The sequence below is a fragment of the Myripristis murdjan genome, chromosome 8 (assembly GCF_902150065.1).
Source record: "Myripristis murdjan chromosome 8, fMyrMur1.1, whole genome shotgun sequence".
In the NCBI taxonomy this organism is placed as follows: Eukaryota; Metazoa; Chordata; class Actinopteri; order Holocentriformes; family Holocentridae; genus Myripristis; species Myripristis murdjan.
Genome location: NC_043987.1, coordinates 30,158,730 through 30,230,818, shown reverse-complemented (window position 1 = coordinate 30,230,818; position 72,089 = coordinate 30,158,730). Strand labels below are relative to the sequence as shown.

General features: G+C 41.7%; 3 protein-coding genes across 3 annotated transcripts in view; 1 reads left to right on the top strand and 2 right to left on the bottom strand.

The window, feature by feature from the left end:
- Positions 1 to 511, bottom strand: part of LOC115364166 (proline-rich transmembrane protein 2) — a 16,732-nt gene extending 16,221 nt beyond the window's left edge. The window contains exon 1 of the mRNA XM_030058621.1: positions 380 to 511. The gene's annotated coding sequence lies outside the window, so the exon portion shown is untranslated. The remainder of the gene's footprint in view (positions 1 to 379) is intronic.
- LOC115364165 (zinc finger protein 358-like) lies at positions 286 to 6,633 on the top strand. Its single transcript, XM_030058620.1, has 2 exons — positions 286 to 542; positions 3,254 to 6,633. The coding sequence occupies exons 1-2, from the start codon at positions 350 to 352 to the stop codon at positions 4,378 to 4,380; spliced, it is 1,320 nt and encodes a 439-aa protein (XP_029914480.1). The 5' UTR covers positions 286 to 349; the 3' UTR covers positions 4,381 to 6,633.
- A 6,533-nt stretch (positions 6,634 to 13,166) lies between these two features.
- doc2a (double C2-like domains, alpha) lies at positions 13,167 to 62,829 on the bottom strand. The gene is made up of 10 exons (XM_030058232.1): positions 62,502 to 62,829; positions 58,471 to 58,550; positions 52,863 to 52,937; positions 52,631 to 52,740; positions 45,557 to 45,683; positions 43,265 to 43,324; positions 27,806 to 28,014; positions 20,144 to 20,225; positions 18,784 to 18,880; positions 13,167 to 13,986 (listed from the first exon to the last, which is right to left on the bottom strand). Exons 1-10 carry the CDS (start codon positions 62,827 to 62,829, stop codon positions 13,850 to 13,852), a joined length of 1,305 nt encoding a protein of 434 aa, XP_029914092.1. The 3' UTR covers positions 13,167 to 13,849.
- Positions 62,830 to 72,089: the final 9,260 nt, after the last annotated feature.

Here is a 72,089-nt window from a genome sequence, read left to right as displayed (position 1 = left end):
AAACACAGATGGGCCATGTTGCACTTTAATGCAAAATAATAATAATAATCACACAAAGAAACGCACACATGCACGCGCGCACATACACACATCTTGCAGCAATTACTCCTAGTCTGTGGTTGAAATGAAAACAGGTGAGCAAAATGCCCACGTTTTTGAGTTTTTATGTGTGAGTGCGTGCGTGTGCGTGCGTGCGTGTGTGCGTGCGTGCACGTGTTACCTAGCGCCACCCTGTGGCGGACAGCAGCAGTGCCTCCACCGGTAGAGCGACACAAACTGTTTCCGTTTTCGTTTGTTTGTCCTATTCTTCTTCCGGTGTGGATGCCGCAGCTGTGTTTATGGTTTCAAAATGACCAAACTGCAGCTGTTGAACGCTTACCTGACAGAGCGGCTGGCCGTGGTGGTGAGGGAGATCCTGGACGTGGTCGGGGACACCGTGACCGAGTACCGGGAGGAGACAGCCCGAGCGAAACGGGAGAACGAAAGCCTGCGGAGACAGCTGCGGGACATCCTGCTGCTGGAGGCCGAGACGGACTGGCTGAGTAAGAGCTACAGCCTGCTAGCAAAGCCCCGATACGTTTCTGTGTGTGTGTGTGTGTGTGTGTGTGTGTGTGTGTGTGTGTGTGTGTGTGTGTGTGTGTGTGTGTGTGTGTGTGTGTGTGTGTGTGTGTGTGTGTGTGTGTGTGTTTTGAATTGAGGAGAGCGTCACGCCAGACTTAACTCAAAAATCTGGTATTTTCAACCGGCCTTAGAGTAAAAGACAAATCATAAGGAGCCGATCATCAGTTCGGCATTCATCTAATATCCCAGTCGGCATAATTAGTATCAATATTTGAACTTTAGAATCGCCCTCTTGAAAATGTGTTTGGTGTTATTGCAGTGAAAAGCACCTTAATCGTGGACGGTGGAAGGCTAAGCCAGCAGTGTAAATCAGTCAGAAAGTTGAGATTTTATTAAAATAAGTGCTCCTTGGTGAATTATTCCTATGCCGAATTTGTTATTGGAAGCTGTTGGTTTTGTAATGGTATTGAGTTTTGGTCCAGAAGCTAAATCTGTTCGCTATAAAGTGGTGCAACAGTAAAGTGTCAGATTTTTAAATAGCGTTTGGTGCGCCGTTCTCGCCATACGGAAGAACTGGGTTAGTGAGCGTATTGTTACCTGCTAACTTTCAAAACTGAGCTATTTTTTGTACAATCTGTAGAACCAACGAGGCTCCAAGAAGACATGATGGTTTTGTAGTATTAGAGGCATAGCTGATGTAATAAGGCATCCAATTACTTTATTTATAAAAGGTGCTGAAGTAAGTTTCAGGTGGCTACCCATAACCACAACCTGGATGTGAACCCAGTGAACCTTGTAGAGAGTAAATCATACCAAAATCTGTTCAAAAATTAGACAATTAACCATGTACCTTTTATAAAACATGATTTCATAGGTTTTAGAGTCTCTGGGGATCTACAAATTCAACTTGTATAACTATGGTATATAAGATAGCAAGGGGACTCAGTGCAAATGTGTTTTAGTTGGGCTTTTCCCCACATGCACAAGTGTACGTCACCACTTTATCCAGCCTTCTCCATGGGGTACAAATGAGCAGACATGTCTGTCACAGAGGAGAAGTCACACTTTCCTCAAGCAGCCCTCAGATTGCAGTTCACGAGTATTTTACCAGGCCTCTTTACATAATTTGTTTCAATAGCTAAATTAATATTATTAAAGTTTCCCATAAATATAATACTCTTTATCTTGTTGTTGCAAATCTTTATTTTATTTGTATTGGATGTATTTTCAGTGTAAACATATTAAAATATTCAAGTTAAAGGTCACTTTGAATATCTTTCTTATTACTAGGCATCTATAAAACTTTGCAGCCATCTTTGTGTAGAATGTATTTCTCCCCCTGCAAAAGATTGTGGGCTGAAGTCTTTCTACAAGTATTATAACATTTAGGTATTTATTTGAATCATGTTAGTTTCTCCATTAGGCTGCTGATACCTGTTATTAAGAGTGCTGCACACAAGCAAACTGATTCATCGTTCAGTGGGTGGAGGCTGAATCATTGAATCTTGATACTTTTCTAACGATATTAGAGAAGTGCATCTTTCTCCTGTGTGAGCCGTGTGGATCAGATAGTCACTGCTGCACTTACAAAGAGGCTTGAAATCTCAGGATTAGTCCAGAGGTGTTGTGGGTAATGACACATTTCATGCACCTCTAAGTAGGGCTGGTCCGTATATCAACAGTAAATTCAGATTGTGGTAAAGATTAGATAACATCTGAGATTTTTGGATATTGTAATATCATGATTTGGCGTAACTGTTCTGTTTTCCTGGTTTTAAAGGCTGCATTACAGTAAAGAAAAATAGTTTCCTGAACTTACTAGACTGCCCTCGGTTGTCTGTTACTTACCTTTACCTGATAGGTCATCAAATCCACATTACTAATTACTGTTTATCAAAAATCTCATAGTGTAAATATTTTGTTAAAACCTCAATAGTCATCCCTTTAATATCACCATAATGTTGATATCAAGGTGTTCAGTCAAAAATATTGTGATATTTGATTTTGTCCATATTACCCAGCCCTACTTCTGAGTTTCAGGAAAGCCTTATGAAATTAGGGTGTGTCTCAAAGTTTTACTTAAGACTATACCTGATGCTACCTCGTGCTTCAGGAAAACTGCTCCAGTGCAGTTGGTAATTAATGCCACTGGTGTGCCTTTCAGTTTAAATGTTAACATTATTATTAGTACAGTACGTTATCAATCAGGGCTGAGACAGAACAGTTACTATGCAAATACAAACCAAATGTTCTCCAAAAGCTGGAAAACCAGAGAACGAAGATCTGGCACGTCATGTCTTAATTGTGTGTATGTTGCTGCTCTGCTGGAAGGTTCAAGACATGTTGGTCTGATTTAAACCTATAGTAAGGAACTTTTACCTATATGTTACCATAAGTTATGTTCAAACCAGCCAAACAAGTTTATACAGTGATAATTAAGCCTGTCACTCACCAGTATAACTCCCTGCATTTTTCATTGTTGCGACATTGCAAAACCGAGCGTCTGAAATGTTCTAGTCTTTATTCAGCACCAAGAGTCTCCTGTTTCCATTTTCATTCACATAACCTCATCAAAAATTTGACCTGTTTTGTCTGCTTGGATTCTAGAAAGTTACTAAATGGATGCAATCATTTTCTTCTTGCTGCTTTTGCTATTATTCACCATAATTATTTTTGTTCACTGTTGTTCCAGGGTCCACCAGGCCCAGTCTACCTTTTGCAGCCGCTGAGCAGCAGTCCAGTGAGCAGGAGCTGAGATCCTGTTCAGAGGAGCCAGACTCATCTCTGAGCCAGACTAAACAGGCTCCAGCCAGAGCGCTGAGCCGGCAGCATGAGCAGGTTGTGTCTGTGCAGTTACTGTCGGTCCAGAGCAGGACTCCGCCCGTGCAGCCGCCGCAGGACCAGCTGGAAGGACCGGAAGAAGTCGACAAGAAGCCCAGGCCTCAGGAGCCTGTACTGAAGCCTGAGCCTGACCCTGACCCTCAGCAGGAGGCTTTTGTAAACGCCCTGCCTCTCACCTCCCAGTCCAGCCTCAACACTCCCTCTGCCTCTGGCCCCAACATTCACACTGACACTTCAGCGCACAGAGAGGAGCCTCTCGCTCCCGTTCAAACGCTAATCAAAACTGAACCGGCAGAATACGAAGTGATGGCGGCTGACCCTGAAAGTCACACCACGTCGGTCTTCTCAGACTCTCTGGCACCACACGGCCACACTCGCATCGCACCGGACGAGGCAAGTTTTAGAAATGTGTCAGACGTGGATAGAATGGGGTCGGTGCGTGCGGACCGACGTGAAGGTCATCGAACCAAGAAGGGCCCCCAGGATAAGCTGCCTTTGAGCGATATGGCTGACGAAAGCATAGTCACAACAGCTGGTCACAGGCAGGAGGCCGTGCATCGCTGTCCCCGCTGTGGGGAGTCCTTCAGCCAGGCCAGCAGCCTCCGCCTCCACATGGAGCAGAAAAGAAAAACCTACGCCTGCGACTGGTGCTGCAAATCCTTCGCCCAGTCAGCTGACCTGCGGCGCCACCTACGCACTCACACAGGAGAGAGACCCCATCGCTGCACCTTTTGCTCCAAGAGTTTCAGCCAGAGAGGCAATCTGAGGAGACACCTGCGCATCCACACGGGGGAAAGGCCGTACAGCTGCCCGTACTGCTACCGAACGTTCAGCGACGGCGACACCATGAAGAAGCACAAACGCACTCATTCTGGAGAGAGGCCCTACCGCTGCCTACAGTGCTCAAAGACTTTCACCAGCGCCAACGGACTGCAGATCCATCTAAAGAAGGACATGTGCTTTGTGTCCAGCGCGTGATCAGTCGGTTCAGGACGTGGCAGCGGGCTCCAGTGGGTGTGGACTGGCGTCAGAGCAGAGAGAGAGAGAGAGAGAGAGAGAGAGGTGTCAGGGTGCAGCGTGGGCGGGGCGCTGACTGATGCATTCATGGTTTTGAGGCGGCTGCACTTTGGCACCTGCAGCATCCATGCCTTCTCATTTATTTGTCTATTTATTTGTACGTTTTTGCTGTGATGTTGGACTCTTACGTTTGTTATGTTTTTCACCAGGCACCTGTCACATCATGAGGAAATATGTACCATTTTGGTCCGTAAGTCAACCAGAAAATGGATTTAGCGTTGTTAGCATTCCTTCAAAACAAACGGCTGCCTCTAGCTCGAAACAGCCCAGTTTGTGGCCAGTAGTGCCCCTTGGTTTCAGTGATTAATGCTAAAATACTGGAGCCTATTTTAACACGCTAATGCACAACACGGGTCAAATGTGACCCGAGTTTTCATTTTATGTATCTTTGTATTTAATGCATTTTATTACATAGTATTCCATTGATTCCTTATGTTTATTTTTCTTTTTTACTTTTTGGATAAAAAAGATTTTTGTATTACTACCCCATGAATGTACAGCATGGGTCAAAATGTCAAAAATGACCCGGGCTCATTTCTTATTTAATGTGATGCATCACTGAGTGTTTCCTAGCTAATTTATTTCAGTATCATGTATCATGTACACTAATTGAATATCTTGTTTTTCAATAGCAAAATTACTTACTTTATGAATAGGTGCACAGTTGACAACAGTAAAATAGGTTCCCAACTGCAAATATGCACAAAAATCAGCAGTTCCAATCAAATGCCATTGTTTTTGATCCATGTCTGCAAACCTGAGGTAGTAATACAAAAATGGTTGACATTCACAAAGTAAGAACGGCAAAATGAATTAAGTTAGCTAAAGACAAATGTAGAAACTGCTTCCAGATGTTCTTACTAATGTCTCCTGCAGGAAAACTAACTCACACTGAAGTGACTCTAATCAAAATGCACAGGCCGGAAAGAGCTTTTACATCAAACCAACCTTACAAATTGACAGCAGTGGTGTATCTCGTGCAGGGAGTCTCTTAAGATGGCAGAAATCTTTTTGCTGCGGGCCATGTGCTGTGCTCCATAACACTTTAACACAGCGTGAGATGGAAAGCTGGCTCTCATGTTTGTACAACAGTCAACGCTGCATGACCCCTCCCACACGGACCTCACTGTTGTCTTTTCAAAATAATTTTTTAACATCAGGTACAAAGTCTCACTTGAGTCAAGAAATGCAACATGTTTAGAAGTCACCTGTGGGCAGTGTGGGGGTTATCTCCCAGTCAGTTGCAGCCAAAAAATTAAAAAAAAAAAAAAAAAAAGCTTAAACAAGTGGAGCAAATATTCCCATTCGGATGAATTCCTTTATTGTTTAGCTCAGCAGCACTGTGCTCTGGTTTGGTGAGCTGATTTCCCACGATGGTGCAAGGACTATGAGGGTTGAAGGAATAATTGTAGGTTGCAAGCCCAAGTAACCTCCTTATGTAAATGAAGAAGTGTTTGGCACCATCAGGAAGGGCAGTAATACACTGTTTTCTCAACGCAAGTAGTTCTCACGAGCTAAGATGAACTCCAGACAGACGTATCGGAGTTCATTTGTGTTGTAAGTGACGCTAATTAACGAGTTAGAAGAGGCTAATCTTCTCGGTCAGTATCCTGCTTCAAAGTAGACTGATTTGCACAATACTAACAGTAGAAAAAAAAATATCTTATTTTCGTGTTAGAACGCTTGGATCATCCATCATGTACCGGACTGTCAGATCCTTACCCCTGGGTAGTGATTCTGCGTAAGTAACAGTTACTATTTCACAGGAAAATGTTAGAGATGGTGACAGTGAGGCGAGACTGGACACTCCTTTGGACTGCAGAAATTACAGAGAACAGACTTGTGATATTTCACACTTTTCTCCGTCAAGATCCACAGAAAGCAAGAAGGGACATCACAGCTGAACAAGCCTAGGAGAGAACAGACTCATACTGTGGCATAGATGGGAGTGTGTCTAAGTGTGTGTGTGTGTGTGTGTGTGTGTGTGTGTGTGTGAGTGAGTGAGATTTCTGCAGAGCCTTCCTTTGTGTGATTGTCAGTATTTTGCACTGATGTGCAAGGCATCCCATTGGATTGGAAAAGAAAAAAAAAAATCACAGAGATGCACCACGGTCCAATAACTTGCTATTTTGAATCATTTAAGTCCAAATTTGTGATGTCAACACCGAAGATGATGACAAAAATGCATTTGTAGAAGTTTACAGAGATCTTGGAATGGTCTGTGGAGAGAGAGAGTGGCTGTCTTTTAAATTTTATATGATAATGCTGACATTTTCCCAGCTCCTATGGCTCAGCTTGTATCTAATAGGAGAATAAAGTGAACAGTAGCAGATAGGCCTGAGCTGAAGTTGTCCCTCACTTGGATATTAATAGGTTGAAGAAAAATTGCTGTAACTTATTGGTTTGTGTGTGTCCCATCTGTCTGTTCATCCACATGGAAAAATGATGATTTATTAAAAGTTTTTATCCAGATTCCTGTTTGATTTGAATGCTCTTCATTTTCAGCCATTCAGAAGAGATTACACACTAATACAGCGGCAAATATCAAATGTGTAAAAAGGAATACTCCAATGTTTTGGGTGAAATACCCCTTTCAATTCTATGTTCGATACCATTTTCACAGCTGTACGTCCAGTAGTTTGCTTCCTATGGGTAGCATTTCATGTTAGCTTAGCGTAAAGACTTGAAGTCTGTGGGAGTCATTAGCCTTGCTCTGACAATGTGGCAAAAAATTAAATGTAATTAATTAAATCTGTCTGACAAGAGCTTGGCATGGGTAAATATGTTCAGCTTGCATTGTGTTTGATGTTGTCTATGTCCATTGTTCAGGCCAGAACCTTTATGTAGACTTTATGTAGGTGTACTTTCAGTCAACATGTTGATCCAGTCAAGAAATCGAATTGTAGAAAAACGTCAGAGACACGAATCAGCAATTCTGTGGGAAACCTGTATTATCAGCTTTGCATCACACACACAAAAAAAAAAAAAAAAAGAAAGCCAACAACTGGATATGCATCGGTTGCCTTGGCGTACCAGGGGGTGGCAGTGTGTGATAAGCTGTGCCAGAAAGAGACTGCACATGATGTGTGTGTTGTACAGGTGAAGTCCTGGCTCACACACACCAGTTGTTGTTTGTCCTTTGGGATTTGGTACACGGCAATGGATGTTTTGTTGGAGCTATGTTGGGTTCAAGGTAACGTGTCAGGAACCAAATTTCTAGGAATGACACTGCACCGGTGGCTCGGTAGCCAGTGGTGCAAGAGGTAACCGAAAGCAAAACCCCAAAAGAATAAAACGTGACTGATACTCTGCAGTGTCTCGTTTCTGCTGAGGCAGATACCGAGGAACAGGTGCTGATAAGCTGATGAGTATTAAATCTTAAATTACAGCTTGCTTGTGCCAAAATACAGAAATGACTTGGCATGGCTCTATACAGGCATCAGTCATCTATCTATCATCCATCTTGGCATCTATCTGTTAACATTATCAGTCAGTCAGTAAGACCAGCATGTTGCCAGAAACAGGCTGCACCTCCAGCACTTCACCAGCACTTACCTCCCTCAGTTTTAAACTTTTAAGATGAAATTAAAGGACTGTTTGTTGAAAATACTCCTGGGGACTTCTTAACTGACTTTTGCATTGTAAATATTGCAGATGCCTGTTATTTATTTCACGCTGAACCGTGACACTCAGCCAGGCTGTGATGTGTCTTCCTAACCTTGTTTTTTGAAAGTGGACCACATTGGAAATAGGCTTTAAAAACTTTCCGTGTTATCCTATCTTACTTTAATTAATGAATGGCGTGGCTGTTGGCTGTGCATTACTTTTGGGACCACGCTGTGTCCCTCCAGAGCGTAACACTTGGTGAGGAACTACCCAGCAGAGATGTTGGCGCTGCAGTGCTACTGACTCAATGCTTGCAACCATGAGGAGTTTTTCAGCTCTGTGGCCTGGAGGACATCCAAACAGGAGCAGAGGGGCTGAGTGCTGATGTACACTCAGTCCCAAGTTGTCTTGAAGAGAATGAACCTCTCAAGAAGAGAGTTTGTTTTACAGTTTGAAAGTGAACTGTGTGCCCGATAACGGCGCTCAGAGAGATGCTGCACCGGCTTCACTGCTCGCATGTAATGTAATTTAGGAGTCAGGAAGGAAAGAGTCGTGTGGTAGCTATGATTTATGAAAGTGGAAAACAGGCTGACTCATTTCCAGCGTTTGTTTTTGTTCTCATAAGGCTCTCAAAACTTAATTCATCCATTATTGGGTGTAGAAAACATCAGGAAACTGAAAATCTGAGGTCCTTTCTGTGCAAAGACAGGCCTATCGGTTGATCTCTGACTCAAACAAGCATTTTGCTGGGGATGAATAATGACTTTCACCCGGACTCTCACACATAAGATTGATGTGATCCAATCAAAACCCAACCTCAGTTTTTATTCCTCCTGGCTCCATTTGATTGATTCTTCAGCTGCACTCCTTATCATCTGCCAGGCTCAACAAAGCAAAAGGGAGTGAGCCACAATAACGTAGCTCGTTTGCATGGCACATCGATTTAGTGCTATTATATTACCTAACATTATATCAATAATCTACTTATTTAAACCCATTCATGTGAACTTTCTGATTGACATCTCATAGAAGAAGAGATGGCGGGCTAACAAAACACTCCCATCGAATACGGAGCTTCAGATGATATGAGTCATGGGCTTTCTCACATCAGCTCGAGCACTACAATCCTCCAAAGTGGATGTTTTTCACAAGTGAGCTCTACAAGTGTTTTCCCTGCAGTGTTAGCTGGGAAAACACTTGTAAACATGTTGGCGCAACACTGGTAAGTTCCAGCAAACAGGATATTTTGTCTTTGCTGGATTGATGGTTGGGTCCAGACAGTATCATTAGAGGAGCTGAAGCCCACCGAGCCGTGCTGGAACAGATTACTGTGGAAAATGCAGCCCCTAAAACCACATTTTATTTTAGTTTTTAGCTTTTAGGAATTCTCTTAGGCTTATGTTAACCACAGACCTGATTTTCTGCATAAGTCAAAACAATATGGGAAAAAACAAACATTGGAAATCTGGCCGGGATACCCCTGCCGCAAAAATGCTAATGCACATCTGAGTTTCAGGACTACAAACAGTAACACTGTGACCATAGCCTTGATTCATCTACAAAGAAATGCAATCTTTCTGATCACGAATGTAACCCGAGAATGATCAGAGATGACCATCGTAGCTGGAGAAAACAAAACATCTGCACTCAGATGGTCATACTGTCTGACCTCTTGTGTTTACAACCTCATGAAAGGCTGCTTCTTTGGCTTTTCCAACATCAGACACACCAAAACACCAGGTTGGTAGTCCACACAAAATTACAACGTATAAACTATAATAAAGAATGGCGATCAGGATGCTGGTTTCTACTGGAGTGGTTTTCTCAGTGGAGTCCCTGAGTGGCCTCCAGGGCATCTACACTTCACCTGAAGGTTGAAAACCCCTGATCTACTGCACAGCAGAGCTGTCAGGGGCACAGTTTTTATAGTTTTGTATTTTTCATTAGTTTTTATTTTTATTTCATTTTCATTTTTGCCTCTAATTCAGTTTTGTTTCAGTTAGTTTCCAGAGTGGATTTGCTTGTTTTAGTTTAGTTTTTACTCTGCAAAAATGTTTAGTGTTAATTTTTTCTTAGTTTCAGAATTAGTTTTTGTTTGTTTTTTATTATAATATGTGGGTGTTTGTCAGGGTCCAGATTTAAGAAGTCCAGAATAGATAACTTGTGAAGTCATTAGCACCTCAGGCTTGTTGTGCTGACAAACTTGAACAAATTGGAAAAGAATGACATTTTCTGTATATTTTTTATTTTATTTTAGTTAGTTTTGTAAGTTCACAGTATCATTTCAGTTAGTTTTTTCCCCTCTTTTGTTTGTTTTTAGTTTAGTAGTTTTTATCTTATTTCAGCTAATTAAAATGTTGTTTTTTTTAAACACACCTAATTTTACTTTTTAGTTTAGCTGCAGTTAACTATAATAACCTTGGTCACTGCACGTTGTCATCTCATTGTCTTATCATCTCTGCATGGGGAGCACTAATATTTTATAATTAAGAAAAAGTCACTACACATATTCAGAGCTTTCATATGCAAAGTAGTCAATTGAATGAAGAACACACACTAACAGTAGATGTCTTATCAAATAACTAAAACAATACAAGGGAATTTTGAAGTTAATATCTGACCATGGATTTTGTCAGACTGCAGTATCAAAGTAAAAAAATAAATAAATAAAACAACATTAATCCCACATGTCGTGAGTTGGTGATGAGTCAGTGTGGCTCCAGGCTCAGTGTCTTTTATGTCCACAGTGATGTGAAACAGACCCACACACAGCAGTGGTACCTACTCCTACAAAGGGCAGCTATCAGGCGGTCCAGTCTCTCCTGCAGTTACGGGGGAGCACGTTGCAGTATTGATCGATAACCATCTGCTGTATTGATTAGCATTAGCGTCCAACAGAAGGCAACGGCTGACCTTAGACAACGCAAGCTACCTGTCCTGACAAACTGCCAGATTTTGCACTTGATTTTCCTCATTTTACACCTAAAACTGTGGACTTATTCCACGCCTACATACTCCTGGTTTGAACAGCCATGAATTTAACTGAACCTGTGCTAGGAGGTTACCTCATTCTCCTCGAAGAAAACAGAGAACGGGCGGCAAAAAAGATATTTGCAGTGGTGCATTTACTTTGTTAGTCCATGCTTAAGCAGTCTGAAGCACACAGATACCTAGAAATGAGTATTATTGATAATTTATCTTATAATTAAATTGCGTTACATGATTAATTCCAAGTTTGATGCAATTTAATCAGAAAACTAACAAAGTTTTAAACTGCATTTGTCTTTGCTAATATAGATTTTTTTACATTATTAGGTCTGTCTATTCCACAGCCCTCGCCTCTCCTGAAAAATATTCTGCTGGTCATTCATAACTTTGTCAGGTAAAATGGTTATTGGTGTAACTCTGTTTCTAACCTGTAGGGGGCAGCAGAAAGCCACGAGAAATGTCCACAAGTGAACGAGCGCTTGGAAGAAACCCGGACTCAGCGTTGTACTGTAATGCATTCCAAATTTATTCTTGCATTGTACATAAAACACCTCATAGAAATGTAAGAACAACACCCCTGGAAAGCACAAGATCAGTGTAAACAACAATTGAACAATATTGTATAGAAAGCCACATTCATACATTCAGTCGTGCATAAAGGCTCAACAATATTACCGTGAACAGAAGAAATTTAACGTGGACCGTACCTGAATGATTTATTCTGTCTTGCGTGAGGATTACCCTCGTACACTCTCAGTTAGAAAACAGGCAGGGGGAGTAAGGGGACCGTATATCAATATAAAGAAGTATATCAACATATTGCATCATGCAACAACAAGGAAGAACCACTTGTACTGATATATCATCATCAGTTGATGGTAACAAATAGCAAACAGTTGATCAGGTGTAACAGCTTGTTATAATCCTGTGGAGGAGTGCAATAGAAATGCTATCCATGTGTTATGGAGCATGGTGATAAACAGGTGGATTATCAAAGTGGAAGAAAAATCATATCAAAAAGAACCTCAGAATGTAATAATGACCGATATGGGTTTTTGAAAACCGATGCTGATACCTGTGTTTTCATATTGAAGCAGCCGATAGAAGACATTTTTTTATACAGACTTTTTATATCTTTAAATTTGCATGCCTAAACAACACAAGGATTCAAGGTTTCTCCCAGAATTACATGCTTGGAGGGATAGAAAGTCATCTGAAACAGCATTTAGAAAATCATGGGACTCTAACGATCCTTTTCGACTGTCAGGGGGAACCTGGAGCTTTCTGTAACCTGAACCCGTCAAGTTCAAGAGCTGCCTTTTTCTTTCCTTTTCCACTGCATGGAGAACTGCACTTTGTTGTCTTGCTTCATGTTTTTGCCCACCGTTTCTCTGTGCACACCCAACTCTCCTAAACTGTGACAATTTTTTTCTCGAGTTGAGCTCCTGCCAAATAGTGTAAAACTTAGATTAAAAGCTGAGTCGAACAGAGAAAAGCAGCCTCCTCCGGCCACTTCCGCTGCAGTAGCCGCTTTGAGGAGCTCATTTTTCCCGTCACGTCCTGCTCACCTCCCCGGCACAGTGACAGCACTCTCCGTGAGTTACCGGTGTGTTGTTTATTAAACTGTGCACACAAGACATTCAAGGTAGCTACTTTATTCTTCCCAAATACTGGGAAGCATACGTGAGCACAACTTGAAGTTTGCATTGTTTTTCCATTTGTTTTTGGACGAATCAAGACGGCAACCCACTAGTTCGTCCTAAAAGTTCCTGGAACTCAGATTTTAGTGTCACCACCTGAGCAGGAACTAAATCAGGCTCCAGGAACTTTTACACCTCTGTAGGTTCTCGCTGCCAGAAAGGGCTGTAAAACTCTACTGAAAGCCAGGCTAATGAAATTTGATTAAGGTTTGCAGCTTTTTAAGGGTCATCCACCAAGCTTATTCCAGTGTAGCTTGAACCCTGTGATGTGTTACTGCGTTTACATGCACAACCATTTTCCAAAAAACATTTAACAGTTACAGGACACTACAGAAATTTAAAAAAAAAAAATGTTTAGGCTCATATTGAGCTTCAAAATCTTGTTTTTCTTCAAACAAATGACAAAAATCTACTACTGGGATGAGATAATCCCACTTGTTTCCAGTGCAGTTTCACTTGTTTCATGAATTTTAGTAATTGTAAATATGTTTGACACAAGGCAGAATAAGGCAGATCAGTCAACAAAGATCAAGAAACCAACACTGGATTGAAGAAAATTCTGGAAACAAGTTAATTAGCATTGGAAACAAGTGGGGTTACCAAATCAAATGTCAAAGAAAATGCAAAATTGACTGTGATCTAGACTGTGGTCAGGGAGAAACCTCGATCCATGACTGTCCAATATTCAGAGTTCAACAAAAGATCAGTGTCGGCCTCATTTTACAGCAAATCTATAAATCAATCAAACCCTCAAATGTAACCTGATCCCGGCCTGGAGGTATGATGTTGAGCTGTAAATGCTGATATCGGTGATGAGGCCAACAAGCAAACCCTCTGGCAAGCATCTCCATCAGGAGTGTGGATGAATCATGAAGGCACGCCACCATGCACTGGCCATTGTGTGTCATTTTGTTCCCTAGTCCCCGCAGCGGCACTTAGCCAATTCTTTTCCTACTCATCGATTTGTGAAGTTGCATGAGTCCGTCTCGTATCGTGACCGGCAGAGCTCTGTCAACCATCGCTGTCGATCACCGCCAGCTGCTCCGGCGTCGAGCCAGCGGAGGCGTTGCGCGGGCTTAGTCGTGGCTCAAGGTTCGCGGGAGCTCGTTGGTCAGCACGTGCCATCGCTCCACCTTCTGGCCTTTGTTCTTGAGGCAGTCCGTCCAGTGGCGTAGAGCGTCGCCCTGGGACTGACAGCTCAGACACACACCGCCTGTAACAAAACACCAAACAGGTAAACATGCTGTCCCTCACCAATGGTGCGTCACACCCACTGAGTTTTCATTTACATAACATATGAGACAAACAGGTAGAGAAACAAATAAAGGAATGAAATACAGTGTGGAGCTAATAGCCGTGGTGCAGATAAACAAGAGCACAGCCATATGTAGGTGTGGCCACGTGTCAACCAACTTGTCAGCAGCAAGGTTATTATTATCGTTAACAAAAACTAACAAAATAACAAAAACTAGGTGTGGAAAAAATAAAATACAAATAAAAACGAGCCGTTACAAAAACAACAACTAAGTGAAACTGTATTGTGTTCACAAAACGAGTTTTCATCATTGTCAATTAATTTGATTGTTCATCCGTCCAAAGTGAATACATTTTTTTAAAATGGTATTGATGGTATGATATTGAATCTCAGCAAATATTGAGAACAAAAACAAGACTAAAACTAACAATGAAACTAATAAAAACTAAACTAAAACTAAGCATTTTCAAAAACTAAACTATAACTAGGCTAACTGAAAGCTAATAAAAACCAAATCGAAATTGAAAACAAAAAGTCAAAATTAAATAAAAATAAAAAATAATTAAAAGTGCTCAATTACAGCAACCTCGGTCGGCAACTACAGAGGAGATGAAGGACAAGAGTACAGAGTTCAGTCGAGATTTGTTTTCATCCATTTTCAAAACGCTTATCCTTATTTGGGTCGCAGGGTTTCCCAGCATGCCTCAGGCTGAAGGCAGGTAGGGCAGGGAAACCCCATGGACAGGTCGCCAGTCCATCCCAGGACAGACACACCAACACACTCACACACACATTCACACCCCGGGGCGATGCGGCGTGTCCAGTTAACCCGACCTACAGGTGTTTGGCCTGAGGGAGGAAACCGGAGCGAAAAGCCACGCAGATGCAGGACGAACATGCAAAATCCACACAGAGACGACTCCAAGCCGCCGCGCCACACTCGTAGATTCTTTAAATTGTAAATTACAACATAAAGTAAAGACCAAGATCAAGATTAGCTTTATTGTCCCACAAGGTGAGAAATTTGTCATGGGCCAGATTAAAGCCAGATTATTGTTTTCTTCTTTGCTGACTGAGTGGTGCACACGTTTCTGTTCCTCCATAGATGAACTAAATTTATACTGTACTGCGTAATGGATGTGATTTAAAATGTAGTGAAGTACAGCACATCAGTGAAAACGTAAGTGAAATTTCTGTAAAAATGCTGACAAAAAAATTACAATCATGCTTCACAGCTCCTTTAAAACTTCACCAGGCAGATTGTCTGCAAATCTGCCAGGAAGAGATAATTGTTTGGAAGAAGTGAGTGAGTTCAGCTCCCAGACGTCTTGTACGGTGGTGTTAGTAAACTGATCACACAACGTTCATGTTTACCCGTCCACCTGGCTGGTGATGTTTCACTCCGTGTTCAGACTAGAAACACAAGTGGAATCTAAGTTACAACCGAGGCTGTTCACAGCAGAAGTGGATTTCTCCTCGTTGTCAAACAAAATAAAAGAGCAGCACAGGAGGAGAAGTGCTTTGTGAAAACCGGCTGCACTCCCTCAGTCTGCTCAAACAGCTGAGACAACAACATCCCAAGGCTAATATCTTTCAGAGCCGCGCTTCCTCCGCAAACTCTCCACCACCAAAACAAACCACCAAAAATTTGTTGAGGACTTTTCTTAGCAGGTGTGACTTGAGAGTGTTTGAGAAAGTTTTTAAACCGTGGTATGGGTGAATACTCTTTCCTGATTGGCCGGCAGCTGTGAGTTAAAACCTGTGTATTGCACATGTAGTTCGGCTCAAGTTTAATCACCGTTATAAAGTCATCCACTAACCCAGCCTGTAACCATAGCAACATTAAAAAGCACAGCTGTCAAACATTCAGCTGAGTTATCGATTACATGAATTAACGAGGTGGAAGGAAAATACACCAATTAGATATGTATATATATATATATTTTTTTTTTTATAGTCTCCTCCGTTTTCCCTTACATTTTTTGTAAATGAGCCATGGTGTAAACGAGAAGTTTTGGAAATGGTTCTGTTCCTGTCTTAAAAACATGTACATGTATATAAATACATACATACTGTATACTGGTGACTACATGGCCTTCGTCTAGCTCTGCCATCAGGCCAGCCTTTCAGTTTGCTGACATTATCATGTTCACAAACAGCAAGAGGGGATGTGTCCGCTGCTGTGCATTGTGGGTTTGATTATGAAGGCTGAATGATCTCATTACTTAGGACAGGCCACATTTAAAGGGAAACGTGTCAGAGGAGAGGGTATTTGTTTGGTTTGGGTATGGTTATTGCAGTATGAATGTTATTTAAATGATGTTAAAAGACGGTGCTGGTACTCCTTCCTATTTCAGCAGCTTCTCTGTGGGAAATGATGGACCCCGAAACACAAATGAGTCAGAATTGGCCCCAGTTGTTTTGGTGCAATTTGACCTCATCAAATATGAACCAGTCCTTGAGAATCATAAATTTGGGTGAGCCTGCCCTCGCTGTAGCAGCCCTGTGGGCCCTGTGCCATAGTTAACGTGACCACCGATTCTACCAGCCAATCAGCAGGCAGTGGCTCATTAATACAACACAGACCATTCCTCACAACTTTCCTTCATTTAATTATGCCATAGTTGTGTTATTAGATGACAGTTGATCATATAAAACTCTTTAAAAAAAAAAAAAAAGGATTAAAATCTCCCCCATTTCATATGGTTTCATTGGCATGCCAAGCTATTGGACCAGATCAGGCACAAAGTCACAAGGTGTCACTGAAGGTTCATGTTGTTTCAGGGTTAAACTCTGCTGTCGTCCACGCATCAAATTTAACAGCAAATAACATCATCGTGCCTACACTGACTGTTGCATTTAAGTTGCATCAGTGCACATGGAGAAATATCACCATCAACAAGAGTATCCTGTTAGGTTAATTACTGAATAGATATATATGTGTCTCTGTGCTGATGATATACAGTGTATTTTATGTGTAATTTTCTGAAATCTGTGTGCAGAGAAAAGAGCTCAATTTGAGCATGGGTGCCAATAGGAAGACGTGCAGCCGGTAAATGGCTGTCCATTTGCTTTGATGTTGATGATGTTTATGTTAATTGTGCTCCTGTTCTCAACAGGGTTTTACGTGACAGAAAATTCACTTCCTCTGAAAATGCTCTGCATCTAATGTTCATGCTTTTGCTTTACCATCCCCTACTCCAAATATAAAACAAAAGGATACTGTGCCTATGCAGTTGTCGCCCAAACTCTCTGGAATAATCTTCTCCAGCCAATTAGTTCTTCAGGATCCCTAGACTGGTTTTATCAGCTTCTAAAGACTCATTTTTATAAGCAAGTCTGTCCATTAATCTGCATCATTGGAATGACATAGTGTATATTTTTGGATGTCATTGTTTATCTATGCATTTGTTTTTATTGTGTGAAGCAATTTGTGACTGTGTTTTTAAGTGTTATATAAATAAAGCTTTACTTGCTCTCTGTAAATGTATTGCTTTTCATCCATTCATTCAGACAGTTGGTCATTTGTACATTCATTCATTCATGTGGTTGGTGTTTCATAGGTTTTCTTTTAGGAGAAAAAGACAAACTAAGGAAACACTCTCTTTTTCAGCTGTGCCCTGTTCATATCACCAGGAATGATTAATTGTTTCTAAATCACAGAGAAAGAATGATTATGAAAAACTAAAAGACAAAAAGAACCCAAATTAATAATACAAATGGTAAGGGTAGGAATAATAAATCCTTGGCCCTTTAATATTGCTGATGTTACATAATTTTTCCTATATTCTTTGCAGATGACAATAATCTTATAGCCTTAAACAATGACTTCAAAACACCAGTGTGATGTGAAAGATGCAAGTAGTCCATGAAGAGTTAAGAAAAAGTGAGTTTGTTCTCTGGTCCTTCTTCTCAAAAAAGATTTCCATTTACCTTGTTGTTGTACTTCAAGACATGAATTTTTAATCCGATTTAGAGTTCCACAGTTATGGAATTCATCGACTATGACACTGAAGTGGTTGTCTTCTTTGCCAGCTTTTAGGGCATAGTTAAAAACTTTTTTTTTTTTCACTTTTTTATTTGTTTAAATAAGGTTCACTTCCTCTGCTGAGTTGGTATTACTGTCTTTTCTGTTGCCTTTATCTGAACTCTCATTATTGTGCAACTAAAATAAACAAATCAAATCATAACAAATCACAATCTTTCTCTGAACAGAATAAGCACATTTAGTTTTTTGTAATATTTGCAGCAACAGGAACAACATTTTCCCTCGGCAAAACTCAGACTAGGAAGCTGTCCTGTCAGACAGTTCAAGCTCAAGTTGATTTAGAGCCCAACAACATCACCGTTTACAGTGTCGAAGGGCCTCACATGCCCACAAGCTTACAACAAATAGAATCAGACACCACTTGACTTAACCCTCATCAAAAAAAGATTCACCGCCAACCCCCAAAATTGAAAAAAATAGGTGTGTCCATGTTTTGATATGGCAGGCCTACATCCTGCAACCAATTACAGTCCAGCTGATGTCAAGCATATTATATGTATGTTGTACAAAGCCCACATTTTAAGGAAGTGTCTCTAAACTGATGGTTGGGACCCAGAGAGAGAGAGAGAGACAGAGAGAGAGAGACACAGTGAGAGAGAGAGAGAGAGAGAGAGAGAGGTACTGGGTCATAATCTTCTGTCCAAAATAAAACTCAGCATCACATGGCCTCAAATGACTCCGACATCAGAGTCAGGCATCAATCTCACCTATGAAGTCATTGGAGCGGCCCAGGTCGTAGTCCCACACGGTGACCTCCAGCGTCTTGTTGGCCAGCTCCGACAGGGAGATATCATAGAAAAACTCCTGCAGACACACACATGAAACACACAGTCATGCACAGCTGAGTTTCTCAAAGTCTGATTTATCTTGCACTTGAGGTCGGCTGGGTTCATTGTCAAAAAAAAATAAATCCTGTTTTCCTTTTCAAGATATTGGAAACAAAAGTTATCCTGTTTGACTCTCTGGTCAATCAGTAGCAAGAGGCATCAACTGGACCAGTGTGCAGCAGTTATTGCTTTTCTGAGTTTGAAGTTTTGACCATTAATCAAAATCATTAATCAAAGCATCCCCATCAGTCCAATCAGTGCACTTTTGTAAGATGGCGTAATTAGAGCAGCGGTGTCTGAGATACCAACTGAAATATCACGTTTGACAGATGGCCGGTTGCAGCTTAATGGTCGTCATAAACAGGCGAGGATGCTCTTGAGTGCTCCAGCATGAATACAAACACTCTCCACGAGCTTTATTTTATAATAGATTCGGTGTAATATCTGCAGGAACACTTTACTGGTCATTAAGGTCTTCTGCAGTGGCCTGCATGGGAATTGCTGCAACAACAACGATTCAAAACGCAATGCAAACACGTTCTGAGTGTCATTATTAAGAGAAGCTTAAGTAAGACGTGTGGATATCGGCAGTGATACTGAGGCATTATCACATTATTCTGTTAACTTGCTTTTTTTTTTCTTTTTTTTTTCTTTTTTTTTTTTTTTTTTTTTTTTTGCTGTGTGCACTAACTCAGTTTCCATGGCATCCAGCCGCTTATTGGAAATCCTAAATCATTTACACTGTAAACACCAACAAATGGACAAATAACAAGAACAGTTTGCTTGTGTTATTTCCAGGGAAGGTGGCTGGAGAGTGGCAAAGGGAGGCTTGTTTGATGTGAATGCAGCGAGGGCAAGAGAAACGCTCAAGTGGTTCCGCTTAAAAGCACTGAGGTGTGTGTGTGTGTGTGTGTGTGTGTGTGTGTGTGTGTGTGCATGTAGAAAGCCTAGAACAAGGAGTGTAAGATTACAGCCTTTGGCCCGTGGGTTTGGGTTGATGCGGGTGCAGAGATATAGAGCAGGGGTAAGAGGAATACTGTGCAGATGGAGATGAGATATTTAAATAAAACAAAACTACAGCTGTACTGGAGAACAGAGAGAGCATGTGAGCTATTGAAGCAAACATCTCATTAGCATCAACATCTGTGGAGAAGAGGAGATGGATGGAGAACACAGCGCTGGCATTAGACATGCTGCAGCAGCCCCACGGGGGAGATGGAGCGGGGCTTGGGGGTCACACCTCATTGAATTCAGGGTTGAGGGTCCTTTTCATCACCGCTGTTTTGTGCTTAGATTTCTTCTGTATGTCGGGTTTCAGGTATCTGAAGAGGGGGAGGGAAACAAGGGAAGGGAAGCAGAAAAAAGAGGAGAATTGTGGTTGAAAAGATTGCAGTTTCACTCCAGTTGACAATTGCCATGCAGGCAAACAGCCATTATAAAGCAAAATCAATTATATTAAAGAGGAAAGTACCGTAACAAGAGCTTTACTGAGCTTCTAGTCTCCCTTTCTTCCACAGATAAACAAATCAGTTGTTGGCTACCAGGCAGAATCATTCATTAGAGATTATGGCCAAGGAAGGAAGCAGATTAAACAACACCACCTCAATCTACTTGCAGCTAGCATTTGACTAGTATGGGCTCTTCAGGCCGCTACTAATATTTCTGCATTGAAACGTGCATATTTGAAACACACATCTTGGACTTGTACCGTGCCTACGTCGCAAACTTTCACCAGTGTGCGAAAGGTCCGCTTTAAGGATAAATACGTTTACAGTTCCACCATCTAACCTCCTAAAACAACTCTCAATTAAAAAAAAAAAAAAATCCAGCATTTCAAATCCATATGATGCACCAGGGAAATAAGACAGTGTCAGAGTTGTTCTACTTTTTTTTTTTCCACTGTGACCAAGCTAGGCTAATAACTCCCATAGACTTCAAGACTTTATGCTAAGCTAACACAAAATGCTCCCCAGAGACACCAAACTGCTGCGTGTACAGAGGGGGAAAAAAGGGTATTTTGCCAAAAAATGTGAAATGAATTTTCCTTTAACAGGTCTGGAGCTTAGCAATAAATTTAAAAAAACCTTAGCAATAAATTAATTTAACACGTATTTGAATTCACAATTGATCCTAAAATGAGTATAATAAATGTAATAAGTCCTGTGTTGCATACAGGCAGGCAAGTGGACCCAAATGTAGCAGCAGAGAGAAACCTAAGTAACACAGGCATGACAAGCGCAATGATCAGACAAAAAACTAAACTGAAGGCAAGATGTAAACACAAACTGAACTGATTAACTAACTAGACCAAAGGTGATGATGAGACTGGAGAACATGAGGCGAGCTGATTGGCTGGGAGAGCACTGGGAGCTTGGCAGGCCTAACGAGACTAAACTAGGGGCAGGTGTGGAGGAGCAAACATTGCTGGGCTGCTTCCAGTGACACAGGAAACCGACACACCAAAAACACAAGGAAACACAGGGGGAAACAAAAAACCAACAGTGTCCAAACACACAGAGTCCAGGGGAAAATACAAAAGTCCATAAACCAACACAAAAAGTCCACAAAGCCGTGGCATCTGGGCAGAGATGGGCTGGCTCTGCCCTCCGTTCTGATTATCCGTCCCCATCTGCAGCCCAAAAAGCAAACCTTGATGTTTAGACATAATCCCAAACCACACTGAGTAGTGATTAGGTAAGAATGATCACACCCCGCAGATGTTGAGGCTTTGTATCCCACATCAAGGGAGAGCAGACATTTCCAGTTTCTGTTGGCATCATTTGACACGTTCTGCATGAGTACCTACAGCACAGGAGGAATAATACAAGCTGGCATGTGTGACTGCACCGGCTGCATTACTGTGGTCGTTGTGCAGCCAAATGACAGCGTGCTGGCCAGAGTAAATCAGTTCACAGGTCACACTGCAACCGATCACAAATTTAAAAAAAATGTAGACATTTATTAGCCAGAGAGTTGATCCAAAATTTAGCAAGTCCTCATGATCCTCCTGAGGTTCAAGCAAGCAGTTTCCAAGGGGAGGGCACCTCAACCTTGTTATAATATGGCAAAGAATGAGGAATGCCACTCAATTCTCAAAAGAGTAGAGCTCTGGAACACCTCTAGAGTTCAGGACAACCCTTTTACACCCATCATAACCCAAAACATAACCCATATATCCCATTTGAAACTGCATAGTGCGCCCTTAAAACAATACAGGCAGGGGTGAAACACATTTTGTCTGCGGGCGCTCTAAGGCTGCCATTTTTAGCATTATCCAGAAATGTTTATTTATGCCATGTTATGAGCAAAATATGAATATTAATGGTAGTATGTCCAGTGAGTCTTACTCTGCTTAATAACTCATGCTAATCTCATGCTATGTTGATTTAAAACTGTGATAATTTGCTTAAAAACCAGACAAACACACCAACAAGGCATTCGCTTGTCACATCGGCGATACGTAGCTCTATTTTAATCAACTTTTCCAGACCTGTAATAAATATGTATGAGCGTCAGTGTACCAATATATCACTCTAACCATTCATTTCATCTTATTTGCAGAAATACAATGACATATGGAGGTAGCTTAAGAAAACAAATGTGAATAGACAAAACCAGAGCAAATTAAGAAAACATATTCATCAATTTGAGCATGGTGTCTAAATGCTGCACATGCATTGCCAGATTGATGATGTTTTCCTAATTGGCTTGTGGTTCGACTATTTGCATGTGTTTTCCGGAGAGGCAGAAAACAGTGTGCTGGGCACTCGCTGTAATGATATGTATGAGAAATCGGCGCTGAGTCTGAGTCTCAAGAGGAATGGCTTTGGTAGCTGGTTGTCCATTAACTGCTATAGCGGTGTGTGCTCTAGGAAATAAAGTGAAATATATATTAATGACTTAAAACAGTAATTAGTCCCACTGATCCTGACATACTCGTCCACAGCTCTCACAGGATTGCACACTGCTGCGTGTACCGCTGATTGGCTGTATGGTAATATGGCTGCATGGTGCTCGCAGAGCCTCAGCAGAGCGGCCTCAGTCCACAGCGACCGCAGTCCCACTCAAAGTGCTCAGAGTGATCGAAAACACTCCTTCGCCTGCCATCGAAGTGACAGGCGAAGTCACCCCATGTACTGGAACTGGAAGGGAAAGTCTCTCTCTGGAGGAATTTAATTAGTCTTGGTTTCAGTGGACAGTTTTAGTGTCTTGAAACTGTCTCAGAGGCTTTCCCACCCAGGCAGGAAAAATTTGGGAAACAGTGATGCGTAGAGTCAAGAGCAAACTCTGTATGGACGAACTACACTATGTATATCTCTATTTTCTATATAAAGCAGCATTTAATTTTTTTTTTTAGGGCCCATGATATTTGGATTAAAGCCACTGATATCTGATAGCTTCTGCCAATATTCAATATCTTTAAAATTGACCATTTCTGTCCCCACAAATGTCAAGTATTCAGTGGTTGCCACATTTTGTCTTCTTCTTCTTGGAGTGAAGGGTGCATAATGAATTTTCTTTAAACTTAGCGGTTGTTTTATGCACAGTAAATAAATTAATACATAAAATGGGGAAATAGACTCATGTCACATTTACCAGACTGATATGAGGGAGGTAGACGCCACTGACTGGACAACATGTGATATTTAATAAAAACTCAATATCGGCTCAGCCCATCAGCCAGCAGATACATCGGTCTCAGGACTCCTAACCTGAGGGCCACAAGTGAAAGCCGTGAACATAATATCAAAGCGAAAATAAAAAGGATCGCTTCAAAGTCTCAAAAGGCTTTGAATTTGACCAAATTCTCGCCCCTCCTCTCGTCCCTCCTCCCTTCGTTTTAGCACCGGTAGGGAAACTGTTTTCACATGTTCCTACAGTCACATGAAATACTGTACATCTTCAATAATAAATCAGAAATTAATAATGAATCAAAGTGAGTCATCATTATACTGTGGCCCAAGCATTGTGATCATATCAGGGGGATTCCTGGTATTGTGTAATAGACACACACTCTCTCAAAGCACGGGGAGAAAGTAAAAAAGGAAACTCCAAGCTCCGTCCATACATCAGTAGGTAGTGGGCGCCGCTGTCTCCGAGCCATTTTGCCAGCTGAGAAGTAATTGGCTTTGATCAGTTATTCTAACAGATGACACGAGGAAATAATAAAGGCGAGGTGGAGCCGGGGCTGAAACGCTCGGTTGCTCTTTATCACAGTCGCTCCGCTGCAAAAGCCTCATCAGCTAATGGGAAGAGAACAAGCTGTCTGGGGCCCGGCTCCGCTCCGATCCCCTCACACCGTCTTATCTGGTCGCAGCGAGCCAGGTGAGGCGCCGCCTGACGGGTCTGTACAACCGCGCGGCTGGCAGGAAATTAGCAAGCCCAGGGATGTTGGTTGGAATATTAAACCTGTTTATTCTCTCATTTTCCTCTGAATTGACTTGCTCAGCTTGAAACGCGGCATTGACTCTGACACAAATTAGTACAAGCTGCTGCGGCTGGCACTGCTGCAGCCGGCGCTCCACGACTGATGGATTTTGGGTTTTGGACTGAAGCTTAGTCTGAGGACAATATCCAACATCTTTATATTTGACTATTTTCATGAATTTTAAATATACATATAGGCTCAGTGTTTCCCCTAGAGATATTATTCTTCTGTTACTGTGACAAAAGCCTCTCAAACAGCATGTAGATGATAAAACACTTCATTTAAAGTGAATGCAAAACAACTGAAATGACTTTGGGTTTGTTGAGGCCGGGCGAGGCAGGTTTTACAGACTGTTGACTCAAATCCTCCCACGCCACACTGGACTGACTTCTCTGGACAGATAACACACCTAAAAATAATATTAATATAAACATATTGAGAGGAACCTCCATCACATCAGAGGTGGACCACAGCGACTGGATATTTCATTTTTACTGTGATATAAGCACAGTAAAAATGATATACTGTGATATATATGGCAATCGGCTAAAAATCGGTAAAAGCAAATTAACTACATAGGCCTGAAGTAGGAATTCCACCGGATTTTTTTACTTTTGAGACAAAAACACCACTAATGTCAAGGGGCAAGGAGATTTATCACACCAACAACTGAAACTGATAAAAGTATCTTTGGCTTTGACTCTAAAAAAAAAAAATAAAACAAAGAAAATAAACTTTATTTCAATGAGTCAAACAATCAATTCAAATTAAGTAATACAATTTGCAACTAGCCATGGCGTGTAATGAAAAGGAAACACTTGAGCCCATTTCACCTTTAAACTGAAGAGTGGCACAGAATAACCTATAGGACCTAGATTAACCTGGATTAACCTTATATTCTCTATGCCGCAACCATTTGGTACAGTCCAAGCAGAGAAACAATTTGTTAAAAGTAATTTATATAATATTCCAGAAACCTTAAATTACTATTAGGAAGAGTAAGAGTATTTTTAAGGTATAGTTTTTGTTTAAATCCCTTTTCTGCTCAATTAAGTCCTTTGTATTGGTTTGACCCAGTTAGGGGTGAAACCACACCCTCCAATGCTGAATATAAAAGCAACTTCAAACATGGCAAAATAGCCAAATCAGAAAGTGCCTGGAGAGACAGAACAACTTAGATTGTCTGAACACGCTGTCTTTTGTTTGACATACTTTATTATTTAAGAGTTTGGAGATTGTTTTGCCCACTCGCCTAGGCTCTACCTACTTTTTGGTTTTAACTGGGCAAAAGTTTGGGATAGTATCTGGTGCCGGCTACTATTTTTGAAACCACCTCCACTGAGGTTCCTGCGAGCTGAGCAGATACTAAAATGTGACACGAAAACGCTGCAGGCCTCTGACCGGTCAGAGAGAAACTGAACAGCAAATCCCCGACGAGCGCTGCTTCCAACCAGGATATACGAAAAGTGAGAATTGTGAAACTTGTCTTTTATTTGTTTATCTATCCATGTAAAAAAAAAAAAAAAAAAAATACTCAGAAAATCTCTTAGCTGCATTAATATTGTTATTGCTCAGGGCTTCGCTGTGTGGGGATATTGTGTGTCATGGAAAAAGAAATCTAGAAAAGTAGCTGGTGCCCGAAAGCGAGTAGAGCCGAGGCAAGTAGATCACATAAGGGCAACAGAGACACTATGAAATGAATTCATCAATTTAACATAGATACAGGGCCGAGGTGATTGCACTATAACACAATATCGATTGATATTTGGGACACTGACAAAAGCTCTGCGACTGCTCCAAATCCGCAGGTTCGCTCCATTCTGGCGGCTCGCAAACAAAACTCACCGTCTCTTCAAAGAAACGGTCCCCTGCGTGCGCGAGGAAACAAAAGCCAAAAGGAGCCTGGAGATGCCAGGCTCTCAGCCCCACTGTTTCCCTTTCACAGAGCCGTGCCAAGAAGAGACGCCGCTTAAATTGACTCCTTTTTCTCAGCCATTGTCCGTCCTGCTGGGAAACAGATTGCGTGTCCTCAAGAATAATTGAATCATAGAATAACAAATGTAACACGCTGCCAGTATTTCAGCGTTTAATTATCTCATTAATGCATAACTTTGGTATGTGGCTAATCTTCAAGAGCATTTGGACAGCAATGCGCTGGGGTTTTGGCTCCATGCTCTTTTATAATTATTATCTATAATTTGTAATTTGTATGTTGGGTGAACAGTGAGAGAAGTACGTGTTTTTGCCACATGCCCACCAGCCCCAATTAAAAAGTTGAAGAGCTGAAGAGCTGAAGATTTCACTTGATGAAGTTACTTTTTGTATGCAGTCAAAAAGCACAACAAGCCACTCTTAAAAATCCTGGCTCTGTGTAAGATACTATCGGATGCATATAGTAAGGTTTTTTGCATTTCAGAGCGCATCCCTGGGAATTCAGATGCCACTAATTGCTTCTTTAAATTATTCTGAGGCAGTATAGATTTATGCCTAAATGTGTACAAGTAAACAGAGTTTTAAACATAAAATCAGCTTTGAAGCAAATTTCCTGTCCTCCCAATTCCCCCTGTAGAGTTCAACAGAGACATTAGTATGGGGAAAGCCATCTCTAACCTCTGCAGCTGGATTGATTTAAGACTGGATCAATAACCCAAACCCTAAAGTTCACACTACACGACGCTGTGTCTTGAATCAGGAATTTTTAAAGTCTTTGTGATTTCCACAGCACTTGACCGATCGGCGACAGAGGAGCCGCGCGTTACGTTAAGATCCTTCACTGGAACGAATCCCCGACAAGCGTTTCACGTCTCCAAACTATGTTTTGTCATGAAAACACATGAGAGGTGACTTGGGAAATGAGTGGATGGGAGAGTGAATTTGAATACGTGGGCAGCAAATTGTCTGTCCTGCAGAGAGCGTCGGAGATAAATCATTTTTGCCATGAAAATGTCGGTGCTGCCTGCTCATATTGTGGTTCAGCAAGGATGACAATTAAGGCAACAAATTCTGAAACGCTTGTGTGTCTGCAACTGTTTAACTGAGAGCGATAGAGAGGGAGTGTGTGCATTTCTGCATCTGTGTGTATATGACAAAGAGAGACAGAGAGAGCTAATATCATGTAATAAATGACATCTAGTGTGAGCTGGTCATGGACACCAGGCTAGGGTTTGACTGGTATGGATTTCTAAAGGCTGTTACACTGAATTTTTGCTGAAATTGCAAATGGGATGGTTTATATTTGGTTTTACAAGTGTGTATCTTTACAATGGAAACTTCAAAGTATTTCTGATTCTATTTCTCATTCTAAAAAGGGACACTAAAATGCTCAACACAAGATGACTTTCAGATATCTGATTTTCAACAAAATAAGAATAATTTAAGCAAAATTGTAGCTGGAAATGGTCCCGAGAAATCAAAATCTTGGTGATCTTTTTCCCTTTCCATGTGACCGGCAGCCAAACGGACTCGGGGACTCACATTTTGACGTAGGGGTCGGAGAAGCCGTTGACATCCATGGCTGCCAGGTGGGCGCAGCGCTTCACCCCGACGCAAAGCCCCCCGCTGCGGCGGCCCTCGCCTCCCCCTCCCTCCCCTTCTCTCTCCTCCAAGCAGAGCGGAGGCAGGAACTGCAGTGAGAGAAGAAGCCGGCCTCTCTCCTCCAGGCTGTGGAGCTGCTCGTTCTCCCACTGTGGAGCAACACAGGGCAGTTTAGTTCACAGACATGCACGGCAACAGTAAATGTGTGTGTCTGAGCCAGGGACAAATTATAAACCGAAAAGCTTGTATTTTTTTTTAGAGCTACTTTCACTGTCTGGAAGTCTTTTCTTTTTGCATGATGACTTTTTAGATCATGATGCCGTCTTCACACTCAACACTCAACTCCACGGCATCACATCGAAAGAAGAGAAATCTAGAGGCAGAGTCACTCTGAAATTTAACAAGAACGTTCACAACCCCCAGAGGATGAGCCCAGTCAGCTTTAATGACCTCATGACCTTTCCTCTAGCGCCACCCTCAGGCCAAAATGTACAAACTCCATTCTCCCATTTCTTGTTTCCCCCCCCCCAACATGCACCAAGTGAGCAGCGCAGGGCGTCCGCTTGATACGGCACAGTTAGCAGTCGAGCAGCGGTTCAAAATTTAAACAAACACAAGTAAAAATATCCGGTGGGCATCGTTTTGAAATTACCAGCCATCTTGGCGGGTGAACTTAATTAATCAAGCGTGTTCATCTATACGGGCTATAAATATTACAGCGTCTGTTTGAGGCACATCCTCCCTTCAGGCACTAGGATATAAAGTGTAAGAGAATATAGATTTTTAACAAAGATTATAAATATTTTAAGCTGTTTCTACATGTGCCGAATCGCCTTCAATTCCCTAGTTGTATCTCTGACGGCTGTTAAGGAAATGGAATGAGGTTCACTGAAGGAAAGACACGAGAGAGAGAGAGACACGGAGCCCGGATGAGTTAGGTTGAATATTCAGCTTTACTGAGTCGAGCACCACAGGAGAAATTATCACAGTCTCGGACGGGCGGCACCACGGTCACTTCTGACGGCTCTTCCACACGCTAAGAACTTTATAGGTCTCCGAAGGACATTGAACTTAAATCGGGACTTATCATGGAGACAGTGAGTCTTTGTAATAGGCAAAATAGCCATCCTAGCCTATGTACCAGGACACCAGATAAGGGAGTGAGGTGATGTGGAGTAAGTAGGAGGAATGACCTGCCATAACCTGCCATACTCCACACTTAGGATAATTTGGGATGGCCTGGCCGGGTCTAATAATTTTCCAGCACAATGACCAAAAACAAACAAACAAAAAAAAAAAAAAATAAATTCTGTTGTTTTGCACAGGAGCACATTAACTTGCTTGCTATGACATTCGCCGAGAAACCACAGCAACTCGTCCTTCCTCGACCACTGATCATCATCATCACTGATCACATCAGCCTGAAACTGAAAACGAGAAACTCAAAAACGAGCCAATACATATTTTATTTAGGAGCAGTGTGAAAGCTGGCGGGAGCTTACTGATGGGGACTGACTATGCATGCCACTGTTTTGTTTTGTTTTGTTATTTGAATTTGAATTTAAAAATAGAGCTCATTGTCATGTCATTTTGTTAGTCAGATGATGATCCATTGTGCCGTTTCTCCATGAGACTGAAATGAAAGTTGAATTGCCCTCCGCGTGAGAGCGCTTAGTGACACGGTGACTCATCTGTCATTAGAAGTGGAGGCAGGTCGAGTCGCTTCATTCGATTCGCACCTTTAATCTGATCCCGGCAGGCGGGGGCTAGTCCTTGTTTTTGCTCTGATGTGTGTCCTTATGATACAGCAACGTGCAATTAACACTAATCTGTAATTTCCTGCTTTGGCTGGCTGAGTGCAACACTTTCCCCGTAAAGTGTCTAGCAGGCGGGAGAGCAGCCTGGCATTAAAACATCTGAAATGTTTATGGTGTCAGTTCGCATCCAATGGCAAATTCTGCAGACGGCACCTGAAGCAGGAAGTGGGGGGCAGAGGCCGTGGTTACACCTGTCGTTTCAGCGTCCCGTCCCACCTGAGATCAGATCAGGGCCGACTGATACATGTGAAGCAGGACACAACACGCAAGCCCCGTGTTCAGATATGAGCTCTGATTTGTTTTCTCAGTACAAAATTTCATAAATATTTATACATACATGGTGGGAAATCATCGCCTCTGGCATTTTTGGGCTGTTTTTCTCCATTACAACCCATGATTTTTTTTTTTTTTATTCCATCAATGATTCCCTGAATTTTTTGAATGTGTGTTTTATTATATCTGACTGTGCTTAGTTTATTTGTTTTCAATATTTTATTTATTTATTTATTTTGTAATCACTTACTTTCACAAACGCCCCCCTATAGGACAGGTGTGACAATATAAATTGGCTTTGGATGGGATGGACAGCTCAAAACCAATACGAGTGTATATTAATGCTATTTCTGGGTTGTGCATCTTTCTAACTAGTGTAATAAAGGTCACACCCATAAACAGAACGCCATTATAGGTTGTTTTTGTCACACCATTAGTCTATTTGGAGCCCCGGAGAGGACATGGATTTTTTTTTTTTTTTTTTTGGTAAAAGGACTGCATTTCCATAGTGCCTCTCTAGACTAGCGCCCACTCAAAGCACTTCATAATGTTTGCCTCACATTCACACACCAGAGGCCACCGTGCAACGTGCGAGGTCTTATTCAAGGACACTTCGGCACGCGCACTGGAGGAGCCGGCATCAAACCAGGAACCCTCTGATTACCAGACAGCCGCTCTACCTCTTGAGTCATGCCACTACACTAAGGTCACAAAATCCCAATTTGTGCGTACAATTTACTTTTTTGTGCTCGCAATTTGATTTTTGGAGCTCACAAATTGATAAAATTGTACCCAAGTTTTAGCGACACTGTTCCCTCGTCTAAAAGAAAACATGGTCAGGATTTAAAGGATAAGCTGACAGGAGCTGATCTTAAATTAATCTTAAATTAAGGTGTATTTTGACATGAGGATGCATTGTGGAGACAAGCCTCTGCCTGTCATGGCATTACAGTGAGCAGGAGGATCCTACAGGAGCATGAAGTGTACCGGCATCAATAAACCAACTGCAAGGATGTACATACAGTTTACAGGAGAGAATCTGAATTCTGAATGAATCATGAATTATTATTATTATATTATGAAGCTACACACAGCAACCTCCCATGGCGCACATGCAACATGCCTTCATTATGGGCACATTTTCTTTAGATGACAGCACAAATCATACCATCATTGCACCTGGTTGTGAAGCTCAGAGGCAAGGCAAGGCAAGGCAAATTTATTTGTAGAGCACAATTCAACACAAGGTGATTCAAAGTGCTTTACAGAGACATTAAAAGCCGCAAAACACAATTTAAAATGATAGCGAAAATAAAATACAGTAACATAAAATAAAAAGGGAAATAGAATTGGGAATGATAGCGAAAATAAAATACAGTAACATAAAATATCAACAGGCTCAGTACATTGCCTGAGCTATACGGAGTGTGCAATCAAATACATCTTGAAATCTGCAGTAAAACAATGCTGGCCAACTGTGCTTTCGAAAAGCGTTTGTTGTTTCTCGTGTGTCGTGGCTCACACCGACAGCTCTCTGCTGGACGACAGCCACTCGACCACAGCATGTGTGGTTTTTAGTTCAAAGTATAAAGCGCTTTTGATAACGGGCATATGTGTGATCTACTGTGTATGTTGTTGTGCAGCACAATGGTATGCACTGTTTGATGTACTTTTGTCAAGTAGCCAACAGTAGGTTTAGAGCATTTCTCATGTGTGACAAGCTTTTAAAATTTTGATTTTTCTTGCACTAAACCAGTCCCAAAAACTATTATGAGGCTGTGCAGGAGAAATCGACTTTTATGATTCAATTATAAATGTTGTATCTCACTTTTTTTCCTTTGTAAAACTGGCCAAGCACTAGATTAAGCTTTTTAACAGGTTAATACAATTAAATTACTGAAGCTTGCAATTCTATCTCTTTACAAAGTTGGTTTTAGGGCCCACTCACATTGGCAAGTTTGAGCCCGTATCGTGCTAAAGCCAAAACCCCCCCCTCCCCAGTCCCCGGCTGGCCTGCACTCACATTACCTTTTTCCCAAACGCGCCCAAGCACGATTGCCCCCGGTGTGCACGTCATCACGTTGAAATACAACAACAGGCATGGCCCGACGTCATTATAAATCAATGTAGTTCAAATACATCATGTCTTCCTTTTAACTAAAAAACGTTTTTGGTCCCTTTAATCAGACATGGGATGTTTATTTACCTTGACAGTTTCGGAGGTAACTTCCTCCTTCTTCAGAAAGGTCCAACTGACAGCCGGAGCGGCACCTGGCAGATCCGGCACACCGGGTGACCGGGTGGCCGCACACCGCGCGGTGCCGCGGCCAGTCCCGGCCGGTGCCGACGCGGTGCCGGCCAGCACCAGGTCTGCCGGATCTCCGCACACAGACTGCTGTACTTTCATTATAAACCGACTTTTGTTTATACGCGGTTGCAGCAGCACAACGGACAATGACACAGACAACATGGTTGATTATTGATTGCGCAACGCGGCCATTCGCCGGTAATCGCGCTGTGCACATTAAACAGTTTTGCAGAGGCAGGAGGAAAGTTGCATGATTTACATCCGCGCACTGCGTGCGTGACCGTGCATGTGCTCATGTACGCGCCCGTACCGTGCAGAAGCACACCCCTTCCAACCGTGCCAGAGCGGGGGAAGTGTACTGTATTCAAGCACGATACGGAGCGATCACACTGGTCAAAGAATCCGGATTTTAAGGGCAATCGTGCTTGGGCGCGGATCAAACTTGCCAGTGTGAGTGGCCTCTTAATTTATAACCATCATGTTTCAGCTGTCCTCTGAGAGTCATATGATCGGTTCAAATGCGAGGATCTGCTCTGCACCATCACAAAATCAGAGCTCTAAGATGTTATTTCCTATAAACCCTGTAGCTTCTTGCCCTTGAGAATGAACGTAGTAATGATCTGCTGGCGATGAAAAGCTACGTGTTGCACCTTTAAAAGGAGGGGGTCACTTTGTTACGCCTGAACGGCTCTCGAGTTGATTGGCCGCTGAGGAATGGAAGTCTCCTCGCTTTTGCTCGTCAAAATCCACCTGGTGGCATTTGAGATCTCGTAAACACACACACGCAACGCGTTTTTTTTGCAACAACATCCCTGTGTAATTTTACTGGAGATATTTTCTCACAAACCAATTAAATCTGCGGTGTGGAACAGATGGACGGAGACCAAACCGTAGTCCCCCAGGCCTGATTTTAAAAAAAAAACATCAGAACCGTCACGACAAAAAGACAGCCGTGCATGTGAGGCATACAAATGATAAAACCCCCTCAATAGCATCGGAAAGCGTCGACAAAAATGAGGCACAAAGGGACTCAGAATTACAAACGCGCTCCGGGAGAAGGAGATCCAAAGGAGAAGTTGGAAGCTCGTAATCCATCATCCACTGTCTGCGCTAGTTAGAGGAGTGGGAGGAGGAGGAGTGACTGCTCTCCAAAGTGTCAGGCGAGATTAGACTTCGCCGGTGTAAAGTCAGCATCTCATCTGAAAATAAATCTGCAGCAGGGGGAGAGGGAAGCGCCCGCGAATACAGGTATCATGCGGTGACTCCGCACGATGCCGTCGCCCCGGGGGAATCGCAAGAAGTCGTGTTCACAGTGTTTTTTCAGAGTCCAACCACCAGCTCCCATCAGCCACTTGTGCCCAGTCGCAGCAGACGGGACGGAGAGAGAGAGAGAGAGAGAGAGAGGGATCATTTGTCCAAGAGGGACAGAACGGAGAGACAGATTCACTACCTTTGGTGTTCATTAGATCAAATTAGTGTTTCATCTCATCACACGACTTTGATTCGATCAGTGTCATCCACCCACCAATTGCTCCCGCTGCCTCTGTATCCTGTGCCACACACACACACACACACACAGACACACACACACAGACACAGGGAGAGAGAGCGGAGGATGAGAAGATCGATAGCGTAATCCTCCAGTCTCTATCTCTGTCCACTAAGCGCAGGATCGCCCACTCTCTCCCTCCTACTGTCAGGCTTCCTCTGTGTCTTCCCATCTCCATTAGGCTCTCTCCTCAAGTAACTCACACTTTCACACCACAGCCACACACACACACACACAGTCACGCACACACACACCAATTCTTATTACAGTCTGAGCACAGAGTTTACCACTTGGCCTTTATTCTGTTCGGTTTTTTTTTTTTCCCCTATCAACTTTCGCTCCTTCAGAAAACCAAAACTCTTGATTCTAATTCAGGAGATTTCTCTCTTGAGTGAAAAGATGTGTACGTCCACTGGTTCAGTTTTTTACGAGTGGCATTGGAGTTGCTGTAATGTTTGATAGAGCTAGGCTAACAACTCCAATAGACTTCAAGTCTTTACGCTAAGCTAACACGAAATGGATGCACAGAGGTGGGAATGGTGTTGAACATCTTTTCTCAGTCTGGGTAAGTCTCACAAAGGGTATTTTGCCCAGAGTGTCCCTTTAGTGTTAGGCTGTGAATAAATGTAAAAGGCAATTTTACATAGAATAAATAATGTGAGGGCAAAAGATAAGGACATGTCCTGCATTTCATTATATAAGTTAATAATCAGCGGTTATAAGTGCTTTCGCTGTGTAGCCCAAAGAACCTGCATCCCACATAACAAAAACAGCAGCTAAGAAAAGATGGTTAAAAAAAAGAAAATCGATGTCTTTTAACAGGAGTCAGAGGAGCTTGGCAGCATTTTGATTCCACCCACCATGAATTGGTGGAAAGATGCACTTTGTAGATGAACCCTCCACTTAAAAAGATTTCAGATCTGCTGTGACAGCAGCATTTGCAGCCCGCCTCTCTGACTCAAAATGAAATAAATAGCCCATATACACAGCTCCTCTAGCCCACAGTTTCCCAACACGTCGCGAGAGCTCACACAACCTGGCGAGGGAAATGTCAGCGAGCCGGCAGTTCCAGGTGAGCGGCCCGACAGACAGCGACTACATCAGAGTGGGAATCTCTCCCTGCTTTGGCCACAACATCAAAAGAGGAGCAGCAAGCTCCGAGGGACCGAGGCTTTCTGCTGGTTACATGCACAGCACGAGTTTTACTGACAGCTGGCCTGGCTCCTGTCTGAGCTGAGGTCCGGATGACACCCAGGGGCTCCGACCCACCGGCAGATCATGACACATTTTAGATAAATAAATAAATAAATGCATATGTGGGTTGTGGTCAGAATAGATAAAGATATAGAAGCGAAAACAGTGTTAGCTCATTGGTTAGTGTGCACATTAAAGTTATAATTTTCTAAATGTCACTTAGATTTGATTTTATTTCCCAAGATCCTCCTCGCCTTGCGGTCAGTCGATGTAGTTCTGGGGTTTTGGCGGAGTGACATCAACACTCGCCACGCTGCCACACAAAGACGAGCAGAGGGGAAATAAGACACCAGAGACTGGAGCTGAATGATACAGCAAAAATAATAATAATAATGCAATTATTACACCTGTAATATCATTCATGAGTGTAATGGGAATGATCGTTTTTGCGTTATAATTTCAAAGCTATGATGATGTGACTTTTGCTGGGGTCTGTAGCAAACAAACATGTTTTCTTACATCTGGAAAATATAATTTGTCGGTCAGTTATAATGGTGTTTCATCACATACTACTCACAAAAAGTTAGGGATATTTGGCTTTCGGGTGAAATTTATGGAAAATGTAAAATGTTCACACTACAGTGATATTATATCATGAAAGTAGGGCATTTAAGTAGAAGCATGCACTGGTGATTTCCTCATCTCAAACAATTTCTTGAAACAAAAGCCAACAACAGTGGTGGATATACCACAACAAAAAATGTCAGTGTCAATAACTTGTCATGTGCCCTTGAGCATCAATTACAGCTTGACAATGACGTCTCATGCTGTTCACAAGTCGACTTATTGTCTGCTGAGGCATGGCATCCCACTCTTCTTGAAGGGCGGCCCTCAGGACATTGAGGTTCTGGGGTACAGAGCTCCGAGCCTCTACACGGAGACTCAGCTGATCCCATAGGTTTTCTATGGGATTCAGGTCTGAGAAAGTGCAGGCCACTCCATTTGAGGTACCCCAGTCTCCAGCAGCCGCTCCCTAATGATACGACCTCGATGAGCTGGAGCATCAAACACCTGATGTGAATTTTGCCGTTAAACTCCTTGTTAGAGACCAGCAACTTGTGCAAAAAGGACTGAAACACTGAACAGTTGGACATGTGCATTCAAAAGTTTACAGAAGGTCACATTAAGTTCACCTGTAAAGGTTAGAATGCATTTTAGCTTCATCCTGAAATTTCACCCGAAAGCCGAATATCCCTAACTTTTTGTGAGTAGGGTATTAACCTTAAAAAACTGCAGCTTCTGCGATTTCGATGTTGCATTTGGCCATACTGCAATTTTGGTAATATTTCGGTTGATTGTTCAGCTCTAACAAGCACAACAAATAGATTAACAACAGACAGACAACCAGGTTAGTTTCTAAAGCTCATAACATGAAACCTGGGTCTATTCAAATTAATTTTAATAGATGAGATTAAGCTTTTCTTTTAATCATAACAAACTTTGTTATGAGGTCAGATCTCAGTGAAGGGCATGTGGGCGCTGTCCAGACAGTTTATCAATACATAGAATGGAAAATATCCGCATGGGAATATGTGATCAGGCAGACCCTGTGTCGGGAAGGTTACTTTTGAAATGTAACAGGTTACAGATAACTAGTTACCCTGTTAAAAATCTAATAAGTAATGTAACTATTTTAATTATTTCATCACAGTAATGTAACTTTTTTTTGTTTGATTACTTTTTGATTACTTGTCTAATAAATGTTTGAAACTGAAAAGTCCTAAAAACATCAATTTAAACCAGGTGGTGTAAACCTCACAACACCGCCTGTCAAGGCTCTATGAAAAGTTGAGCTTGAATTCAGATAAGAGTGTTTTGACCAAAACAAATTACAAGTCTGTAGGTCGCAAACAACAAACCGCTTTAACGTGATCGGCTGGTCGCAGACACGCCAGACGCAGGTCACTAATTAAATTAAAACAATAAAACTGATTAAAAACATGGCTAATATGTGAGCGCACACTGCCAAACGGATGGAGCCTGTCTAGACGTTGAGACGCTCCTGCCTGTTGCACTCAAGTTTGGCTTCGCTGGATGGAAATCTGCCAAAAGAAGACATTCCTGCACAGCAAAAAGATGCAAAGCAACAGAATGAATGTTAATATCAATGAATATTGTACGTATAAACTTTTTACCGAAAAGAAACTATTCAGATGTAACCCTTCTGTTATCACCAGAATTTTAAAAATACATGTTATTGACATTTTTTCTCAGTAACTGCAGTGGATTACAGTTACATTTATTTTGTAATCTAATTACTAGTTACTCTCCAACACCTGGCAGGTCACGCTGACACAGCTCAGTTTTGATCTGTTAAGCGATAAGGTGCTTTTTTTTTTTTTTTTTTTTTTTTACTGAGAAAACGGATCAGAGATAGAACGAGATTAGAAGACCACAGTCACCAGCGGAGTCTGAAAATAGACGTCGCACCGCCTCACTTGTTAATTGATTGACAAGGCAGCAGACAAGCTGAACTCCTGTGTTTGTTTTCAGACGTGCACTTTAGCAGCTTTTCTGAAAACCGAGAGATAAACAAACACGCGGACGGAATTCATCAAGTAAAGCTCCTGTTTGTCAGTAAAATGCTGCCGACTGTCTGGAAACTCAGGGGAGGGATTTGATCCACGTCTCTTCCCCCTCTCTCTGTCCCTCTGTCTCCCCCGTTGTCTTTTCAATTTGGCCTTGTTTCATCGGCATGACATGTAAACACATTTGTGTTACCACAGACAAATAGTGAATAATCAGGAAAGACAAAGAATAATAAAACGCTCCACCAGCAGTTAATAAGCTCATGCCTGACTAAAACAGAGACAGTAGGAGCCGACAAACTAACAAGCACAGCTGAGACCGAGTCACACACCAACCAGGACAAGGCTCAGAGCAATTTGTTTTTGCCTTCCCGTACAGTCGGCATCTGCAAACTAGCAAACCTGCAGCCGGTCAGCTTCATTAAACAGACTTTTCACCTAATATAACTCGTTAAATTCAACAAACTGCGGTACTTCAGCTGCAGTTTAGCAGAGAGCAAAAGTGTTCAAGCGGCTGACGGACTGCGGCTGAAAGGCTGGACGTCTCTCCTCTGCTTTGGTCCTCGCAGCAAAACCTCTCACCTCTACAAGCTGCGACTTGCCTGAAGGCAGTTTGTTTGGCACCATGGTAACCATACAAAGTGTTGAGGCATATCTAACTGTCTCTAACAAACTCTAACAAAATAAAACTAATTGTAATCTGTTATAGTTACTGAGAAGAAAAGCAATTAAATTATCCATGAATCAAAATGTTGGTGATTAGAAAAGGTTTACAGCTAAATAGCTTCTATGTATAATATAACATTTATTCTGTTATTTTGCATCTTTTCGCCAGGAATGCCTTCTTTTGGCAGATTTTCAGACAACGCGGGTCAGCAAAGCCAAACTTGAGTGAAACAGTGTCAAGGCTCCATTTATTTGGCAGTAGACGCTCAAATTTCGAGCGCTGTGTTTGATTGGTTGTCATGTTTGAATCTGCACCGCCTCTCATCTGCCAGTCAAATCAACACACATCGCTCTGAGCAGCCGAGTCTGCCGAGTCTGCCGTGCCTGCGACCGGCTGACCAGGTCAAGGCAGGCGGCCACGTCATCGTACAGCAACACCTACCCGTGCTGGAGACAAACAATATCTTCCCTCTGAAACCAGAGAAGTGCTCTAACATTACTGCTCAGTGTCAGGCTTGTTTACCAGCTTGTTTACATTTCAAAGGTAACCTTCCCAACACGGACGATACACAAAAAAACGTCTGCACCTCCAAACATCCAGGTGTGTTGATTTGAATGGGAAAGATGGTTCTGTAATCCAGACACATCCACATAACATCACGACACCCGGGGGGGAGTCAATAATTAGTCACTAACCAGCTTTCCTCACTGATTAGCCGAAAAAGGGCCAAAAAAAAAAAAAAAAAAAAAAAACAAGAGCAATTTAGGGTTACTAAAAGGTTTATATTTGTAGTTCTGACAATACTTAGTGTCTCTGCGGTTACATGCATCCGACTGAGGCGTTAGCATGCACAGCAGGTAGGACACACACACACAGATGGTTTTGGTGCCAGGCCTCTCATCAGACATTAAAGTGATTAACGGGCCAAGCTCTGTGATGAACAGGTAAACACACCAGCCAGGCTCAGGTAGGACAGCCAAAAAACGCCAATCGAGACCTTAAGCGCCCAGGGCGTCCATATTCAGATTTGAAATGATTAAACCGCAAATGAATATCTATCACTGACCACACACACACAAATAGCCTCCAGCTACCAATCACAGCAACTTGCTTAACTTGTTTAGTCCAACTGCTCCTCAGGCTCCTTCCCATATTCCCTCTCACACAGAATTTTCCCTTTCGACGGTGATGAATTTTTTAAACTCAATTTACCAGCAACTTTGAGACCTTTTAAACATTCAGCAATCATGTGTTTGAAGCGCCGGGCACCAAACGTACCTTGTCCCATTACAGTTTATCGATGGGCTGTTAAAGTGTGACAGCAGACCCAGATTCCCTCCCCCTCCTGCCTTTCCCACTCGTGTGAAAAACGTCTGCAGATGATACGAGGAAAAAACCCGAAAAGTCTTTTTAACTTTTTGTACCTTTTTGGCAGCAGTGGCTGACTAATGCGAGCCGTTTCTAGCTGTCCTCCAGAAGTTGTATGCCTCTCGACGGAGCACACAAGAAGAACACAAATTAAAATAGCAAAATTCAAAATTACTGAAAAGGTCTCTCTCTCTTTCGCTCTCTTTGTCTCTCCGGTGTGTGTGTGTGTGTGTGTGTGTGTGTGTGTCACCAAGTGCTGGCTGCATGGTGACGGTGTGTGTGTGGGGGGGGGTTTGGCTCCTCAGGAAAAAAATATATCAGATGAAAAGAGAAAATGACTCCTCAGAGATAAAAGGAGATTTGATTTATTTTGTTCACTGGAATTATTTTCCAAAATAGCTGGCATTTTGTGTGTGTGGGAAAAAAACACACAGCATTTTGTGTGTGTGGGAAAAAACACAGCATTTTGTCTAGCCTCATCTCTCTTGAACCCTGCAGTGGAGTGATAGTGAGTCTCCTCCCGTTACACTATTTCATTATTTTATACCAAATCCCACCTAAGCTGTGATTCATTGTTGACGTACTGTGACCTCTGGGACTGTTAAAAAAAAAAAAAAAATGCCAACTGCAGGATATTTCCGAGACCTTAACGCCTCAAGGCCGGTTTACAAGTGCGACTCACAATGTGTTTCGGCACCTTAAAGTCTACCAAGTCTCCCAAAGTTTACTTCCCACTTTCTCCACTTACGTCACTTATTCTATTCCCTCAGGACAAACCCGTGTCACTTTGATTCCTTTGTGGCGTTTAAAGACCTCTCGGTGAGTTGTCTTGTTATCGTCTGTCACGCAGTCTCCCCCCCAGCTGTCACTCATTGCTCTTTTGATACGTTATCTCCCTTTATGCGCTCTCTCTCCAAATAAATGCACTCCAGCGGCTCTGCTGCTTTCGATGCCATCAAATTCCCCCTCTCATCTGCTCTGAAAGCTCCCACGGTGGGGTGGAGATGTTCTCACAATGTTGGCGTCTAGCCTCTCAGCCACTCAGGGAGACTTGAAATTCAGCTAAACCCGAGCTCACAAGAGAGTAAAACCACTTACAGCGAGTGCCACGCCGTTAATCGCTCATTACTTGTTCGTTTTTAGGCTCGAGATTCACTCGCGAGTTTGTCGGGCTACGGCGGAGTATACGAAGGACGGTCAGAGAGAGGACTTGGAGCAGAAGCGTCCACCGGCCCCACATGAATTATCTCTTGGTGATGTTTCTCGCCCTGAAGCGCTTTCTTCCATTTCTCAGTGGGAATCCTGTTCTGGTGAAAATGGACAATAAGACGCCGGTAGCTCATATCAACCCTCACGGCGGCGTTTGCTTTACACAAACTGGCACGCCGGATCACAATGTGGAGCGGCAAACAAGTATTTCAATACTGATTTTGCCATCGATTGTTATGGCAACATTCAAAGCCTCGAAGCATCAAAGCATTCAGGTCAGCGTTTGTTTGGGAAATACTGAGCATACCAGAGAAGACAAGGATTATGCAGCATGACAAATATGTTTTTCCATCGGATCAGAGATGGATATATTTTTGGAAAATGATTATCATGGAGGCTGGTGAGTAAAACCTTCTTCACCGGGGATTGAAGCCTTAATATTTCAGTGACCACTTATTTTTTTGCCTTCACACTTTACCTGGGGAAATATAATGTGTGGGGCAGATGAACGCCCCAAATGTTCATTATGGGTAAAGTATCCCTTCAGGCTCTCAGAGGCAATATTGAATCAGCTACTGAGAGCATGAACAAGGTGCACTCCCCTGTTCAAATTTTCTGCACAAATTGGGAGGCCAATGAGAGGATGGTGGGTGGGTCTTATTAGCTTTCGTCCCTTCCTTTCTCTGCAATAATCGGGGACTTTCTTCCAGGAGGAGATTGCTTGGGAACGAGGTGACACCTCCCTGCACGGCATTCCTGCCCACAGAATCTAATAACATCTGAGTGCTAAGCAGAGAGGCACCAGGATGGGCTCTCAAACTACGAGGACTCTGTTCTCACAATAAGACATGCACTGTGGGCACTCGGTGAAGCGCTGAGACAAACGGCCGTATGTCTGTTTATGCAGAATTTCTTGAGCCGCCTTTTAATCACGCCAGCCCATCTGCAGCCGTGCCAGTGAATCCCAAATAGCATCTTAAAAAAAAAAAAAAAAAAAAACTTTTGTTGGCCGCAGTCCACCTGAAAGTCCACAACTTTTGTGAATATAAACAACGCCCCAAAAGCCCTCTCTGACTGGCATTAGTATTACCGGGACCGCCTTGCTGGTTGGCAATTACCACCTCAGGACTGCAGGAATTTTATCCCTTCCTGAATGAGCATGTCAGGGGTTTTCTCGAACCACCACAGGAACAATTCCAGCAGAAATTGGTCTCTTTATATTGGGGTAACTCTGGCACCCTGGGGTCATTTTAATCCTGTCCAAATGGGCATCTTGTATTACCGACTAGCTCACGCGGAAACTGGATCACGAAGGGCGTGCAATCAGTGGTGGGGGTTTACAACGCTATGGAGTCACTTGGAGAGACTTCTGCCTGTTTCGCTGAATTGTGGTTGATGTTGTGTGGCCTGTCCCTGGGATTACCACAACCCTGCAGTAAATTATTCTGCTGTCATGAGTTGTGCATGGGGAAAATCAAATTGCGGCTCACTGTGCATCGGCAAAATCAAATAACTGGCCTTCCGTGGTAGCATTAATTCTGTCTGGACGGGGGTGAAATTGCTAAATAATGAGATTTGAAAATATCACTTCTTTATACCAGCTTAAACCGCACTGCTGGTTAAGATGGCGCTTTATCTGAAGGCTGCTCCGCTGTTTCTGGAGATAACCATGTTGCAGGTGTGCCACAAGGATCAGTTACTACATTTTTACATTTCAGAAGATATCAAAAATCACTCATATCTGAAAGAGATTCCCCCAATCCCATCCCCTCCTTTGTGACATGCATATCTCTTCCTCTCTAATTTTTCCTCTCACATTGCTCATTAGAGTGCCTGTCTGCAGTTTTTTAAGGAGACAGTGACTTTATGATTGTAATTAACACAAACAGAAAGGCTCCATTGAAATTCAAATTAAATTACTAAATAGCATAGCAAGAGAACAGCGCCAAGTAATCCTCCAACCACCCACACCACTCCCCTGACAAAAAGCATAAACACAGGCCAAATACAATTACTTACTCAACCCACCTCTTGGTCTCACCAGTTTAAAGCGTCAGGGATAATTGGTCTTCTTGAAGAGTAACGAAGTGACAACAAGAGATTAAATCCTTTTCGCTCGGGCTGGGCTCAATTCAGCTTTGGCTGAATACACAGTACTGGAAGTGGTTTTTATTCATTCATAAATGAATTAATTAATTCATAAAAAGGAAATCTTGCCATGAGAAAGTTCCATGAGAAAGGTTCTTATATCCAAATCCATGAAGAAATAACTGAGAATGAAGGTCATTATTGTGTTAATTGCAGTTTAAATTTAGATTTTCAACTGAGCTAAATGAAGCTGAAACTTTTTTTTTCACTCTGCAGCTCATAGCAATCGACAGACAGACAGACAGACAGGCAGAAAGAAAGACATGGGTGCACTGTACCTCTCTTAAGTAGCAAGATATTCCTCGAAGGGCAGCACCCATGGCAGTGGGAGAGGGGAGCTGGATGGGCGAGAGACATCGTGAGAGAGAACAGAGAGAGAGAGGAGAAACTTTATTTCTGCTCAAGTTGACAGGCATCCCTGTTCAAAGCTGCAGACAGCAGCAACAGGTGGGTTGTTTGTGTGCGATGTATTCTCAAAGGCACACTTCAGATACAGCTGAAAATGTGTGTGTGTGTGTGTGTGTGTGTGTGTGTATTAAATTCCCCGAGGTGAGCTCCACCACGGTGTCTCTCACACTCCAGTGCATTGCTTGTGTGTGTGTGTTTATATTAAGTATTTTGTGTGTGCTCCTGCTCTATCCACTTGAGGACCGACTGTCCTCACGAGCACAAGGGGGAAGAAAATCCCTTGAAGTTGAGGATTTTCTGGAGTTAGTTTGAAGTTAAGGCTAGAATTATGAATAGGCTTAGGTCACGTTTACGGTCAAGGTTAGACATGAACCGGTGAAGTTTAGGGTTAGTTTTTGAAAAGTTTCAGATCAGCTTACCGGTTATGTGATGGGAACACAAATGATAAAAATGATCAGCAGTGCGGCTGGATTCAGCAGGAGACGCTGGCCCAGTCTCAACGTCCCCCCTCACACACTCACGGACTTTGAGGCGCGCTCCCGTTAAGTCCATGAGGGCTTAGGGTTGTCCCATTGACAAATCATGAAGTGCGTGAGGGATCTCTCACGGACCTTTTGAGCCCTTCATGCACCCTTTCCGTAAGTGGGCATCTCCGCAGACTTAGCATTAGGGAATTACCCATAGTTCATTGCATTGTGACGTATGACATGAATCCCCTGGGGAAACCAGCTGGCGGCCGCTATAAAAGCGAAGTGAAACGAGCGAATTTGTAAACAAAAAACATGGAGGGTGCAATCCTCCATGCATCACTGTTGACATCCAAACAAAGGGCTGTCCCATTCCTTTTTTATAGTACTTCAGCCCCTTGCAGCCTCACACACTCAGTCACTTTCCAGGTGCAGCTACTTATGTCAGTGAGGGCTCAGGGCTCAGGGAGGAGACTGAGATTCAGCCGCTGAGTGGTTTTGTGGTGTAAACTGGCCACCGCCCACATCACCTGCTCTAATGAGGAGGTACGCAATCACTGACAGAATTGCAAAAGCTTGTTTTTCTCTGTTCACTCCTGCAGTTCAAACCGAGCATACACACACATATAACTTCAACATGCTCAGGGTCTCCTGCTGAATCCAGCCAGCACAACCATCAGAGGCCAAAGAGGGACCTTAACACAACACAAAATCAAGGGAGATGGATGAATCGCCGTTATCTGATCATCATTTATTTTTATTTTATGGCCGATAGATTCCTTAACTTGAAAAATGAAACATTATTAACTGAACAGGTGCACTGTGCATACATGTGAGCAAAAATGTGTAGGCCTCAGAGGCGTTGTCATAATTTATTAGCAATTTCATGATTTCCAGATTTCTGTACACTTTTTCATGAGCTGAACACATGCCATGCCATTTAAAAAAAAAAAGTGATATTTAGACATCCATGATGACTGTTGCACACCTACAAGTTGTCGTGATTCTCCTCTTAATACTTTTATCATCAACCTTAAGGGAGAACAGATCTCACAGATCTCTGTTTTGTTATGGCTCAGCAGCAAGACAGAATGATTCAAGTCCTAAATTTATCGGGGAAAGTCACAGAGCAGCCAGCGACGTATTTAATGTGCATCATAATGTTAGCTTATTGTTAAGAATATAATCATTCGAGCTGGAAAGTGGCAGCAGAATTCAGTGCATCTGGTCTCATTTAAGAAAGAAACACAAATAAATGAATTTTCAATGCCAGCCTGACTCACAGGCTGTGACCGAGATGATGTGGAAACCCCCCCATACTGAAAATGCATTGGCTCCAGAATTTCACATTTGGGCAAAAGCTTATAGACCTTTTCATGCATGGAAAGTGCAGTAGTAGCTTTTACTAGTTCAAAACAGTATGATATTTTTGCATGCATGATTAAAAATTGGACAACATTGTGCTAACGTATTAGCATGGAATACAAGGGCCAACAATCCACCAGGAGCACATGAATCACATCAGGTATGACGTTAGTTGAGCAACAGGCCGATCAACCAAAAACAAAACATATTCCTTCAAGGCTGGAGTTAGGATTTGGGGAATGAATGTGTTTGATGGAGCGTCTGCACAAGGATAGTTATACTAACTGGGTATGTGCATGTGTGTGTGTGTGTGTGTGTGTGTTTAGTTACCGGGGGTGGATGCTCCAGGCAGGTGTGGAAATACTTTGTCTGGTCAGGCTTCACACGCTTTAGCGCCACCCGGGACTCCCCAATGAACTCATTATGAGTCAACTTATCCTCATCACACACTGACAACCTGCCAGAGAGACACACAGAGAGACAGAGAGGTGGTGTGTACAGAGATAATGAAAGAAGAGAAGAAAAACAGAGATGAGAGATGAATGGATGACAGCAAGACACAAAATACTGCCAGGTTACGGGTTCAATTCCCTGTGTACCACAGTGGCTGGAATCAACTCTGCCTGGCTTTTTGTGCATCTTAAAACTATTAAAGAAAGCGACATGGCTTTGAAACAAATTGGCCGGTATTAAACGGTACAATATGTAATAATTCACTTGGTCGTAGGTGCAGATGGCCACAGCGCAGCGGTGTTGCTGATCAGCACCAACACACAAGTAACGCAGGCCAGACTGACACCAACATGGGGCTGCACTGTACGAGTCTGGTGTTAGCCAAGCCAGCATGCATGCAATTCAAGCTGTTGAATGACTTGTCCAGTCACTTAGGAACACATTATCATAATGAACTAAAGACATCCCTGGAACTAATGAGCGGCTTTTACATTTGTTCTTCTGGTAAGCAACAATATATATTTTTTCCCATTATAAAAAAAAAAAAAAATACCTGTAAAGCAATGTGCTCAAATCAGTTTGTTGCTGGTAATGACAGATCATTATAACTAAAATATATGTTTGCTTTGCTTCCTATGGCTGTTGCTTGACCTGATTGTTCCTGCAGCTCCTTTAAAGGCATAATGAATAGATTTTTCATGTAAGAAATAATGCATAGAAATAATAATCCCTCTCTAATAATCCCTCACTAGAAGTGTGTGATAGTGTGTGTCTGCAGAGACCCTGCCCTCTGCCTGGATTTTCTTGTTTTGCTGAGCTCAGGATGCTTCTGGGCGTCGGCCTTTGGGCGGCGGGTGTGTAGCTCCCAGCCAATGGCAGATCGATAGCATGACATCCAATGAGGAAGAAGCTATGAAAATGGCGGACACAGCACCAAGAAAAAAGGAAATTTATCAGGATGAAACAATAAGTGGACGAAGCTCGTTCCACAAGGAGAGGGTGAACACTGAGGGAGAGGATGAGGATGAAGAGTGACACGGTGTTGGCCTGTTTTATGTTGAACAGATAGGCGCTAAAGGGCTAAATTTATTTTCCTAGGATAGTGACGGAATATTTTACGTTTAGGGTGGTCACCATCATAGGAAACAAAAAATTCTAACCTCATAACCTCAATCATAACCTGTGTTGTGGTGCATTAGGTATGATAAATGAAATGCTATTTATCTTATAACTCCCGTCCACCTGAGTCTGTACAGAGTCAGATATCAGTGAGCCTCTAGATTGTGCTCAAACATGATAAAACTACCTTTAATACAATATAGCTAATGCCATGTTTATCCTGTGACCATTATCGTGTGTTTTAATTGTATTTTTTTTTTGCTGCATTTTGTCCTGTTTCTGTTATCTTTTGGGGTCAAACACACTGTTTATGAAGTATAAAAAGTGGTTCTCTATTTCCCACAGTTTGGAGTTTGAGTTGCACAAACATTTTTAACACACAGTGAGGCTGCTTTTGTGTGCCAGCATCTCAAACATGATAATCCAGCATCAAGTGTAGACATTTAAATAAATATATTAATATCTGTGATGCAAAATCAATTTAATGGATATTTTTTTCTCTGCAATGAAACATTTATCTATTTCTGTGTCTGTTTAGCCGATTTTATTCCGTCTCCCATTTCTTATTTAATTGGTTCAATATTAAAATGGGAATGGCGTGGCTAAAACGCTAAAAAGTGAGTGTGGATTTAGATTTAGACACGTCTTTGGTTAGTCAACTGATCGGTTTAGGTTGCAGCCCTGTGAAGCACGCGGTTTAAAGGAACAAATAAACATGCTCTGAGGTCCACAAAAACGTGCAGAAAATGTGTGCAGGGTGCAGCACGGCTGTTAAAATGAATGTAGTCGAGTAGCTGCTCATTAGTACCCGGTCATTACATCATGGTCATTGCTCTGGACAAGGCAGCCCTGTTATTACCGAGTGCAGCGGGAGCAAATACACACATTATGTAAGAGTCGCTAGAGATAGATCCACTCTGAGAGTAATAGAGCACTGCGCGAAAAGAGCCAGAACCCAAGAATATTCGACAGAATATCTCCGAGATTATCTGGAGAATACGGATAATTTCTGATGGATATGCTGAGTTGTGTTGGTATGCATCATATCTGGTCAAATATGGACTCAATAAACATTGTTAGGACTTATATTATATCAGGATAACAGATATAGCTCATTTTTTGTCATGTATATGTTCCAAATATGATCTTAAGTCATGTCTGGAAATATCCAAGCTCAATATTTTTCTAGTGTGCTGAGTGTATCTATGGCATATCTGCATGTGGTGGTTTCTATCTACAGTATCTGGGATGACAGGAACTGTGGATTCTGGAGAGTATCACTATGGATATCATCACATTTGGATCATATCTTGAGATATCTGGGCAGTGATTCTTGGGGTTTTTGCACAGTGGAGGAGGGACTTTTTAATTTCATTTATTTTTCTATTGTTGCTGTTTTGCTGTAAAATTAAACAGTACATTTTATCCAAAACAAAATGCAAGATTAAAGCCTCAACATGAAAATATAGTCATGAGTCAACAGATGAGTGGACCAAAAATATGAATATACAGTAAAATAAGGTTCAAAATATTGAAAGCGCTCCCTGCTCTCTTATCCATCTTGTTTTTCCCAGGCTTCAGTGTAATGTTACCTGTATTGAGAGAAACTGTGGTGCTTTGCCCTCTGAGATTAAACGTAACCAATCATAATAACCAATGTTTGCATAACTAAAACGACATTCTTCAATTGATCAGATCAAAGCGAAAGGTTAGGAGCTCTGTTCCTTGTGTTGATCGCTGTGTGGAAGGAGACACACTGTCACTGTCAGGGTTAGGGGTTTCAGCCTCACTGGATACAACCATATTAAAAGCAGTCACGACACAGTGAGGAGCTTCGGATTAAAGCCGACACAAACAGCATATTAGATGGAAAGGTAAGCGTGGGGCAAGATCCAAAGGAAAAGGTGGAGAGATGAGAGTGAGAGAAAGAGGCTGGGAAAAGAAAAAAAAAAAAACATGTATAGTTGTTAAAGATAAGGGTGTCAGGAGGGAGAAAGTTGGGTCAAAAACACATTTTCAGCCAGAAGGAAACATGACAAGAGATGGTTAAGGAAAAAAAAAAAAAAGCAAGGTGCAGACCAAGTGAGAGGGAAGCAAGACGAGAGAAACAGAGTATCTGTGTGTGTGTGTGTGTGTGTGTGTGTGTGTGTGTGTGTGTGTGTGTGTGTGTGTGTGTGTGTGTGTGTGTGTGTGTTGGGGGGGGTTGGGGATTGCAGCAGGCAGCGAGTGACCTCTATGTGTCGGTATGACACCCTATTGGAATCTACCCCGAATGCATATTTATTATTTATGAATGGAATGAGAATCATATTGGCAGCCTTTTGAGGCGAGCCCGCTCAAAGGGCAGCACCCTGCTTAGCTGCAATCCAGCGCTTTCTATAGTAGTGGTAGAAACACACACACACACACACACACACACACGCAGTCATACAAATGAACACAGGGCCCTTGAGACAAACCGCAAAATGACTTTTCTCACTCTCATTTTCACACTGAAAAAGACGTGAGAATGCGAATTCCAGTATAGCTTGAAACCTGGATGTTGGCATGAAACATCTGAAGGAGCCGTGAAGCACGCGCTCCATGCCTGTGACGTTCCCGTGCTCGTTTGACTTGTAAGGCAAAACTATCAGTCGACTGTTAATGTCAGCCGGAGCAGAGGAGCCCATCCAGAACATCAGAGAGCAAAGTCATGCAGCAATCACAGGCAGTCGTTCTCTGGCATAAGAGCTTCATAAAAGGCAGGTACTGTATGTAGCGCTTGACTTCAACCCAACCTGACTGTGTCTCACCCGCCAATCAAAGCAAAATGTTGAATCCCGACCCAACAATGCGGCAGCTTGCAGATCAACTCTGTCTAACGCTGATGCAAAATTGTTTATTGGGGCTCAAGGTGTATGACAATATCCCCTCAAATTAGAGGGAAATTATTAAAAAGATAGAGTATTTGTATGTTTATATGGACAGAAAAACAGTGTCACATCAAGATTAAAGCTTTAACATCCCAATATAGAAAAAATATAAACCAAAACCAATAAGAGTAGTGACGGAAGAAAGACTTCCAAATACTTCAGCAAAAATGGCACATGCAGTACTTTATGACAATGCTGAGAATACAACAAGTCCTGTAACTCATTCATACATAGAAGCATTCTCAGTCTTCTAAATGGGTGTGTACAGACACAAAACACAGTAATGACTTTGGGTTGTTGAGCCCCAAAATGCTGAGTGAATGTGAATGAGGCAAGGGAAGGAAACAAAAAAACAAAAAAAAAACGGCATCTCTGGATTAAGCTTTGTGAGAGGGACACATGCAATTCTCACTATAAAAAGAATCGCATTGTTCGGAGATTACAGTGTTGCCTTCCTTTTTTTGTGTGTGATTTTCTATTCTCACCATATTTACTTGGCTAACATTTGTCTTAGTTTACTGACAGCACTTTGTGTGCTCCCACATAAACACAGCACTGATACGACTGCGAGGATGAAGTCTGCACGCCTGCTGTTTACCAGAATGCAAGGTCTTCAGAAGTTATCAGCCAGTATGAAATGTAATAACCGACCATTATTGAAAGTATAATATTGTCGCTGAATACAAATAAAAAAGAATTACATTTAGGCTACCCAAGATTGCACTTTGCACACACACACACACATCTGTGCAAGCAGCCCGAGTGGATGTGCACACACACATAATATCAGGTTTTATCAAGATGTAAATCTAGCATCATCCACAAATTCAGCAGCACGTGTCACATCTCTGATAAGGAGACGGGGCTGGTATGGAGTGAATGACACAGAGCATGAATTTATTAAAAGACAGAATTGTCTCGAAACACCTGTTTCACAAGGAGGAGGAGTAACATCATGCAGCGTTTCACTTAAGTACACTTTTATGCTTGAGTGTTGTACTTCACTACAATTTAAATAATATTCATTACAGAGCACAAATGACGCGTGACAGATTGTGGAACCTTTCACAATAAAAGTCAGCAAGGATGAGAAGAGGAACCTGCTTCTACTGTTGGTTCTACTTTTCGTCATTCCCAAATTTCACAATAAAAGCTGCACGATGAAAAACTGCAGATAGCTGACGAAGGCGAGGACCATTTAGATGCAGCTGAGGTTGGTTTAAACACATCACAGTAAATAACCATACATGCAACAATAAAAACACAACATGTAGAGTACAGACAACATACGAGTTACTGCATTTGGTATGAAAGACTTTTTGTAAATGTTCTTGGCTGCTGCAGCGGCTCTATAGCGCCCCATCAGGGCAGTTTTGTGAATTCTTTAAAGAGGGGAACTTTCTCCTGCAGTCAGTAAAACAACTGGTGAGGCGATGCTTGCAGCTATAGAGCTAACGTTGCTAGCATCGAGTTCAAAATCATTCGGTGGGTCTGACAAAGCCTCATGTATGAATAAATTTAACAGCAGTCATTTTGAAACAGCTCTCTATATTCTTTTTTTTCTGCTCATTTATGGGTACCACTTTAATGATGATTCGACTTAGCTAACAATAATTTATCAAGGCTTCCATTTTATTGATGCACTGACGAAAAAACATAATATAGTTGAGACTGGCATAAAACTATAGAGCCAATGACTCCTGCAGTATATAGGGGTGACATTTCACAAACTGTCAATAATTCACATCTGAAAGCAAGTGGGCCTGCTTTGTATTCATCCGCACCTCTGGGATTTATGCCAGCGCAGAGGAAAAAAGCCAGGTAGCCAGATGAGAGCACTTTCTATAGCTAATGCACACACATACACACACACAGACACACACACACACACTCACAAATGAACACAAGGGCCATGAAATACACTGCTAAATGAGTTTTTGCATCTTTGTTTTCAAACTGAACAGGAACAGGAAGGTGGGGTGAAATGGCAGCAAAACTTCAAAAACATTTTTCAGCTGCCGGTTGGCAACGGATCATCGGAGGCCGAGAGGCAGCGCAGGTAATTTGCCAGGGATAATCTCATGATGAAACTAAGTGCATCCGTGTTTTTTTTACCTCCCGCTTGAGGGCCGTGGGAGCAGCTCTGAGAGGCCCACACTGCCGAATTCAAGAGGACATTACCTTCAGGAGGAATTATTGGTGGAATTATCCTTTACTGCGGTGGTATTTTTAGAGAAACGATGTCTGCCGGCTTATTTCATGAGACACAAGCAGCTACAAAAAGATATGTGCTTTATTTTCCACACGTGCACACAAATGCATGTACAGTTACATGTGACAGGCTTTGCTGCAGTTCAAGTTCTTCTAATTATGTCAGAGCCATGAGAACATTTGGTCCCCTGTGATCGAACGGCTTGCGTGGTGGAGGTTTTGCGATTCATATTTCACACCTCTTTTGGCCATATATGGATATGGTGTTCTGGTCGCCTGTGGCTATGCACCTTTTAAGGTTTCACTTGTGGAGCCATTACTTGATGATTAAGGAGGGGAAAAGAAGATCTAATTATAAGCTAGCCGTTAGTTAAGACCCCATGCTGGCTATGTGCACGGTCGGGTTAAAGCATGATTTCAAAGTATCTTGCAGCAACTTTGAGTGTTTACCAGTTTTTTCCACATGATCATTACTGATGCTTTCATTCATCTACACTACACTGAGGCAAACAGACACTTGTTTATTTTTGCTGGCTAAAGAGTAAGAAAGGAAAAATTACTTATTGACTGTTGGCCTTAATTTCCTCCATAGGTGCTTGTGAGAGTCCCTTTTTAAATGGCTGAGTCCATAGAACCAGAGACATCCTATTTTCTCTCCTTTATTGTCCCACACACATATAAACACACACACACGCACGCATACACACACCTGAGTGTCTTCCTGTGCATGTCCTCCTCTGTGATCCCGACGTAAGTGAGCGTTTCATTCCACACTGGGTTCAGGGAGTTGCGAATTGTCTTGGTTTTCAGCTTATTGGCCTAAAAGAAGGACAAACGCACAACCAACAGACAGACAAACAGTTAAATAGAGTGAGAGGCTGTGTTTTGCAGTACTGTCACTGCCATCATATGTGTTTACCAGCTCCCTCTCTCTCTCTCACCTTGCACGCCCCAGGCAGTAGATGCAGTTTGACATAGGGATCAGCTAAGCCGTTGAAGTCCATGGGCTTCAGACCCTACAGAGAAAAAAATGGCAGCTCACTTGAAGCTTTGAATTTTCCTTGAAGTCACTCCTGCTCTGCTGACATCCAGACGCACCGCTGGATTGGAAAAATGATGCACTACAATATTTTATAATGTGACATTAAAAATATATACAACATACAGCCAAAAAAGTATGTGCCACTGGCGTTTTATTTAAAACCGTATACGGTATTGATTGATGCCACACTACTTGTCAATGGGACAACCTTAATTTGTATTGATTCTGCTGTGACATTTAAATCAGATTCTCCAACATGACATGTATGAATGTTATTACTGGTTTTCATTCTATTGTGGTCTGAATGATGTTTTTCAGAGGCTTTTCCGCCCTGAAAGCAATACAGTCAGGAGCAACATGGAATATTTGTCATGTATTGGAATTTTTGTCATGGAAATGGACAATTTCAAAGACAACTGACAAGCTTTTTCTTACTTAAAGGTATTCTGTGAAAAACTGCCCAGGGTGGAGTGAAGTGAGGGTCTGCATGGTTCTCACTGTCAGGCTGAAAAATTGAAGTCACAAGCATGTTCTGTATCTGCTGGCTGCAGCACTTAATTGAAGCTACATCATGATTATGCTGACTGGCATATTCATACCCGACATGCCAAGATGCATAATGTTTGCAGCGCCACATCAAACAGAAAATATGTAGATGTCTTGTGAATCATTTTATACACACTTCCCTGTAATTCAGCAGCACACATGTACAGTATGTATCTCTGAAAACCTTGTGATCTCCACCAGAGATTAAAATAAAGTTTTGTTGATGCGAACAAAATTCAGCCCCACAGCACAGTGGAAGAGGTTAATCCACATTTCTTGTCCGTTGAGTCTAAATGTCATCACTTCAATCCACCCTTGGTAATTTTGCACAAGTGCACAAAAAAACCACAATAAAACAGATCACAAAAATCATCTGTAATCTGATTACTGTCAATGCATCCCATGTGATTATTTCCTGACCCTCTCCACTCTTACTGATCATCTTCAGTAGTTTTACTACATGAAGCAAAGAATCAAGACTCAAAGAATCAAAAACCGTGAGCTAAAGTAGACAAGACCATCGCCTGGATCGTTTTCACCAGATGGTGAAAGGATCAGTTAAGAAAAACGTTGAAAGTGGAAAGACTCAACAGCTGACTTCACCGACAAAGCCCAAATCATGATATGAAATAGCACCTCGATTTCTTACAGCCACCTTGACATTTGCAGACAATGTTTCTGTTAAGATTTTTTTTTCACTATAGCACATTCAGTGAGAGAGAGGGAACAGGGAGGAAAGAGAATAGAAAAATTGTATTGTGATGGGATATTTGTCCCAGAGGTAAAACTCAATCTCACATATGGAAGAAAATGAATCCTGTGGTTAAACTGAGCTTCATAAAAATATATTTGGCTGCCTCGGTTTGTGTGTGTGTGGGTGTGTGCACTCAGATGTATGAATGCTCTTCACAGAGATGGCAGGGAATGCAGCTGACCCTTAAGGGTGTGACATTTTGGATGCCACTCTCTTGCGTTTTCCTTTGTAAATTGTAAGGCAGACTACAGTTACTCACTGACCGTGATGTCATTTTTTGTTCTGCAGTTTAGTTTGTGTGGAGTATAAAAGTCATCAACTGTAGGCATTCGTCCATCCTCAAAAAGAGCAACAGCACAGTGGGCAGTGGTAAATTATTCCACCAATCTAAGCTTGAAACTGCTCCCTCACTACTGAAAAAATGAGTAGTTACCAGGAGGGGGAAATCATTAGTGCACACATTGGTGCTAAAATGAAGAAAACACTTGAGGATATGAGGAATTCAGAGTATACTGACAGCAGGTGCAAATATAAATTCCCATTCCCAATATAATGAAGCAATTTCAATTCCTATCTCTGTTTCTATTTCTGCTGGTGTGGTTTGTGTAATGATGTTTCTCTTTTCACTGTAAAACGGTGGACCTACCCTTCCTCTCTGGAAATAATGAGAATAAAAATAATAAACTTTATTTATATAGCACTTCTCTTAACAGTGTTACAAAGTGCTTTACAAAAAGGATATAAAACTGGCCAAGGCAGATAAAATAAGGAAGAGGCCAAAGCACACAAGCTCAGAGGAAGCAAAGATAATAAATGAAAATAAATGAATAAGATCAAACAAATAAAAATAAAGACAGTATGAATAAAAACAAAAATCAAACATTTCCAAAAGCTTTCACAAAGGGAAGGGTTTTAAGAGGATATTTAAAAGAAGCTACAGACTTAGTGAGTCTGAGCTCAGTAGGAACAGTTCAATAGTGTCGGGGCTCTAATAACAAAAGCCACCTTTTGTTAGTCTGGAAGTAACCAACAGGGCTCCATTCATGGATTTTAATGGTTGAAAGGGCACATACCAGGTCTAAAAATCAGAGATATATTTAGGGACAGGCCATTAAAGCCTTAAATGTGTGGAATAAAAAATTTAAATCAATTCAGAATCTAACAGGAAGCCAGGGTAGGGAGATAAAAACAGCAGTGTTGTCATCATGCCGCTTTGTCCAGGTAATACATAGAGCAGCAGTGTACCAGCTGTAGCCGGAGGAGGGAACCCTGGCTGATACCCAGGGTTCCAGAGTAAAGTGTGGTGCAATAATCAGGCTGAAAAATACAGTCGATTTTTTAGATCAGCAACTGGTTAAAATGATCTAATTTTAGAGATTAATTTGAGCTAAAAGAAACATGACTTAACAACATCTTTAACTTGATCATCAAAACGGGGGTTAGCATTAAATACTACCCCTAGGTTCTTAGCAGCCTGCTTAAAATTATTTGACAGACCGCCAAGATTAGCACCAAATGAGCTGATGGACTTTTGTGTACAGCATGATGGCAGAGTTATCGTCACTGAATGTAAGAACATTGGGGATATCCAGGGTTTAATATCAAAGAGGCAAGTTGTAAGATTTGCTAGGATCTGTGTTTTTAGTGGCATGTATATATGTCTGTGTCGTCAGCATAAAAATGCACATCATTGTTCAGAATAACCTGGCCAAGCGGCTGCATGTATACAGAGAACAGGATGGGGCCAAGAATGGCGCCTTGAGGAACACCGCAGCTCAACTGAGCCGTCAATGAAGTAGTTACCAAGAGCAACAGAAAAAAGTTCTGTTTTGTAGAGAAATGAGCCCTTGATGTCCACCCAAGTTTCCAAGCAATGTAAAGAGATACAAGGAAGCAGCTCTTAAATCTAAAAGAACTTAAATCAAGCAGTCGCCTCTGTCTGCAGTCACCAACAGGTCAACGTGAACTCTAACAAGAGCTGTCTCAGCGCTATGAAGCATGTGCTTTCTTGCAGGTGTTACTTAGCATTTACCAGAACATATTCCCTTGTATACACCTACACCCTTCTGCAAGTAACTCGGCTAATGCTGCATTCATGGAAGCTTGGAACTTGTAATTTTCACTTTCTGACCTGCAATAAAAAAAAAAAAAAAAAAAAAGCCTGCAGTGTCAGGAAAAACAGATACTCTTTTCTTAATTTGCAGTTTCTTGGGCAGTGTCCATGAAGCTGAATGCCTACGTTCACTTACAAAACAAGGGAAGATAGAGCGACAAAATTAGTCCAAACAGACTTAGTTCTCACAAATTTGGGTTTGATTTGCTCTTGAAGTTAACTCACAGAATGCCTCACATTCATTTTTTTAAGGAGTGAAATTCTAGAGGGAAAAAAAATCCAGGGGAGGAGGGCTCTAAACTGCCCTGTAGAACCCATGCCTCTAATTTCAAACAGTTATACCAACACCTGTGTTCTCTATTTTACATTCTGGCTACTGGCAGGGTGACATTTGTGTCTGATGCTGAAGGAGTCTGGCTGTATTTTCTTCACAGTTTCAACCCTACTTATTAGAGGAGAAGGTAAATACCAATCAAAGCACAGCTATTCAGAGAGATGATATTCATCGCATCGTAAAGCAGTCCTGATGAGAGTATAACCTCCCACAATGATACCACATTTATCCCAAGGGCACAACCGACTCGTTGATCATAAAAATGCTAAATCATGTACACTTAAACCAGTTACCGGCAATTCTGGAGCCATGCTAAAAACTGAATTCAACATCATCAAGTGGCATAGCTCCATTTGCACTCCGAGCTTTTCCAGGATCAATGCCCAGGCACACTGACATTGTTGGATTACATGTCATGTTTTAATAGGGGACTGGGCCACCATGAGGGTATTGTCCTGTCAGGGTAACAGCTTCACATGATGTGTTGTGTGTCAGCCACAGATAATCCACACTGGCAGACGTGCCTCGCTCTGCGCAGCTCTTTACATTTGCATTTTAGCCACGTATTTGAGTAGCCTATGGCACCAAATGAAATACACTGAGGTTACAGGTTCCATTCCCACTTTTACCACCCATACAAAGAACACTCTTTTAAAAAATGCCTTTCAAGAATAGGCAGAACACTGTCTAGTGATGTTTGCCAAATTTTCAAGAAAATATTCTCCCTGTTATCAAACATATCACAAAGTCTCTGCAAATGTAATGCCCTACTCAGGTCTCTCAGACATTGCAGGAATAGAGGACCAGCCCCTTACTAGTGAGTTTTGAGTATTGTAAAAACAAAAGCATTTGGCTCATGGTACACAAAGGCAAATGTCTTGCCCCACGTGCTTGTTGACAGAAGGATTTGTCACCACTGATCCAAATATAATGAGTAAAGAGTGTGGTGCTATAACTTCGATAAAAGCCTTTGATATATCATCAAATACAAGAGAGCAGAAGGTTTGGGGCAGGACCAAAACTGATGGGTAACCACCTGGGCCTCTTGTTAACAAGGCAAGGTGTTCGGCTGTAAAACATGAGGTGTAGCCTTTCAGGAGAGTCTTTGCACCACTTTGAATTGTACTAAGGCATGTCTGGAATTTATAGGAGTATCATCAAGGATTCCTTCCCATTCTTCTGCAGGAGTGGAAAGAACATCCCGCTGTGACTTTTCATTACTCGTAAGTCAATGGTGAAACAAGCTTCCCATCGTTCACTGAAGACTCATCTCCTCAGGATAAACCTGGGCCGAACTGCAGCCTGCATGTATTAACCTGACCTAACCTAACAAATTATAAATATTACAACTCATAAAAGACTATGTTTGGGTTGATGACTTGCTGACAAAATGTACATAGGAGCTGCAGATGAAATCTGTCACATTTTCATGATGGACCCAAGTGCTTGTGTTATTAATGTGCACTGTCCCTTCCCTCGCTTAAATTAACATACACATAAGTTGCTTTGAACAGAGGTTTCTGTTAAATGACATGATGTAATGTAAAGTATGTAACATGCTTAAAAATGTGGCCTGGTATGTTGTCACGTTATGTAAGAATGTTGCTGTCAGCTTGTAGGCAGTGAAGCAGCAGGAGACACATGAGAGGAAGCTGCTTTAGTGTTTGAGAGGGCCCCTAAGCTGCTCCTGTATGTGTGATAGCAGGTCGAGGATACACAGAAACACAACAACTTGATGGACTGCAGAGCGACCGGCTTACCTTTGCCCTGAGCACAGTGCAGTGCAGCTCGCTGGAGCTCTGCTCATAGCGCAACTCAAACTCCAGCGTTCCCAAGGCAGCTAGGGAAGTAACAAATGAAATTCTTAGAAAGCAACCAAGAGAAAATTATCATGATTTGGAAATAAGCATGATTTAAAATATCTGTCAGATCAGTAGACAGAAAAAAAATGACATTGTGCAAAATGAATTGTTGCATCAAAATAAATTGAAAGCGTGCAACAGAATACAGGCGTGCAGCACACCATGAATACAGAAAATGAAAATCCCATTTACTCCACCAGCACATGTCATATGAATCTGCACAGAGCACATCACATGTCAGCATGGCAAATCGCCTTAAACGGATCGCAACCAAATTCATCAGGGCTTTTACACTCATGCATACATATAAAAGGTTCAGGCACATGCAGATCACACACACACCACACACACACACCACACACACTTCAGGGATGTCTTCACCAATAGATAAATTGGTGTTCTTCCAGTGCAGTTATATAAGATGCCTCATATTTTTCACAGGGATTGGAGCAAACACTATTTTAAGCACAATATGCCAGTTCTCTCAAATGTCAGCAAATCACCAATTACACTATATGTGCAGTCTTGAGACTCCAGATTCAGAGATTTTCACTTTAACTTGAGGACTATATGCTCCTCTATCCTCTGTGTGACAACATTTTGCAACTTCTGATCTCATGAGACCTTTCTAAAACTAATTCCATTGACTCAAAACATATGCAATCATCAAGCTAAAAACAAAGCCATTTTCGTATATGGTCTTCCCCTGACAGCAGTGGTATATTACACTGCATACCACTACAAAAGACAATATTCTCTATCAACCCTGCATAAAAAGCGGCAATTTGCTACATTTTAATAAAAGATCAGGATGCATACTACATGTAGAGAACAAAAAAAGAAAAACAGTGAGTTTACAGGTAGATTTTTGCCACCAGCTAGAGACTGTTCAGTCTGAGAACTGGTGACTGGAAGATTTTTGGTATTATATTTTTACGGTGCCCACCATCACTACCCACATGCCTTTGAGCAAGACACTGATCCCCAAGCTAATCCAGGGATATTGCACTGCAAGCAGCAATGCACTCCAGATCTGGGGGCTGTGAGAGATATGGAAGAAGATGAATTCCAGCTACCTTGCAAAAAAAAAAAAAAAAATAACAAAATTATCTTAGTCTTAATATCCTTTTCTGAAAGCAGAGGGATAAACAGATTCACTGTAGCTCAGAGCTGTTTCAAGAAACAGCCTCTTGAGAGTGCCACTGCAGTTATGAAACACAAAATGGAAACAAAAAAAAAAAAAAAAAGATTTTTCTGCTCGGAAGTTTGTGGAAGTTTTCCAATTTAAAATGCTTGTGCTTCTAATTATAATGCTTCTCATACCACTGAGCCATGTTGACTTACATGAGCCCTGGGCAGAATTAAACAGATGCTTTCTATGTTTTAACATCTCTGTTAAAGCTATTGCAGGAAGACATGGAGTCTGGCTCTGACCCAAGATCAGCTTGTAGCATCTTTAAACTGCTGCTCTGTAGTGATGAAATCTCGGGGGGGTTAAAAAAAAAAAAAAAAAAGCTCTCAGAGGAAATCATTTATACACACAGACATTTGTTAGAAATTTGTTAAAATGTGCATTTAGCGACCCATTAAGACATGGTTCTTTAGTTACATGAGACAGGCCGGTCGAAATCTCTGATGGCTTGTTACTCCCTGCGGGAATCTCTGCTCCGATGAATCAGAAACCACGCATTATTGGGAGAGAAAGGAGGAATTCATCAAACAGTAATTGCAAAACAAATTTGATAATAAATGCATGTTAATGGGGGGAAAAAGCCAATAGAAATCCCAATTAATCTGTGGTCTGCAGCAAATCAGAATCACTCGGGAGGCGGCCCAGGCCTAGCACAGTGTCAGCTGAAGACAAGCCCTCACTCGGCAAGGTTTCTAAAGACTCTGAGGGAGCACTGAGCTTGAAGGAGCGATCACTTCCCAGCAGCAAGACAGTTTTTCTATGTTTCGTTCACATCCCTTCAGCGCGGCCAGTTCTTATCCTAGAGAATGACACAGCAGCTTTCACTGACCCACAGAATGCACAAGCCTTTTTTTCCTCCGTGTAATCAAAACATATCATAAATCACGCCTCAGTCACAGTCAGCGCTATTGCCTTGGACGAATTGTCTCATCAACGATTCCCATAACCCATTCACAGTTTAACAGACCAGGCTTGAAAATAGTCTCATTAAGACACACAGATGTGTTTCAAGGGGGTTGTGTGCATTGCATCATTGATGCTTTAATACACAGACATAAATAACTTATTAGTTGTTGCTCTTGATTGGACTCTACTGGTGAGTTGGGAGAGAAATAGATATTTATACCTGTCATTTAAACTCTGCTGCAAGAACACAATGCTTTGTAACTGGCTAGATAAATTATCCCCTTGGGTACTTTGAGCTATTATGCAAATATCTATTCCATATGGGCTCACAGTGATTTTGAGCATAGTTGAATCAGTGCTGTTTGGTCATAAGAGAAATATCCTGAAATGAACAAAGCTGGAAATAACCTCTAGAAGTCATGCAAACCTCTAGAAGTCATTGCAATGAAAGAATTGTGGACTGAAAAGTGGAAAAATTGGTGGGTTTGGAGAAAAATATCTTTTAGCCTTTTTGACTTTGGAGCATCACATTAGTTCAGACACAACACTTATGTCATGCATGCAGTCATGCCTCACTCTTACAATCACCAAACAAGTCAAAGAGGCGACCTTTACAATCTGACACCTCACAATCACTCATTCATGCCACTGCTGCGCTAATGTTCATGCGGCTTACTCCTACCTGCCACACGCTGCTGTCACTGATCGTGCTGCTTTTGGTTTCTTATTCCTGATACTACAAATGGTCCTATCTCCTTTGACCCATGTAAAATCTATTTTTACACCCTTAAATGGTGGGTCCCAGCACACACAAAATAGGTGTCAGTGTTACCTCACTTTGTCAGGTGCCGGTCAAGCTCAGAAAATCCAAATGTGGTTAAGTCAAAAATCTTTCTGCACACCAACAAAGCCCCAGACCCACTTGATAGATAATAATAAACAATTTATTTCAACATATTTTGCAAAATATGTTGCTTGCTTTGCTAGCTTGCCATGTTGAGTTTGTTGCTTGTATTATGTTGCATTTCAAAACATGCTGCTTATGACATTGCCTTTTACCTGCAAAATATGCCAAGATGAATGGTTCACCTATCAAGTGGGTCTAAAGTTTTTCTGGTGGTGTGCAGCAAGATTTCTGACAAGTTGCAGTGTTGGTGAATGTTGTGTGAAGCTACATACCCTGAGTTTAAAGCTGCACTATAAGCATGATTTTTAGCATTATTTTTATGTTCATCCAGAAAGACAAAGTTTTAATGCATAAGTTAAACACTTTGAAAAGGCGATTAACTAATGCAAAAAAAAAAAAAAAAAAGGAAGTGGGCCTGGGGAATATGTGAACCGATGGCCATAGGAAATAACCTTGTAGTATCATTTATCTATCCTGGAGAATCCTGTGATAATATGGAGATTAATGAAGCTGCCATTGTTAAAAGTAAAATTCGAAATGGGGAAAACAATGGGAAAAAAAAAAAAAAACTTCCAGAGTCTGCAGTTAAAGCCACTTGGAAGCTTTATGATGGCTGAAAGTCTTCATCACCTCCAAACACTATGAAGTAATTTTGTTTACTGATGTCACTCTATACAAGATTTCTGGGTATTGACATCTACAAAATTCAAACAGTTGCCTCTTGTAGCCTCAGTCCCTCTGCAGCAACCATGAAAATGTATATGCAGGATGTGGATGTTAATTCACCAAGTGCACACATATCATGCACAAGTACACAAGTAGCGAGGCTCAAGGTGTTGTGTATGCACTCGCACTCTTACTACAAATGTGTCCAAATGCACAGCATAACACACAACACACACACATGCCAACAGCCAGGCTCACTGCAGTCGTCACTGTCCGAGCTGTTTATCTCCACTGAAGTGTCCACACTGCTGGTCAGCGACAGGGACCCGCCCCCGCCCATGGCTCCTCCCTGGGGCAGCAGCGGGGACAAGAGGTGGGTGCCCCCCATGCCAGAGGCCACGCCACCGGGGCTGATGACCACGGAGGAGCTTGTGGGGGTTGGGGAGACACGGGTGGGGGAGGTGGGGGACAGGCGGGGGAAGTAGGCGGAGATCTGTCGGATGGGTCTGATGGGGCCGGGGCAGACGTCAATTGCCATGTGTTCCTGAATGGAGATGCTGAGTTTCTTTCCTCTACGCACCGTCATAGAGTCTGGAAAAGAAAGGTAAGAGTGGGGGAATATGTAATATGTCAATGACACATTAAACTTTCATTTTAACTCCACATTAACTATACCATGAAACCTACTGCTAGTAAAAAAAAAAAAAAAAATCTTACCTGCCTTAAGAAAACATAAAAACTTTTTTATTGAAGAAGTTACACAAAAAATTGCTTGAATGGAAACCCAGTGAATGAATTTTGGCATTTTTGCAATTCTCAGTTATTTCCTGAATATTTATACAAAACTGTACGTCATAGTAATTAATATTTCAGACTCTGGAAGACAAAACATTATTAGTTTTGCCATCATTGACCAGAGGTTTGAGACATTTGTGGACTACTGAAGGTCTTTTTTTTTTTTTTTTTTTTTTTTTTTTTTTTTTTTTTAAAATAGCCAGTTGTGTTACTCAGGCGGGCCTGCAGTCAGCACCAAATCAGTCCAGTCTGAGCAACTTTCAAGATCAGACCCAGTCAAGTATTGGCTCAAGAAAAGGCCCAAAGAGAGTTTATTGAGACTAGAGCAAATTAAGTCTTATTCAAAACCAAGACCAAAAAGGCAACAGTGTACATCTCTTTGTAACAAATGCGGATGTTGTTTCTTAAGGTTGAGCGGAGATGTAGATCAGCAGCAGCACTGTCCTACTTATATTCAATTCAAGATCCATCCAACTAGTATGTTGCATTTTACCCAGTCAGCCACATGCATTTGAGGACCATATATAAATAATCCGAGAAGAAAACCTCATATTTTAAAGTGATTAGATGGATGAGCGTCCATCCATCCATCCAAAAGTGGCTGAGCTCAAGGTAAGTCTACGTCAAAATGGGAAAGTGACCAAGACAAGTCCAAGATGTCAAAAATATGACCTGGAGACCAGCCTAGCCCTTTAATCAGTATAACAGTAGAGAATTGTGTCATCAGCATAGAGGTGTAAACTGCCCGTATTCATGAATGAGACATTTTTCATTAATGTGTATAATCAAAGAGACTGGACATAGTTTGAGCTTTTGGGAACTTAACCTGTTAAAAGACTCATTACCCAACACCACACACCGAGTTCTGCATCACAGTCTTAAAATTAAACACAGGCTGCAGGATCACAGCCCCTGTACAACAACAAAAGTTTGCATGTAATAAACACTACAAAGGTCTGCACACAGTGGCAGAATATTGATAACTATCAAAAACCATCCATCACATAAAGCAAATCATCACATGTGAGGAAAGGAGAGCAGTTACAGGACTCAAATGATAAGAAAATTGATGACTGTTTTCCATTAAACTTTCTGTAAAATATAATTATCAGATTAATTTGGTAAATAAGACACATAACATTAAATTTAGAGTCTTTAAAATGTAATTCATCCGTAATTTCTAAAATATTCTGTAGAAGTTGGAGGCTAACTAATCCCGAAGTAAGAGAAAGCATTTTGATTGAAGAAAACTTCGCCCATAATACATAATAATGTCAAATATTTACGGTGTGCTGCCTTCAGTTCCAGACAAAGAAAGTTTTACTTGCATGCCGTCATGGTAGACTTAGAGTCAAAAAATGTGCATCCATCCAAGCTACCCATCCAAAACGCTGGTACTTGTGCACACACACTTAATGACCATGCATGGGAGGATTTTGTGGAAATTATGTGAAAATATGTGTTTTTTGGGAAGTACTGAGCATATGACTGAACATTTGAGACTTGGATTTTGCAGCATGACGAACATGAGGTTATTAAACTGAACTTTTGACAGTTTTTTGCTGTCAGATTGTAAAATTTCTCGATGGCTAGAATTTTGGAATACAAGTTTACCATGACAGCTTGCGGGTAAAACTCTTCATCTGGGATTGAAGGCAGCACACGGTGATTATTTGATACAAAAAAAAACAACAAAAAAACACATTATGGGTTTCCCTTTAAATTACTGTGATGGTGTAATCTGTTACAGATGATATTCCAAAAGTCACACTCCCAGCTGTAGCTGTGGGCAAATGCAACGCAACAATGTCATGTTGTGTCATTTCTGTAGTTGCACTGTAACAATCTACTATAATTGTCTTCTCCCAATAGGCTGTGATTTGAAAGCAGCAACTCAGCATGCATGATCAAGCAAGAACACATTTTCTGCATTGCACAGTTTGCTCAGTCTGGAAACACTTGTAATGAAATCAAAACCATTTGCTAAAACAAATTGTATTACAGTTTTATTTGGCATTAACAGAGAGACAGCCGTCAGACTCAAGTGTGGCAGAAGAAAGGAAGTTGGAAGACGGTCTCACTGACAGGTCTCTGCTTTGACAGAATGGATGCAGCATTTTAACATTTCTGTCACGCACCACACACACACACACACACACACACACACACACACACACACACACACACACACACACACACACACACACACACACGTGCACACACACGCACACTCTGCTGTCAGTTGTGCAAGGCTCCAGAGCGCTGGCAGTGCTGATCTGTCGTACTGATGAGCGCCTTCTGCCAGCAACAGGTAAGCACTGGCACTAATGAGTGTCTAATACCATAATGTCACTAATCACATCATCCAACTAATGAAAATGGATATCAAACATGATATAATATGCGTTTGTGTGTGATAGAGGCTTTCAAAGACAGAGGAATCCCTTGTATAATCAGGGGAATGTCTTTTCATGTCTGTCAGGGCCAGTGACACTGCATAATGTTTGCACAGATCACAAGTAATTCTACAGCCAAAGTGGAGCTCTTTCAAAAACGGACTGCATTCATTCAAATTAACTTTCCTACAGTAACAAAGCTTTGAAATACAGGTGGGATACTTAGTTTGAGGCTTTTGACTTGGCACACGCCATGAGTACTAACGTCTAATCCTTTTTAAAAGACAAGAACAACTGAATTTAAAGGAGTTTGACGAGAAGTGACAGGGAAGAACTATGGGGAACGAGTCAATTTACCACTCGTGGCATCTCTAAACATATTAGCCTGCCATTTTTTTGCAGCTATGTACAGTGGCTCTCAGCAGAGGAGAACGGTGCAGCTCTTTCTTTCAGTTGTGCGTATAAGTAATATGAATAAGTGTGTTGAAGACCAGACCTTTGAAGCAAATGATATGGCCACTTTATTAGCTCCACCTGTACAATCCAATCCAATCCAATCCAACTGTTGTGCCATAAAGTTTCCTGTCCTGTTGCCTATAATGTTCAGGTTTCCTTTTGTCACAGTATTAGTAAAAGTTCATTCACTTCTGTGTTTGGCATTGAGGTCATAGTTAGTGCTGCTGGACTGCATTTTATTGAGAGCTGTTTCCACTATTCTGTCCCCCCTCATGTGTATAAACGGGGAGGACAAAACATTAGAAACACCTCTCAATATAATGTAATCCAATGCACGACCTCTGCAAACTACAGCCTTGAGAATAAACACAGAATTAAACTGGCACATTCTCCACCATGTCAACACAAACTGAACATTATAAACTTTCTTCAAAAGGTAGAGTTTATGGCAGAGCTGCTGCACTGAGCTGCATTAGACTGTACAGGTGGACCTGATGAAGTGGCCACTGAGTGTATACTGTTGGTTAACGTGTCAAAATCAAATAAATGTCTGTATCAGAATGTAAAGATACAGTAATGTAGCCAGCCATGAATCTAAATAGAAGCTGCCAAAAATGAATGTTTAAGTTTCAGTATAAAAACAAAACAAAAAAAAAAAAAATGAATAAATAAACAAACACTTTGGACTTATCCAAAACAATTCAGATAACTTCATAAATCTCCATTTTAGTAAGTCATTTAGTCTTAAATTAAGTCTTAAAATTCTGTTTTTATTAAAAAAAAAAATAATAAAAAATAAAAAACGTTCCCACCTCTGTCCAACACTAATCAACTTATTTTCAGAATTTTCTTGACTCAGCTGTCATTTTCTTGATCCTAGTGGGCTGATCTGCCTTATTCTGCCTTGTTTCAACAGATTTATGCTTGTTCCCAGAAAAATTCCTGAATCAAGTGAAATGGCACTGGAAACAAGTGGGATTATCTCATCCCACTGGCAGAGTTTTTAAGAGAAACGACATTTAAAGACTGAATATGACACTAAATGACTATATGACTGATTGTTTTGCAGTTTTTTGCAGTGTTGAGATCATTTTTACAGTCATCTGGATTTAGTTATGTTCAGACAGTACAGAAAGCAACAGCAGTGGCTCTACAGCAAAGAAGTCTGTAGTTACAATCCCCCACTACAGTGTTAACCTTGCCTTATATACAATATTACTTCCTCAACATCAGAGTTCAAGTCAAAACTGATCCTGGATGGTGGACCGTCTTCTAAACAAGAATAATCACCAGGCTGGCTTGGCAAAGGGAACAGCAGCAGCTTTGCCTGAAAACCCTTGCAGTAATCAAACAAACAGATGTTTTGTTCTGTTTTTGCAGGCATTAGGGGTTTTATTTCAAACGGCGCATATGTTACTTCACAAATTAACATTTAACTCTCTCACTCGCTATGCCTATGCACCATGTCCAGCTGAGGTCTTCTCTGCCACGGAGTGAGTCATCAGGGTTAACATGGGTTAAGTATTATAGTCAGAGGCGGTCCTGGCTAGTTTTGCGCCCTGGGCGAACCGTCCCCCACCCCCACCACATCAGGCCTATCATTTGTTAACATCCTATTAACTAAGAATAACACACTAGAAATTACTCATAAAGCTATATCACATATATCTTACAAAATGTCATGTCAGTGTATAGGAAGTTATTTAGGTTACCATAGACCCACGTATAGCAAAAAAAATTAAAAATTCCACAGTCAGGACATATTGTTTACCAAATCCACAGACTAACAGGCCAATGTGAACTTGCACTTGTTGTGTTGCAAACACAAACTAGCCTATGGGTGAAATTAATTCCATGACATGATGCCTAAAATTCTAATAGTTGCTACTTCAGCAAAACTAAAAACCAAAAAAAAAAAAAAAACTTATGTGGCTAAGTGGCAACATATTAGCAAGAGTCTAATAAATAGGGTATAGGCTACTGTTTCATTACATGCACAATTAACGTCACGCATAGAGACTTGCATACCTTTATCTTTTGAACGTTTCTCCTCTTCTTCTCTCCTTCTCTTTCTGAACTGGGCACCTGATGCTTTTTTTGGCCTTTTGTCCATGATACTCACATTGACTTTTTGTTGTTGTTGTTGTTGTTTGGCATTTTCACATAACCCAATAAATTACATGTAGCTATAAGGGGTCTATATTAATTTTATGAATGAAATACAATTTATTTGGAAGCAGCAGTTTGTGTTGTTTGGCCTGGGATCTTTCATATCAGAGGTTAGTCTATCCCCCGCCCCCCTCCCCTTTGCTTTTCCTGAGACTCTCAACCTGCGCACAGCCTCTGCAGTCGCAAGTTGATCCCCGCCCCCCCTCCCCCTTGCCTTGACTCTCAGCAGCAAGTTGACGTGATAGTAGGGGCGCCTTAGCGCCCACTGCACCAACTTGACATGGAAATGAGCGATATTAGTCTAGAAACGATTTTTTTTTTTTTTTTTTTTTGCGGACGCACTTTTTTTTTTTTTTTTTTTTTTGGACGGCGCTTGTGCGCCCCCAAGTAGATTGCGCCCTGGGCGGTTGCCCACACTGCCCATAGCAAAAACCGTCCCTGATTATAGTAGATGACTGCACCGCTCCCCGCTTAACCGACTCCATGTCTTTAATCCGTTCCCTCTGGATTGCTGTAGTTACTGAATACAGGAGGCTGTTTACTTTATTTATTTTTCCATATTATCTCCTCTGAGTCAGGCACAATTTAGGTTCTATCAGGCTCAGTGGTCTGATGCAGGAAGCTAAGAGCAGATGCTTAATGAGTGTATATTTGAGTGAGAGAGAGAGTACATGTGTATATATTTGGTTTTCATGCACTGTATTTGATAGAGGTTGACAGAGTGAGAGAGAGAGAGAGAGTGGGAGCAAGTGTCGCGGCATGGTGCTGAACAAACGGCTGTGAAGCGAACGGACCGAAAGACCTGCCAGGCGAAACCGCGTTCAGCGACCACGGCGCTGTAGAGACACTAAAATAATGGACACTTCCTTGTTCTATAATGATGCCACTCCACCACTCCACCACGCTGCTGGACTGATGAAAGCCTGTGTGTCGCTAATGAGCGTGACTCGTGCTGCTCCGATCTACTCAGAGTCAGATATTTTCACAGTTAAACAAAGGCCATTGGGTTTGGGTTTTTTTTTTTATATCAAATTGAGTAGATTGTTGATGCCGAGATTTTATTGAACGGGCTTGCGTGTCGTGTTTTAGCGGCGAGTTAGGGTTAATGGGTGTGACCTCTGATAAAAGCCTCCACTCCCACTGAGGAAGTTGTGTCAGTAACCATGGAGACAGACTCCCACCAGCTTGTAAACACTAGCTGTGGGCTGACCAACTGGTTGAATAATTTTATTTATTCATTTGTTTGTTTGTTTGTTTGTTTTGCTTGAGCTGTGTCATCTGATCATTTTGGGCTTAATCGGACAACTTACATTAGTTCACACGCTGTGAGCTCGTTGTAGCCACTAACCAAGTGTTTGGCAGCAGATTTGGATCTACTTTACTACTCCAGATTACAAACAACAGGTTTACAATATGAATCCTTTCGCAAACGGCACCAATAAGCACAAAACAGAGGTCAGCATCCCCAGGAAATATGAATTCAGGGGAGATAGAAAAACTCTTTATCCCTGCGGGCTGTGGGTTATGTCGAGAAAAAGCTGTTGCTGCTGAGTTTTTTCACATGCAAATTTAGTTTGAGCTCAGCAAAACAAAACCAAACAACACCAGCCCAGCTTCACTGCATTGGGGTGAAGGGAGACAGACCTCATTTATATCTATCTGGATGGATAGACTGTGCTGTAGGGGTATTTTGGGGGAACTGACCGTTTAACCCTTTGATACATGAATTATGAAAGCCTGAGTCAAGTTTTTTTTTCTTATGTGTTTTTACTCTTCTTGTGAGTCTCCATACTTCTTTAAGGATGCAGGACTGGTAATACCATGTCATGATACTAGTATTAACATGTTTTCAGCAACAAGAACTGACAGTCTCTGCATAAACCTCAATGGAGGGGAGCAGCAGAGAGCATTCTAACAGCCGATATGCAATTCCACCATAGAAACCATTGCATTTAGGAGAAAATGACTTTATACAGCTGTCCACTGTAGTGACCGCTATGCGCCAAAGGGTTCAATTTCATGACATGCTCTTGTACCCATTGTGGAGGATGTCTGATTTATTTAACTTTTGCTTCCATCTATGAGCGGGGCTATTGCATCAATCAGTGATCAGATTCATTCTGTATGCTTTATAATTTTGTCAAGGTCATATTTTTAGCATGCTATTCCATTTTTATTGGTCTACTTTGCTCATTTTTCAAATAGATTTTCTTCTATTCTTATTCATAACATCTGTTTAAATCTAATCCCATGTTAACGAGCTCCTTTTTCTATGCTTTTTCCACTAACTCTCATCTCTTTTCTTATTACCTATCCAGAGAGAGCTGGTCATTAAAACAAACCATTCAGGCCACATGGTCCCTCCAAGCATAACAGTCAGAATTAGTCCAGGGCTGGCAGAACACAAGGCTTGATTTAATTTGGAAGAAAGCCTGGATGCCAAAAATATGCCCAAGAATGAATTCAGTTTGACTGTAACTGCATCCCAATCATTTTTCAGGAAAATGAAAACCTGGTGCAGCAGCGGGGACAGCTGCACAGTCATCGATATGTTACTGCGCCGCGGCCGGGAAGGAACGGATTACATGCTACAACATTACCATAATCTGATTTTAAAAACTTGGTAACTGCAGTGCGTTAGATTTGCACTGCAACCAGATGGCATATTTTCTGAGAAAGGCACATTTGAATGGAGAAACATTATTTGTTGTGGTGTTCATTTGCAAACTAAAGGTACTGATTCTGGGTTCTGGCTTCTGGCTTCACCCGTCTAATGGAAACATCACAAGAGGCACCTAAAACAACAGGGGCATATGTAGCAGAGTCATATTTACATATTATTTATACTCTTTTCATATTATTTAATATGTTTTGTATTATTTTATATTTACTTTGTGTCAACATATTCAAAATGTTTTGTGCTTTGTCTGTTTAAAAATATGTACATCTGTATTGTGGCCAGAAACAGAGCTGCAAAGTGGGAGATGCCGCAGGTTTTCCCTGTTGTTTTTTCCCCTATAAAGTAAAATTCCACTTTACTTTTGATGTCAACCACAATATCACTCAATATCACTCCTGGACAAATAAATGATACTGGGTAGGGCGGGGAATATGGACAAAATCTAATATTACAATGTCTATGACCAAATACCTCGATATTAATATTGTGGTGATATGGTAGGGGTGACTATTGGTGCTTTGTAAGATATTTACACATGAGATTTTTGATTAACACATGTGGATGTGGATATGATGACTAAGCAGGTCCCTTTACTGTAATGCAGCCTTTAAAACCAGGAACACAACACTTACACCATAAAACAACATTACAATATCCAAACTCCCAGACAGTATCTAGTCTCATATTAAAATATCAATACAGTTTGTTTGTTTTTTCTGATCAGCGCTAAATGTTTCAACATCTGAGAAATTATGTTTTCCTTTCAGTTCAGTTTGTCACATACTACAGCACCAATGAACCTTATGGACCGTGGCAACGCTGCAAGCTACAGCCACAAAATATATTCACCATGATATTATATTGTATTCCAGATCAGCGTCTCAGTCAGAAACAAAATTTTGCACGATAGTCTGCAAAGCTGGTGCAGAATTTGAAGCTCTGCGATTGGCTGTTTCCCGAGGCAGTGCACTGTGGGACTTGTAGTTGACTCCTCTCCCAACGTTTTTATGTACACAGACCTTGTACCATTGACTCTTTTTTTCACTGCAGCTGAGATATTTCTGATTCTACGGCATGAGAGTCAGTAGAGCATCGCTGCAGCTTCAGCCTCCCGTGACCTGGATTCATCGGTTCAGTCAAGCGTGAACTCAAGTCACCCAGGACGTCCAGTAAGGAGGCCTGTTAATCAAATTGGAGGTCGTTCTGTTGATTGCTATCAGGCATTATCAGCTTTATGCTTGCACTCCAGTTACAGCTGGACAGTTCAAATTTTTATTTTGATTCTGCTGACTGTGTTGAGCTCATGCAAGTTCTAGTTGCAGTAAAGCGAGCAGGGAACAAGACCCTTTT

What these genes read in the sequence shown, in the direction of transcription:
- LOC115364165 (XM_030058620.1), top strand. Translation starts at nt 350, where the DNA reads ATGACCAAACTGCAGCTGTTGAACGCTTACCTGACAGAGCGGCTGGCC. An exon ending in GGCCGAGACGGACTGGCTGA is followed by an intron (nt 543 to 3,253) that starts GTAAGAGCTACA and finishes CTGTTGTTCCAG; the next exon opens with GGTCCACCAGGCCCAGTCTA.
- doc2a (XM_030058232.1), bottom strand. Translation starts at nt 62,829, where the DNA reads ATGACGGTGCGTAGAGGAAAGAAACTCAGCATCTCCATTCAGGAACAC. An exon ending in GCACTGTGCTCAGGGCAAAG is followed by an intron (nt 52,938 to 58,470) that starts GTAAGCCGGTCG and finishes TTTTCTCTGTAG; the next exon opens with GGTCTGAAGCCCATGGACTT. An exon ending in TCAACCCTGAATTCAATGAG is followed by an intron (nt 18,881 to 20,143) that starts GTGTGACCCCCA and finishes GTGTGTCTGCAG; the next exon opens with GAGTTTTTCTATGATATCTC.